Source organism: Medicago sativa, chromosome 6 (assembly GCF_051527215.1).
Source record: "Medicago sativa cultivar Bolivia chromosome 6, Bolivia_mono, whole genome shotgun sequence".
Taxonomy (NCBI): Eukaryota; Viridiplantae; Streptophyta; class Magnoliopsida; order Fabales; family Fabaceae; genus Medicago; species Medicago sativa.
In genome coordinates, this window is record NC_140754.1 from 80,765,458 (window position 1) to 80,837,546 (window position 72,089).

The 72,089-nt window shown below is 34.5% G+C and overlaps 2 protein-coding genes and 1 pseudogene across 21 annotated transcripts in view; all 3 read right to left on the reverse strand.

Annotated features, from left to right (window-relative positions):
• The window catches only part of LOC146917284 (U-box domain-containing protein 21 pseudogene), a 1,904-nt pseudogene extending 895 nt beyond the window's left edge, over positions 1-1,009 (reverse strand). The window contains exon 1 of the transcript XR_015015540.1: positions 1-1,009. This exon is cut by the window's left edge and continues 895 nt beyond it. The product of XR_015015540.1 is annotated as a U-box domain-containing protein 21 pseudogene (transcript).
• Positions 1,010-13,656: 12,647 nt separating this feature from the next.
• Positions 13,657-20,205, reverse strand: LOC146917285 (AT-rich interactive domain-containing protein 1-like). Of its 17 annotated transcripts, none has more exons than XM_085719088.1 (8): positions 19,832-20,000; positions 19,669-19,748; positions 18,876-18,990; positions 18,381-18,520; positions 17,010-17,070; positions 16,124-16,304; positions 15,285-15,792; positions 13,657-14,400 (listed from the first exon to the last, which is right to left on the reverse strand). In XM_085719088.1, the coding sequence occupies exons 7-8, from the start codon at positions 15,738-15,740 to the stop codon at positions 13,789-13,791; spliced, it is 1,068 nt and encodes a 355-aa protein (XP_085575214.1). In that variant the 5' UTR covers positions 15,741-15,792; positions 16,124-16,304; positions 17,010-17,070; positions 18,381-18,520; positions 18,876-18,990; positions 19,669-19,748; positions 19,832-20,000; the 3' UTR covers positions 13,657-13,788. The 17 variants fall into 17 exon arrangements, with proteins under 17 accessions (XP_085575214.1, XP_085575213.1, XP_085575211.1 ...); XM_085719087.1 differs by having other exon boundaries at positions 16,124-16,307; XM_085719085.1 differs by having other exon boundaries at positions 16,124-16,194; positions 18,381-18,990.
• Positions 20,206-43,260: 23,055 nt separating this feature from the next.
• Positions 43,261-52,789, reverse strand: LOC146917286 (extra-large guanine nucleotide-binding protein 3-like). 3 transcript variants are annotated; one of them, XM_085719098.1, is made up of 8 exons: positions 51,441-52,789; positions 51,155-51,292; positions 49,978-50,082; positions 49,675-49,860; positions 47,770-47,947; positions 46,949-47,184; positions 44,245-44,414; positions 43,261-44,155 (listed from the first exon to the last, which is right to left on the reverse strand). In XM_085719098.1, the coding sequence occupies exons 1-8, from the start codon at positions 52,662-52,664 to the stop codon at positions 43,579-43,581; spliced, it is 2,814 nt and encodes a 937-aa protein (XP_085575224.1). In that variant the 5' UTR covers positions 52,665-52,789; the 3' UTR covers positions 43,261-43,578. The 3 variants fall into 3 exon arrangements, with proteins under 3 accessions (XP_085575224.1, XP_085575223.1, XP_085575222.1); XM_085719097.1 differs by having other exon boundaries at positions 46,949-47,190; XM_085719096.1 differs by having other exon boundaries at positions 46,949-47,193.
• Positions 52,790-72,089: the final 19,300 nt, after the last annotated feature.

Sequence of the window (72,089 nt, forward strand, 5' to 3'; positions counted from 1 at the left end):
ACCTAAAGATTTTTGAGCTTCTAATTGAAGTGGAAACATCCAATTAAGTGCTGATAAAATCACTTCAAGAACAATAACATTTTTCTCAATAGAATCATTAGCAAAAGCATCAAATGCTAAAGCTAATGCACTAGTTGCTCCATTCTCAACTATGCATTTTTTGTTCCTCTCACTTTCATTACTCCATTTCTCCATTTTTTGAACCAATTCAATACAACCATATTGATCCAAACCTTTTGCTGATTCCTTAACTCGAAAAAGAAGCTCGGAAACATCGATCGAGCTAACCGGTATTCTTGGAGTTGGAATCCTCTCAACACCATTTTGTCTATTTTCAACACACCAATCTTGTATCATTATCCTAAGAGAATGATTTGGAATCATATCAAAGTTTCTTACAACTTGATTTGTGAGAGGACATGTATAGTTTCCTTCATTGAACCATCTTTCAATACTCTCTCTATCATAGGTTATTCCTGTTGACAATGTCACAGGATCTTTCATCAAATCAAGAGTAATTGGACACCTAAATTGATTTGGTATCACTACCTCCATGTTTGGTTTTCCACCTTTGTTGTTTTTCTTGTTCTTCTTTCTTCCCCAACCTAACACCATCTTAAAAGCTTTTGTAAGAGAAATTAACAACCTTAATTATCAAAGAACGACCTTTACTTGAACAGGATCTGTTCTATAGGATCGTACTGCTGTGTCCTTGATTTCTAAGGAGACAGGAACAAAAAAAATATTATCAAAGAAACCAAAAAGAAGCTATATTTGTTATTGATCAAGTTTGAAACTTTGGTAGAAAATATTGATGGGTTTTCAATTTGCTAGGTTTATGTGTATATATATATATATGTAGACAAAAAAGAAGGTATTTTTGTTTTTAGGATGCTTTTTTCTGTTGATCAAGTTTGAATCTTTGGTTTAGAATATTAATGGATTTTGCAAATGGGTATGTTCATGTATGAATATTAATGGATTTTGCAAATGGGTATGTTCATGTATTTATATATAGATATAGTCTATAGTATGTATATATATATAGAGACAAAAAATACACAAAAGAAACACGTAAAATAATATATTTTAATGTGTCATGTGTTTATGAGGTTTGTTACTATTGACTTGTAGGGTCAATATTGTTTTCATACAAAGAGAGTTTCAACTTCAAAGGTTGGACCCTCCTATAAGGAATTATTCTAATGAGAAACATTCAAAATTGAAGAGAGAGAATGATGTTTGTATAGTTTTGTATAAAAGAGGAGTTATGATTTGAATATTGACCATTGAAGATTTTTGAGGAAAATTGAGAACACCTCTAGCAGTCAAAGGGAGGAATCGGTAAACATCAGATGGCTTAAGGTAATTGTAATGGACGTTTGGGATTTGGATAAGATTTATTCAACACATCTCAACCGTTGAGTTGAAATTTTGATTAAGATTGGTTAATTTTGTATGTCGAAATTTATTTGATATATAATCTGGTGAACTCGAAATATAAATCATCTTTTTTTTTAAGTGTTTGAAATTTATAAATATTCTAAAATACTATTTAAAATTGAAGATCTTTTCCCTCAAATAATTGAAGCTTTTTTTTTTTTAGAAACAAAATTGAAGAACTTTGATTGTGTGTATGTATTTTTACATATATGGAGTCTAAAGTGATGTCAAACACAAAATAAATTTTGATTGAGTGATGTCATTTCAAATGAAATTTATCTCTAGAATTAATTCTTAATTGAAGTTAGAATTTATAACTTTTTGACATAAAAATGTAGACTTTACATTCAAATTTATAATTTAATTTATTTTGATATGAATCTATCCAAACATAAATTACTGCACATTATACTCACTTTTAACCAAAAGAATAATTTTATAAAATCAATTCATTCAAATTAATTTTGGTCAATGCATAACCAAACACAAAATATTTGTTTATTTTTATCAGTTAATTAGTCATTTAAATTTTCTGAAAAAGGAGATTAAAATTTAAAAATCAATTAAAATTTATTTTTAAAATTCTTTAACTTTTTTTTTTGAAGAAAAAATTCTTTAACTTTAGAAACTAAATTAATCGTACTCTATACTTTTAGAGACTAAAATCTAAAAAAGGAGGGATAAAATTATTCTAAGAGTAACTTTATATAAGGTTACACTACTTAATAACTTATTATAAACATTAAACTTTTCCGGTCTAACCTTTGAATTACAAGAAATTAATTTTTTTATTTTTTTTGAAAGATACAAGCTATTATTGTATTTTTTTTTTACGCATTTACTTGTAACTTTTTAAATAAAGTTTATTGTATGTTCAATTGAAGTTATTAGATAAAGTGTCAAATAGTTTTGATATTGTATAAAATATTATAGAGTTGACCTAATAAATAATGTTGTTTAGGTTAAATTATATTTTGATCCCTTAAGTTAATTATAGGTTTTACATAGGTCATTTTAAGTTTTTTTTTCGATTTCATTTTGATCACTTAAAATACTGACGTCAGACAAGCTTCCATAAGTTTTTTTCGTTTTGTTTTGGTCATTTAAGTTACGAAGGTTGGACATTTTGATCCCAAGTTACTAATACTATGACATTTTTCTCCCTAATAGGAAGGAATAAAGTGTCCAAATTTTGTAACTTAAAGGATCAAAGTTTTTTATATTTATAAGTTAAGTGACTAAAATGAAACAAATTACTTTGTCACGACTCATTCCCAAGTTATGATCGACATTCAGGCCAACATTAACTCATCATATATTTTGTCCGGCAAGCCTAATCCACTACTCCCTCCGTTTCAAAATACATGTCCAATTTTTACAATGTGCACTATTCACTTGACTTACTTTGACCATACTTTTTAACTAATGTATAAATACAAATATTAGCATGTAAGATGTTGTTTTATTTGTCTCGAAAAATATTTTCAAAATATGAAATTTTTATAATTTTTTACTTTAGATAATTAAAGATATTAACGGTCAAAATTGTGCTTTGGCATATGTGAAGTGATTGACTTGGACATGTATTTTGAAACGGAGGGAGTATAACATATACACTTTTCTAAAATACAGAGTCATTAAAATTGGACCGTGTCTCGTATATTTTCATGACATCTCATAATGCTACTTAATTATCAAACAAGTATATAAAATTTAGAGTATTACTTTTCCCACCCTAATGCCTTCTCGCGCGCCCTGTAAAAATTCCAAAAATACCCCTGGTCTGGATTATGTTTTCCGAACCAGATTGTTAGTTACTTCCGGAACATAAAATCCGGACCAGATGTTGTGCGCTTTTTTGTGTCTTTCTTTGATGTCAAGGGTCTCTGTTGACCGTTATATGAACCCCACACAAGCTGAAATGCTATTGCAGGGTTCATATGAACGGTCAACAATGATCATGACACCACCGACACCCCTAAAAAACTAAAAACATTTGAAGAAATTTGAAGAAAAGAGATGAAGAGATTTCCAGAAAATTAAATCCGAACAAAAACGATATGAATATTTTGTGTCTTTCTTTGATGTCAAGGGTCTCTATTGACCGTTATATGAACCCCACACAAGGTGAAATGCAATTGCAGGGTTCATAGGAACGGTCAACAATGGCCATGACACCACAAACACTCCTACAAAACTTAAAAAATTTGAAGAGAATTGAAGAAAAGAGGTGGAGTGAAGAATGAAGGTATTTGTTGAAGATGGAAGCCTATTTATAGCCTAAAAAAAGTCCTAGGTCATTAATACAGTCAATGAAAACGTGTTAGTGGTTGTAACCGTCCAAACCCACATTGATGGCTCTCTTTCAAAAGTGTTGAATCATTCCAGATTATACATTCCGGAATGTCCTTAGCCCTACAAAGAAGTACCAACTTTTCCCTCGTTCACCATAATCGCATTAATCCGGAAAGTATATTCCGGAAAACAAAGGTGCCTTCCGGATTTTATATTCCGGAACGCCTCAGTGCCATGGCCGGTGGTCTGCACCACACATTTTTGACAGTGGTCAAGTCAAAAAAACGTGTTTTACCACGTTTTTTGACTGCATTTATGGCTTCCCAACCATTTTTCACCCACCCCTCCCTATAAATACCCTTCCAAACCCCACCATTTCTCACACCATCCCTCTCCTCCTCTTCTTCCTTCTACAACCATGGTTTTCCATCGTTGGCCTTTCATAGATAAGGGTCTCGTTGAAAACTTTCAGGGTTTGTATGAACGGTCAATGAGGATGGAACCGCGCTGCAACGAAGGGCGGTTCATCTGAGGGTCATGCGGGTCAGTGTGGTTATTAGCTTCGTCTGTATGGGCGTAAGTCTGAGCACCCCCCACCTCCCTCAGGGGCATTGGTTTCTTCTTCCCGCCCTCCTCCTCCCCCTCCTCCGGTTTTCCTCCAATAGCCAAGCTACTGTTATGTCCTATCACATAGCAGTGGTTAGGCTCTTAGGAGATTAGAATTAGGCTCTTAGAAGATTAGAAATAGATTTAGGATCTTATGTAATAAGCTTAAAAAGTTTGAAAATTATTGTAATGTATTGTTCATATATTAATAAAATTAGTTGTTTTTATGTTTGTGTCTTTTTATTTCTGTTTTTTATTTTATTCGCATTTTATTTTACGAATTGTAGAGCTTAAAATTACAAAAGTTCTGCTAAAATACTATTCCGAATTTTAAAATCCGGAAACCACTGAAGAATACTAACAATCCATTCCGGAATACGAAATCCGGACCAGGGGTAAAATTGGAAAAAAATAGGGCGCGCGAGGAAAGACATGGGGTGGGAAAAGTAATTCCCTAAATTTTATATCTCCATTTCTATGGTTGCATCATATTGAAATCACAAACAATGGTCACCATTCAACATAACCTATTCGATAAAATGCATAACATGAACCAATTGTTGGTCATACATGTACTTTTTTCAAACTAAGGCCTGACCCTTTGGGGTGCATACAGCTCTACTGAGCTGGGCCTCCCAAATTTAAAGGCCCAGAACATTTTTTTATTTGTGCAATTCAGGAAGATATCTAATACTCCCTCCGTCCTTATATGTAACCACCTTTTCTCTCTAATAAAAATGTGTTTACATATAGGGACGGAGGGAGTATATACTAAAGAAGCTCAACAATATCAGAAATATTAAGTTGGTCTGCTGGTAGAAATGTGTGTTGGTATACTATTGGATATAGTAGATGTCATCATAGGTTCAACTCCCAACGAGCTAAATAAATATTTTTTTACTATAATAATGCATTTTTGTCATGATTGGACCTCCATCGAGCTAAATAAATGTTTTTTTTACTATAATAATGCCTTTTTGTCATGATTGGACCTCAATTTGGGCTTGATTTAACATGGATTTGAGTTCTAAATATCATCAATACTCTATTTTCCCTTAAAAACACAATATAACTTTTTTTTCTTTTTTTTTTTAAAACACTTGTAACATTTTTCTCTTTAAAAAAAGTAATGTTTTTTCACTAAGGGGCCTATCCCTCAAAATGAAACCGAAAATTAACTTAAAGGACCAAAAGTATAATTTTTTTTTTCTAATTTAACAGTCAGATAGTAAAATCTAATATTTATAATGATTTATCAAGCAAAATAATTCTATCCAAAATTACTCACTTTTTTTTTATCAAAATCCAGAATTACTCCATGAATAAGTTGATCTCTCCTCAAATCCTTGAAGTAATAATAATGGCAAGGTATTTTAACATCCCAAAACCCTAAATCAGAAGGTTAGTTTGAAAGTGTCTATGGCAGTGCTTTCTTACCTTTGGGGGTAGACTTGGTGACACACGCCTTCCACCGTGGACCGCACACGCCAACACCTTTTTTATCCTAAAAAAAAATGCATGTGTTATTAGTGTCATGTTGACGTTTTGGTCCTCTTTTGGGGTTTTTTAATTCTTAGCAACCTTAACATAAACAACTCACCTCATTAACTAATGGAAACAGATTTAATATATTTGGATTTTTCACTTAGGTTGGTCGGATGGTATTAGTTTAGGACCTATGAGTGTGCTTATTCTTAAGGTCTCATATTTGATTCTTCTTGATGTCAATTTGAGTGGGTTAATTCAGCTTCTTCAAAAAAAAATTGAATTTTATTTTTGGATCTTGATAACTAGTACTCCGAAGACCTTTTCACACTTGTTAAAATGAAATTATATTTCCAAAGTGCCAAGTGCACCCAACACAAGGTGTGCCAGGAAGAGAAGGCTAAAAATCAAGTTATATAGATCCAAATATCAGCAAAAGAAAATACAAATTAGGTAATTTTTCACACTTTTAAATATTTAACTACACATGCTTCAAGTTATTATTTCTATATTTGTTTCCTTAACTAGTGTTTCTGTTGGTTAGCCTTTTCCTTTATTTTTCATGTGCCTCTTTCCTACTCTTTCTTAAAAAAATAACCCCTTCTTCACTTCACAGCTTATAAATGATAGTAATTTGTTTGTTTTTTCTTTATGGAAATATCATGTGATTGTAAACACTTGGAATAACAGATATTTCCAGCTGAATAATTGACTGAATAATAAAATTGAAGGTTTCAATATCTTATTTAATTTCGTGTTGAATGTGGAGGAATTAGTCTACACCTTGGATGATTGGTTATCATCATAATCTATTTGAACATACAGAATTTTAAGAAATCGTACGTGGAAATTATTCTGTTATATATTCTTTCTTTGATGTGATACTTTTGCGTCATAAGTTAAATATTCTAGATGCTCAATATGAACGAAGCTTTGGATTTAGGATAACTAGTGAAAGGGTAACCAATGAAATCAGTGGCATACGCGGGGAACGTATACAAATTTTGTAGACAAAATTTGGTCTTCATTTGTGGTATAAAAATTATAGAAATGTTAACAAATGTCTTCATTTTTATGGGACTTGCTAAGAGGTCTAAGAAAAGAAATTTAAATTAAATTTATGTATTCAACACATCAAAATTTTGTAAAACAACATTTTATATATTAAATTTATAAATTATTTCATTTTCTTTTTATCTTTAACTAGTATCTATTTTAGCATGACCCTAAAAATAATTGTTTTTACGGGTGGCACATGGGGGATACACCTCTGATGAAAATGTACGGTGAAATTTCATATTTAAACATGATTTTATTTCTTGATCGTAGGACTAGAACATTAATACATATTGAAATTGATTCAATTCATGACCCCGGGAACATAACACATTTGATAAGGACATTGCAATATGTTAGAGTTGAAGTTTCAACCCTAAATTACTTACTTATTAGTTTTAAAGTGTAAAATTTTGGTCACCAAACTATTTGACAAAAAAATTGATTCCGTTAATAAAAATATAAAGGCTAAAGTGCAACTTTGGCCCCTTATCTTTCAAAAAGTTGCGATTTTGGCCCCCTAACTTTGAAAACTACAATTTTGGCCCCCTAACTTTGAAAACTGCTGAGAAGGCGACACGTGTCCAAAAAAAGGGGCCATTTTGAAATGATAAGGGGCCATAATCGCAACATTTTGAAAAGATAAGGGGTCAATAGACATATTTCCCTTAAGTTAGGGGGTTAAAAGAGCATATTTCCCTAAACATGGGGGACCAAAATTGTAGTTTTCATACTTAGGGGGCCAAAATCGCAACTTTTTGAAAGATAGGGGGCCAAAGTTGCACTTTAGCCAAATATAAATTATATTTTTAAAGGGGTGTTTAGGTTATAAATTTAATTTGAGATTTGAGAACTTTGGTTTCTATTTTAACTTTGACATACTACTTTCAGGTTATAAATTATATATGTTTTCCTAAGAATCTTAAAAACAATCAATGCCCAAAGTGTTTCATTCTAGTATCACATTTTTTTTTTTATTTTTTAGGATTCTTAAGTGATCCGTGGATTCTAGTGTCCACCTAGTGTCACCAAGAGTGTTTCACTCAGGTGTCATAACATAATCATCAGTGCTCAATTTCTTGGTGATCAGTGGACATGTTTTGTTATAAATTCTACTGTCACTTTTTTTTTCACCATCTTCTGTGTTTCATTCTAGTGTCACTTCTTAAAAACCTTTCTCTGATATAAGAAGGTCTGACAAGTCCAGTGACAGAGAAACACAGTTGTAAATGGGTCGAAATTGGTGATGATTGATGACACTCTGTCATATTATTTTCTTTTACTCATTTTAATGTCTTTTAGGAAGTTTTAGATTGTTTTGATGCTAGTACAAGAAAATCAAACTTGGAAGCTTAAAAATTGTACCACAATTTATGGAGATCGTGAAGCGATTTTGGAATTAATTGGAGGATTTAAATTCACAAAAATTTGTGGCACAACCCAAGGATCTCGCGCCACGATTCAAAGGAGTGCCAAAAAAAGAGATTTGAAATATGAAGACAATCGTGACATGATATAGAGCATAATGGCGCGATTTTGCATTAAAGACGCTTGCCATGTAGGAAAAAAAGAAGGATCGCAACACGATCTATGAGCATCGTGGCGTGATTTGTATGAACCAAACCTGACTTATAAAATCCTGATTTCAATTCTGGGCAAGGGTCCAATTTTTGGAGATTTTGAAGACATTTTTGCGGCTCCCAACTTGAGGGATTCATGGTGATTCACCATTCAACTCATAATTGGTCCTTATTGCATGTAATGTATTCAAACTTATTAGTTGTTTATGTTTTAGTCATGCGTAGCTAATTTACCAGTGATTTGGTCATGGATAAATCTTTTTTTTTTTTTTGAGGGAACATCATGGTCATGGATAAATCTATTTCTAGTTGTTTGAACTATGTAATTGTGAAACTTTATTCAATTCAATTACAATCCTAATCTTTATTAGGTAGATTTATTCTAGACGCCTTTTATATATTGATAATATATGAATTGATCTCAAATATCAATTGATTACTAGTGTTAATAGTGGATTTCGGTCTAATATATTGCTCAACCAAATATATAACTTTAGAGATATTAGATTGTTAGGTTGTATGATTCTATCAAGTTTTAGTTTTTTAGTGAGAGAAACTCCAACTTCTCTCTAAACTTTCTTTCTCTTTCGTTCATCGAGGAGGGGTGGTTTTAGGTCATTTTTTGACCTAGAATCACCCCTCTACATCTTTTTTCCCTTTTCTTTCGATTTAAATAAGTGATTTTCACATATATCAAGTTTTTCCTATTGTGTTTTTTGTGATTTCGTCGTCTAAGTGCGATGTTGTGTTGTTCGTCGTCTTGTGCGGCGTTTGTTTTCGCGTCTTGTCGCGGTGTTCGTTTAGTTCCTATTGAAAGATCGACATCAGTCAATTACAAAATAAACCAATGATTTGGGCGTCAACGTTTGCAGATCCGGAAGCATGGGTATTTCAATGACTTAGGGTTTATCATATTATTTGTAGGCATTTTGCCGTTGTATGCTATTAACTTGGGTGTTGTGAGTTTGTTCGCAGATTCATCCTTTGCGTTTTTAGCGATGTTTGTATTTGATGTACTCTATCAATTTGAATGAATGAATATGTTTTGTTTTTGTCAAAAATAAAAAGATTGTTAGGTTGTGATTTTAGAAATTAACGGTTATAAAATCTTGGACGATTACAAACTCACCTAAGAGATTAGAGGGTTGTAATCATAGAAGAGAGTTTTGAATCCAGAGATTGATCAAAACTATTCTTTAATTCATCATGAAACCATGACAGTAATTGTTGAGAAAATGTGCAATTTACCGAACAACAAAAGATAGAGGATTCGAAGACCAAATCATTTTCCACGAGAAATATTTACCAGGTTATGTCTAGTGCATTCCCCCCTTTTTATTACATCCTTGTTGATTGCACGCTCACGCCTAGTAAAAATGAAAGCGATTCCTGAGAAAACAAATTATTATATTACTCTAACACATTTTTAATACACTTGGTAAAAGTTCATTAGTGATCTACTTGTTAGACCATAAATGTATATAAAAGGGGGATTTCTAAGTGACCTGAGGGGACACCTCAATTGTTGAGAGCTACCGCACAATCCTTAAGATTAAGAACTTTTGTATGTCACATAGGTGAATCTCATAGTAGTGGTACCAAACATATATGATTAATCATCCCATAAATATGTATGCATTAAGTGTTGAATTGTGAGAGGACTGCATTTGTTTAATGTGATGTGGTAAGTGTTAGGGTTGGTAGTGTGAATCACAGCACAAAGACTTCATAGACTTGTAGATTGAAGAAATATAGAATATTCAGTTGATAGCGTGATTCACGTTAAACACATGCAAACCTCTCACAATTCAACAAGGTGAAGAAAATTTTAATCAACGTTTTGTTATGATTTTCGATGACATGAACGACATAGCTAAGCAAATTTAGAGATTTTGAGTCCTCAACGAATAAATAATAATGGTTTTTATTTCAGTAATTTTTTATAAACGTTGAATGTCCCAATCATTGCTGTATACAGTCGAGTATACATTGCCAATCATTCACCAACTTTGCATCACATGTTGTAGCCACTTGAGGAAAGTATGACATATAATGTCTACCAAGGTCGGAACAAATTAAATATGTACACTTGTAAACAAATTAACCTAATTAAATCTTAAATAATAAAATGACATCTTTATAAAGGAATAAATTAAGGTTGAACTGAGTCAAAAAAATAAAATAAGGATGAATTTGGTATGAAAAGTAATGCTATGAGCATATTTAATATAATATTTTTTAAACACTCACTTTTTAATTGGATAAAATTCATATAGATCCTATTATTTTACGAATTTTCGATTCACCATTTTAAGAAATGAATTTAGTGACAAATTTTAGAAAAATATTGTGGTGACATTTTATATCTTAAGGACAAACTTAATGACTACATACTTTTTAATACCCCTAAAAATCTGTTTTTAATACTTTACCTAGTGATAAATACGTACCTACTCGTCCTCGTGAGCTTAGCTCAGTTGGTATGGACAATGCATAATATATGCAAGGTCTGGGGTTCAAACCCCGGCCGCCACCAAAATCTGGGGTTCAAACCCCGGCCGCCACCAAAAAAAAATACGTACCTACTCTGAAAATAAGCTTGAAAGTTTAGGCGATTAAAATTAGATGGATATACAGGACATTAGTCTTTAAATAATCAACTAAAATATCTTTAGACTATGAGAAATAGATCAATTTAGCCACTAAATTATCATAAGAACACAACCAACTTTATTAATTGAGGGACTAAAAATTGGATGAACAATAGTTTTGGAACATTTTAGTTGATTTTAATAATTTAAGGACTAAGAGTGATAGTTTAAAAGCTAAATTAATTGTTCATTCATTTTTAGGCCATGTAAATAGAAAAATCATTTTTGTCCTCCAATCTTTTTGTCTGAAATGAATTTCATCAATTAAAAAAATTGAGGAAATAATGTGGAGATCTTAATCATTTGTTTTCACATCATTAATGGTTAAGGTGGAGATCCATCACGTTATTTCTTCAATTTCTTTTTCAATTAGGAGAATCCCCTTTCCTTTTTGTCATATTTTTAAATCCTATCTTTTTTATAATGTGTCATAATCGCTGTTAAGTGAAGTGTTAACATGAACAATGGGAGTGGTTTATCTCTATAAGAATTTGTATTTCATAGGTACCCACATCGTGAAGACATCCATTCAAATGGGTACCAAGAAGAGTGTCTCATATTAGCACTCAATCTCTCCTTGCTGGTCTCATATATTTTAATGTTAAAATATTAAAATGTAGTGATATAAGATTACTAATGGATACTATGAAGTTATTAGTAATCACATTTAAAAATGTGTAGAATCCTAGGTTGGATAGGTTGAGTGTTTATTACGTTGAATAATATGTACCTGTAGGATTCATTCAAGGTTTGATCTATCACGAACGAACACGAGTATCTCATATATATCAATTTGTAAATCATATATATATATATATATATATATATATATATATATATATATATATATATATAAGTACTATAACAATACTCCTTAGAAAAAACTTGTGTCTCATATCTATCAATGATATCTTTTTGAAAGTATTCTTGTCAAAAAAAATATCCTTTTAAAAGTATTATATTTAATTTTTAAAGAAATTTATACGCATTATCACAATCAAAAGTAATATGCGCTATCTTCACATCCTTTATTTAGTTTTCCCATGAAATTTACCTTCTATTAACTAACTATCTTCACATTCTTTATTTATTTTTTCCCCTATGAAATTTACCTTATCCTCTATTATATTCGTTGTGCAAGGTGTGCTATATGACCACGCTACCAACCGTAGTTGAAAGAAAAGTTCAGGGTGTTATGACTCGTTTGGTCTCTGATTTGACATCTTCAAACCATATGCATGCATATATATTGCAAACCACAGCCCTTTTCATTCATAATCAACCAAAGGATTTGACTTATTTTTCTCTTCAATGTATATTGCCCGAGTAAATGAAGAGAATATTACCTTTGAAATTTCGGAACACATTTAAGGTCTAGAAATTCCCATTAGTGAAAAATTCATATCATATACTATGTATATATGAAAATAATCAATTAACTTCAAAAGATTTAGTCTTATCGTGAAAAAAACATGTCTTGAATCTGAGGTCTTTGAAACCAAATACCTTACATTAGAAAACTACCCCCTCACCTTAAATTTTTATGTATCCGGAAAAAAAAAATCATAAACAATAAGATGTCATTCTAAACAAATTAACCTAATTTAGTATTCTTCAATATATAAGATGTCATCTTTTTAAAGGAATAAATTAAGGATGAATCGAGTCAAAGAAAGTTAAGGAAGAATTCAGTAAGAATAGGAGAGCTAGGAAATTCAAAAAATAAAAAAAAAAATAACGGTCGCTCTTTTATTCTGCAAAATTCACATGAGACTGATAAGTTTATGAATTTTCTGTACTTTAATAAAAGAATTTTGTAGAGACTAATCTAGTGACAATTTTTAGAAAAATACCATGGTGACATTTTAATCTAAGGACAAAATTTGTGACTAAATTTTTTATAATACTTTTCTAATAAAATGAGTAATTGCTCTAAATAATCAACTTGAAAATTTAGATGATTAAAATGCAACTAAGATATATTTTTAGACTGTAATGTAAGTAGAAAAATGTTCATTTTTTGTTCGAATTTTAAAGTGTCGTATTTTAATTTAGATGATTAAAATGCAACTAAAATATATTTTTAGACTGTAATGTAAGTAGAAAAATGTTCAGTTTTTGTTCGAATTTTAAAGTGTCGTATTTTAATCTTTGTTTACTTTCAAAAATGTGTTATAATCGCTCTTCTCTCTTTTGTTAATTGAAGCGTTAACATAGATGACAGAAAAACAAAGATAATTCTTATATAGCCACAACAATAAATTCAACTCGCACACATACACAAAAGTACATATTAACCAATGTTTTCGATAATAACAATAATAAATTGACTTTAAAAAAAACAATAATATTTTTTTTTCTATCTCTACCTTTTTTTATTTGTGAGCATGTCTAAATCATTTTAATTTAGTAGTTCGAAAAAACATTGTTCGAAAAACAGTCTACCACATGTATTAGAATGATAAATTCGTCTTGAAAAATCATCAAAAGAAACATAACAAAGCATAATAATCTAAACTAGGCACTTTGCCACAAACAAGTGAATGATAAACTTGTCTTAAAATATCATCAGGAGAAATGTAACAAAACATAATAATCTAAAAGAAGTCTATACGCAATAAATAGCAGCTTCTACGAGTTCTTCCTCAGAATGGCTTACCACACTGTTTTGTCTACTCAAAATCAAAGCATTGCGTGTTCTCTAAACACTCCATGAAATCCACAGATGGATGCTTGATAGCTTCCCTCTCGAAACCATCACCAAATGATCCAAACTTAACTTCCTCGCCCATTTTGTCAAATCCCCAAAGGTAAAATGCAGAACCCAATTCAAGCTTCAGTTTCTTCCTGTTTGCAGCAATTTGACATCTTACACAGTCAACAGAACCTTGAACGTTGCAGCTACACTCTCCTCGTCTTTCTCTCCCAACAAGTTCTGTTTCTGTAGTAGGTTTTGAATCATCAACAGGCCATACTTGTGTGCCTAAGCATTTAGAGTCACTCTCATAAACTACACCAGTACATTGCGGGAGTTCCACTTGAAAACGATGACCTACAGATGGCTTAGATTTTTTCTTTTTATTCACAACTGCTTTGGCAGTTGATTTTTTGTTTTCAGTCACGAAACTGTGCAGTTTATTTCCTGCAACAGAAAGTGAAATGCAGCAAGAACAGCGCGGTTTTGTAGGGACAGGCCGCCTTTCACTGCATCTCAATTTCACTACTGGATCCTCATACATGGCAGGATGCATCTTCTTCACCTTCTGTAAAGGAGTTTCAGAATTCTGTAGATATTTTTTTGAAGAAAATATCATGGTCAGAGAAGCAAAAGCAAACTAAATTTAAGATAAGTTCAAAAGAAAGTGTGTATCGAACGTAAATTTTTTGATTTGACTTCTTTCTTCGTTAAGAAAATGTCTTTTTAATGTGAATTTTAAGTGTCTCACTTTGACGGTATGTGTGAATTGCAAATCATGCAGTTTAAATTCAGGTTCCCAGTTCAAGTTGAACATGTTAATGGATAACCAGGTCAACTGCAGTGCTAATTAGGGCTACAAGGGTTAGGTATAACCTGAACACAACCCATTTTTTATTTTTATTTTCCAAATCATCCCTCCTTTAACTTGAACTTGTAAATGGAAAACCTAGACCTTGTAATACAGACCTAATAAATTTTCTCGGCTCTAAGTTCAGTTCTTATTGCACACACAACATCACAGGATTAGGATAGGATTAGAGCATGCAACCTTGCCTTATGAGTTTGTAAAGGCTGTTTCCATGACTACAAGAGCAAACTTGTAAAGACACGTTCTCTTAGTCATTGTGAAGTGCCTAGGTTAGAGCTTTAGTTTAGAGAGCGGTCATTTTGTAGACTGGGCCAAAGCTATCCAACTTCCCGTATATTATTATTGTATTAACTATTGTTGAACTATAGCAGTTAGCACGCTGAGATTTTGGAATTTATGTGTATTTTTTAGGAAAGAAACCGATAGATTGCGATTATATCTTTATTAAATACGCAGAATTAAGTACATTGTCATGCTAATCATAAATACAATAAAAAGATAACTAGCCATTCATGTGAAAATATTCTGGTTCAGGATATGAAACGCACAAAATCCAATGTGTAAAATCATGTATAAAATCATTATGTGCATTGAAATTATACCTTCGATGATGACCCACTGTTTGGTTCTGCATGCTTTTTGACTGACAGAACATCTCTTGCCCACAGCATCTGAACTAAAAAGTCCTGGCCACCTTTATACTCCTCAGGATCAAACGGATTTATTGCGATATTCTTCGTCCAGTTTATCATTCCTGACAATGATTCCCTTTTACGTTTGCGAGAATGAAATTCATTCTCAGAAGTTTCCACAGAAGAGGTGGCTAGATCGTCCTTGACACCAGTGCTGAATTTTTCATTGTCATCCTCATTACCATCATCACCGTTAAAATTTTGGACACCCTCACATTTGTTGTTTTGGTTTTTAGCGTCCGATAAATTACCATCACTCTTGTGGTTAACCAAATCAACACGATCCTCGACAAGACAATTGCCGTTTCCATGAAACTCAGTAAAAGTTTCAGTTTCAAGGCGATCAAGGGAAGACCTGTTTGCCATGAACTTTTGACTCTACTTCTATACTAAATATGTGTTGAATTTGATCACAAAACTAGAGGCAAAAAAAAAAAAAAAATTAAAACCAGCTTGCCCTTTTATATATGTTGATGGTACAAACACAGAACAACAAATTTACAGTGAAAGCTGATCAAGATATAACATTACTATATACTGGTGAAGGAGTAATGTAATAAGTATACAAAATTGATAAAAGACTACGAAGGGTTGTAACCATTAGATATTTATTCACAGATTTATCTAATGACCAAGACCTCTAGCTGGTAACTAATACATCAAAAAAACCGCAGTGACAACAAGGAAATGAAGGGTTTCATGGCAGTGTGAAAAGATAGGCACAATTACATCAAGATCAAAGTTGAAACCTGAAAATCATTGAGAATTGATGGTGGTGGAGGTGGTACTAACTGGCGCTGCTGTTGAATTTCATTCAATGCTGCAAACATCAACCATCAAACACTAATACTAGGGTAGTTAAAACATCAGTAGGCCAGGCCCATTTTAGTCCAGTCCGATAAAGCCCAAATCGATTAAGTCAAGTCAAACCTACTATAAAAAAAATCAAACTTAGGGGGATGCACCAAATCCATTTCCTTAATCAAACTTAGGGAAATGTATTTGGTCAAATCTTAAAAAATTATTTTGACATGAAAATCTTATATATGGTAAAAGACAATATAAAAATATAATGATTTATAAGATTTTGTAATTTTAAAATGGAATTATAATAATAAATAATAATGTGTAGAGAAAGAAAAAAAAAAAAAAAGTATAATCAACACAATTTTTTCCTTGTATATAATTTAGAATTTGAGTTGGGCCTAACTCAAGCTTATAAAACCGGGTTGTAAGGTGAGAGCTTCCCAAGCTTTATAAAAACTACACGAACATTACTTTTTAAGCCCCCTCCATCTCTTAGGCCCCCCAAAATTCCCATTTTACCCCATGTTTTATACCTCTGGTATATATCTTCAGAAGGATTTGGAAGATATATACAGCTCACTTTGTTCCGGGAGATAACTCCCGGAGGTGTGTTTCCATCACATTAAGCAAGCAGCAATAACATATCCAATAGATATCGTCTATAAAATGCAAAGTAATGTATAGTTAAATGTCAACACCATATGTGAAGGAATTTATCATGTGAAAATAACCACCTGATGAAATGGTAATAAAGACACAAACACTTAATTTAATTTTGCTGAGGTGAATAAGATACTAGTTATTTGTTGATTATGTATTATGACCGACCTTGAAGAAGAATGCCAAGAATAAATAGTAGCAATGCTCTTCTACGTAGCCTTTTAGATAACTGCAGAACCATTTAGACAACAATTTTACATATTAAAACATGTAAAGACATTTGAATATAAAGCATGTAGATGAAAATGATGCACAGAAAAACTAAACGATGAAATTATACCATCAAGCAGATACAGACACCTACTGTTCCTAATATTAACCCTATAACTTTTCAAATGTGGGAATGAATTTGAGTATTATAGTCAGTACTCGAGAAGGAATAAGTTTGGATCATAGTACACTCAAAACTGGTCTTTGGATTCTCCCATTTCCATTTTTCTTCAGCACCGCAAAATTTGTTTCTTATAACTATAAAATGTATAAAAGAATTTAACTTCCCCATATAAACAAGATTTAGAAATGGTTTGATGACATTCTATTACCATTATAAATTACATTATGTAGGATACTGTATAATGCACAGCCAGCAGTATATCATAGCCAACAGTATAATGCATAGTCAGCAGTATATCATAGGAGAAATGTGTTTAGAATAAATAGTAGCAATGCTCTTCTACGTGGCCTTTTAGATACCGTATATATCTTTAACGAAAAAATACTTCCGGGAGATAACTACATAACCAGGTAAAATCTAAAAACATACCTCCAGAACATAGGTCCCGAAACCAAGCGCAATGTTTCAGGAGTATCTTTTAGATGTATAGAATAGGGGTAAAAAAGGAATTTTAAGGGGGCCTAAGAGATATTGAGGGGGCTTAAAACGTAACGTTCAAACTACACATGGCATATCTCTAAGCAATGTGGGACTATATCCACCATTCACATCCAACACAATAAAAGTGTTGGAGGTTGCAAGAAGGCAACCAAATGTCGCAATTAGACGGCTAGGGGCGGCCCGCGATGAAAGCGGAATTCCGAACAAAATATATTAATCTTTTTGTATTGTTGATAATATTGTTCAATGATGATAAAATCTAACCTGATTAGGACAGGTATGCGATAATCAAGCGTAGGAGAATGTATTGGGTAAAAACTCATGATTATTTTGACATATAAAAGTCTTATATATTTTAAAAGGACATATAGAAATATAATGACGTATAAGATTTTGTAATTTTAAACTGGATTTTAAAAAATCTAACTCGTAAACATTTATAAGATTTAAAATGATAATAAATTTTGAATAATTTTTTTTACAGGAAAATATTATCAAGTTAGTAGTCATGTTCGTTTCCAGGGTTTGAACCCTGAACTTTCTTCTTAAAACTCTTCAGGTGTCCCTTGGAAAAACAATAAAATAAACTCACATTACATAACATTTGGATGGTAAATTTTGTTGACAATAAAAAGTTGACTCACCTGCAATGTCATGTGTTCAACTCCCATTGCCAGCGTGAGGACCTCTTTGGAGGGTGATCTGCAAGTACCTTTGTTAGCGCTCGGCAAGCCTTGCGGCCTACCCTGACCCTGGTGAACCCCCGAAGGTCAACTCACTTAAACTTTTTCTCATAAAAAATAAAAATAAAAATAAAGTCAGACATGGTTAGTCAGGCATGCAATAATCAAACTTAGGCAAATGTATTGGGTCAAATCTTACAAGATTATTTTGACATATAAAAACCTTGTATAGACAATATAAAAATAAAATGAATAATAAGATTTGTAATTTTAAACTGGATTTTCAAATATCTAACTTGAAAAAGTTTATAAAATTTAAAATGACAGTAAACAAGGAAGCATTTTATTTTATAGGAAAATGTTATTAAGATACTAGTCATGTTCGTTTCCAGGGCTTGAACCTTGAACTTCATTCTTAAAGATCTTTTGTCCCTTAGAAAATAATGAACAACTCACATTTCATCAACATTAGGATGGTAAACTTTGTTAACAAACCCCATAGAAGGAGACATATAAGGATAAACATCAGGTAGCTCCACTCTTATCTTCCATACAGCTTCTTGATATGGACCTGCAATGAGTCCTAATAAAAGTGAGTGATAACAAAGAGAAGAAGAAAAACCCACTTCAGTTCCCCCTCTAAAGTCACAATTGTGTTATTTGAACATCAAAATACAAACACTGTATGCGACACTTTAAATGCTCAACTCTATCTCTCTCTTAACTTTTTACCTTCTGCAACATACGCACATTTCATAAATAAACACAAATAAAAGGACGATTATTCGACATCAAAATTTTGACGACAAAAAGTTATTTCTCTTGGAGTAAACAAACAGTCATAGATCCTAATGCAATTCATCCTCATTGAGGAAAATAAGCAAACAAGTAAGGTACACAATTACAAGACTGCTGATCGAAATAGATAACACCACACATTGAATTGAAACCTATGAAGCATGTACACTTCTCGGATTAGACGTGTTTCAGTGTCGGACATGTGTTCAAGTCCGACACCGACACATATAATTACACTGAATTACATGGTTTTCTCAAATTATTTGCGGAGTTGGTATCAGTTCCGGTGTCTGTGCCGGTATCCGCGTTTCATAGATTGAAACATATAACAATCTATAATACTAAAGGAATAACATTTCAATTGGCACAAAGAAAAAGTTGTATAAATCATATTCAATGAAATTCCACAAAAAGAAGAAAAAAATTGATACAAGGGATGTTAGAAACTTACTATGTTTAGGTTTATGAAATTCAACAAAGAACTCTTCCATGCCATTGTTGATCATCTCCGCTTTGCAATCAGTCATCAACCTGATTCACAACAACCCAATTACAAAAAGATTAGAAATGTTTGAAATCAGAGACAAAAAAAATCAAATTTTTGTTACAGAGACATCTTCGTCACTTCTCTTTCGTTGGTGATTGTTTTGTGTGTTGCTATCTTTGCACAGTATGAGGTACTGTTAGAAATGATGATATGATTAAGACCAAAATAGAAGCACAAGCAGAAACTTTGTGACTATGTTTAATTTTGTTAAGTGGAGTATGATTGATCGGTCCAAATGAGAAAGTTTTCACTTTTGGTGATATATTTATATGAATTTTTTTTTTCTTCAAGAAAATAAGTTTTGTCTCATCAATAATTATTTCACCCAAAAATAAAAATGTAACACAGATCTGTTTCAGTAGTTACAACTTTACTTCTTCAATATTGAACGTTGTACCTGTCCCATTCTAGTTACAACTTCCTTCCCACGATTCAACTCTTCAATTCCGTCTTCATGTCCCCATCAGAACCTTGTTTTTAAAATGAGTGCCTTTTAAAGTTGTTACATACATATTAAGAAACGCAGTAATGTTGTCTATAAACATGACACTTTAACTAAAATAACCTTGTTAACTATTGGTGTATTTTTCATCTTTATAAATTACAGTAGAATGTGGTACTTTGGAAGTATTGTGCATAGTAATAATTAAGGGGTACTATTGAAAAAAAGTAATTAATAATTGAAAAGGGAGAATGACATTTGTTATGAAACAATTTTATTTTGCTAAAATGACATTAGTTTTGAAACGGATGGAGCATTAAATGTTGGGAATTTAGTTCTTAAAAAAAATGAAATTTAGTTTTGAATACACTTAGGGTCAATTTTGGTACTTATGCGTTTCAAAGGGACAACAATCAATTTTCTCAAAATTAATTATATCAAGCAACTAAACCACCCCTCTTGAGTGGATGAAAAAGTAAAAGAGAGGTTGTGTGGAGGCGATTAGGTTTGGAGAAGATGTATATGATTCAAAGTCGTCTTCATTGACATTATTATCCCAAGTTTAATCCATAAAAGAAAAGATTAATTTATCTTGTCATATATTAATTGAGCATAAATTATTAGTTAATAAGTTCAACGATATGGAGATTTGAGAGTTTGATTGAATTTTGTGGGTTTGAAAAAAAAAAAAAAAGAGGATGATGAAGAATGAATATGAAGATGAATGTGATGAAAATTTGAAGAAAATGAATTACTCTTTTTTAGGTTGTATTTTTTTCAATAAAATATTTATTTAAAGGATAAGAAGATAAAGAATAAGAAGATAAAGGACCCAATGAGAAAAAAAAGTATAAAGAACCTCTGGAGTCATTTTGTTTAAAATCAATTAAACATAATTTTTTTGAATTAACAAGTTGAATTAAGAGAATTAAATACCAGACTAAGGACACTAACACTTTTTTTTTTAAAGATAGATGAAGGACACTAACACTTAGTGGGGTGTTTGTTTCATGAATTGCAAATTTATTTTCAAGAATGTGACATTGGGAATCCTTGGTTCCCATGTTTGTTTCAAGTTATCATAAATTATGCCTAGGTATATTTTATTTCTAGGAATAAAATTTACACATGACTTTTCCTTTTGTTATTCCCATGTTAAAGTAGGGGAATCTTTTATTCCCATGGGAATAAGAGGTAACCACCCATAACTTCCCACTATCACACCATTTTAACTCTTTTATTTTTTATTTTAAATTATAAATAATTAACAAACACTTAATAGGATTAAGATTCTAGGAATAATGTTCCAGGGAATGTTATTCCCGGAATTGTAAATTTAATCCTTGAAACAAACACACCCTTAAAGTGCAAAAGATACTATTTTGAAAATTTTAACTTGGTTTAATTATATGCAGTCATTATTGTGGGTCATGTTGGGCGTTACAATACAAAGCATTTAAAAATGCAATCACTTGTAACCCCCAACAACAACCACAACAATAACATGCTATAAAACAGTCAAATTAGGGACAACAACCATATGAGATTGGATTCCTAACTATGCATTAATAAGTGATATACACCTTTATTTTATAGGTAAAGGTTCTTAACTGTTTTAACACATATTCGATGTGGGACTTGTTATGGTATACTACATGCCTAAAGAGAAAAACCAAAGTTTCAATCAAGTCTAAACTCATGCAAAGGTTACAAGAGAAGAAGAAACACCAATATCCGAAGGAAATACTAATCCAATTCCAAATCCAACCAGCAGCGGGAAGGTCTATCTCTCTCAGACACAAATTTATTTCACTTATATGTATGCATAAGTGTCTCACATGTTCTTCGGTCCTCTGTTGTACTCCTTTGTGGTAATCCTAAATAAGAAAAAAAGAGGAAATTAAATCAGGAGGAGAACTTGCGACTAAAACCAGTTTGTAAACATTTGATTTTTAAAGAAACTGATTGAAACTTTCTTGTGTTTGAAGAATATGTATGTCTTGTGTCTAGGTATAGAAAATATTAATGAATTTCTTGGGATCTAGGATTGGTGATTTGCAGAAACCAAGTATAGTGTTTATACTGGATATAGAAAAAGATCTTATATATTGTGTGGTCGTTGCTTTTTGTACAAATATGGCTATTTGGGTTACTATTAATATATACTATGTGGGATGGGTGTTCGAGACTTAACAGCTTTTAATTTGGCGATGTTGGGGAAACAAGGATGGAAGTTTCAAACCCAGCAGGATTGTTTGGTTTCGAAGCTATACAAGGCTCGATATTTCCCTCGTTCAGATTACATTGAGGCAAAGTTAGGCCATAATCCGAGCTTTGTTTGGAGAAGTATTTATAGTGCTAAACGGGTTGTCCGAGCTGGAGCTAGGTGGAAAATTGGTAATGGTATGAATATTCCAATCTTTGAGTCTCCGTGGTTATATAGTGGAGACTGTATTTCAGGTGTTGGACAACCAAGTGATGTTGTGCCGCAGTCAAGAGTCCATTTTCTTATTGATCATGAGAGCAACAGCTGGAATCACAATGTGATTAATTATTATTTTGATGTTGGAACAGTGCGGGAGATTCTCAAAACCCCTTTATTCCATCAGGTGGAGGAAGATCAGTTAATATGGAAAGCGGAGAAAAATGGCCATTACTCGGTAAAAAGCGCGTATCGGCTATGTATGGAAGTTATTGCAGATAATTCTTTCCTGCACCGTCCGGGGAGCTGGTCTAATATTTGGAGACTTAAAGTCCCTCTGAAAGTGAAAAACTTAGTGTGGAGAATCTGTCGTGGTTGCTTACCAACACGCGCGAGATTGTTGGATAAAGGAGTAAATTGTTCGTCCATGTGTGCTGTTTGCGAAGAGAGTTACGAGGATGCGAGTCATGTTTTATATGACTGTCCAAAAGCAAGAGATGTATGGCAGAACAACTCTATGTTGGACAAAGTGAATTTGGCAATGCGTAATAATAATACAATAGCTGAAATCACTTTTGCTTTAACACAAGAGTTGTCGAATGAGAAAGCTGGGCAGGCTGCAATGTTATTGTGGAGCATTTGGAAAAGTCGGAACTTTCGAGTATGGCAAAATGTTACAGAATCAGTTCAGGCTATCAGTATGAGAGCAAGGCAAGTGCTGTCAGACTGGAATAATGCGAACAGCAGGAAGATTCATTGTGGTGTGACTGAAAATTCAGTTGCGGTGAACTCCGCAAATCACTTGCAGACAGTGGCAGCGCAAGGTGCTGTGACAGCACAGATCCGGTGGAAGAAACCGCAGCAAGGTAGGCTTAAGTGTAACGTGGACGCGGCTTTTTCGGAGGCATTAAACTGTGTTGGCTTTGGCGTATGTATACGCGATGCTGCTGGTAATTTCATAAAGGCGAAAACGATGTGGTCTAATCCGGTGTGTTCGTCCGATGTTGGAGAAGCATTGGGACTTCTCTATGCTATTCAATGGATGCATGAATTACAACTTACAAATGTGGACTTTGAGTTGGATGCAAAGAAAGTTGTAGATTATTTCAATAGAGGTCGCAATGATGTGTCTGAATTCGGAGCAATCATGGATGCGTGTAGACAAATTCATAACTCTTATTTTGAAAACTCCAAGGTGGAGTTTAGTCGGAGACAAGCGAACGAGGTCGCTCATACCCTTGCTCGAGAGACTTCTTCCTTAGCTAGTCCCCATGTTTTTAATGAAGCACCTTTATGTATTTCGATATTGATTATTAATGAAAAGCTATAAGCTACTTTTCCTCAAAAAAAATAAATTAATATATACTACGCACCTAATATCAAATACAAATGTAGTTATTTTATAATTCAAGTTCAACTTTTAATTTCTGGGTAGCTAAAAAAATCTAATCGCCACGCTACTTGACAAAAAAAAAATTGTAAAATAGTTGAAAATATTTTAATAAAGCAATCGTTAATTCAATTAAAAATATGAAGTCTAATAAAAAAAGATAACAAATCACCTCTAAAGGTTGTGGTCTTTGCTTGGCGCCTGTTTCAGAATAGATTGCCAACCAAAGATAACTTGCTTCGTCGTAACGTTATAGATAATAATTCTTGTCTGTGTGCTTCTGGATGCGGTTCTCTGGAAACTACTAATCATTTATTCTTGCATTGCTCTTTTTTTGGATCGGTGTGGAAATGTATTCTTCATTGGGTTGGCCTTTCCATGGTCGCTCCGTTTGATGTCTCGGATCATTATTCTCAGTTCTTTTTTTGTGGCAGTGGCTCTCAGGTGCGGAACACTTTTTTAAACGTCATTTGGCTTGCTACTGTAACGCCCTCCTTTTTATTTAATTATTTTTATTAAGTTAGAGTCTATTTATTTGATTTATTTATTTATATGAGGTGTTAGTATTTTATTATGTGGCATTATTCTATTATTTATTAGAATATGAGAATTATTAGAGTAAGTAGATTTGGAGGTAGTTTTGAGATTAGATGTCTTTTTATGATTTAGTCGATTTATTTTGATGAGTGATATTTTGTTATGTTATATGTTGGTATTTACTAGAATAATATATATTTGTTATTTGTTAGAGATATATTTGTTATTTGGTGTAGAAATATATTTGTTATTTGATGAAGAGATATATTTGTTATTTTGTGTAGAAATATATATATATTATTTAGTAGAGAAATATTATTTATTAGAATATGAAGATTATTAGTGTGAGTGGATTTGAGGGTTAGAATAGAAAGAAGAATAAGTTGTTGAGCCTAAATAGATTTGGGAAGAATATTTTAGTATTATAAATAGAGAAACTTAGGTTGGAAAGAGTTTACCTTAAACCGCTTTTTGGAAAAGAGGAGAACAAGAAAGAAGAGAAGAGAAAAGTCAAGAGAAGAGGAGAAGACCTTAGGAAAAGAACGCTGCTGCTGATTCAGGAATTAATCTAAGGTGAGGGTGAGACTATCTTGCATTAATATTAAGTTGTTAAATCATTAGATTACATCTAACAAGTTGGGGAGAGTTTGTGAGAATTTGAGAATTAGGGTTTTGAGAGAGATTTGATGATTAGATGATGAAAACTTATTGAATTGATGTAGAAATTGTGTACAGACCTTAGATAATTCATAGGATGATTATTGGAAGTAGTTTTGAGGTTAGAACCATGAGATTAGGTGAAACTTGGAGAAAATCTGCATTCTACCCGAATTTTGATATTAAAACTGGTATTGATCGGTGCCGAATTGGTCTTAGGTGTAAACACGAAAGTTGTAGGTATGGATGTTAGCTTTCTAATACCGTTGGTCTCACGTCAATAGGATTTATAGAACTTGAGTTATGGTCAAATTACTGCACGTAGGTCACAGTGAATTTTTATGGACTTTCAGCACAACTTTTCCGAATTTAAAATGAAAACTGGTACTGATCGGTACAGAATTGGTCTTAGGCGTAAACATGAAAGTTTTAGATAATTTTGTTAGCTTTCTAGTGGCTTTGGTTTGACGTGAAAATGATGTTTGGTCTTTGAGTTATGATTAAAATACTACAGGGAGGTCTTTGCAAAATTGTACGGTGACATCATTCTCTGTTTCATGTTTTTGCGTTTTGTTCATATGTTTCTGTTTTGAATTGATCTTTGTTGTAAAAATGAAAGTTGTTGATATTTGTGATATCTTTCCAGTAGCTTTTGTTTGACATGAAAATATGTTGTGCATAATTGATTATGTTTTTACAAAGATACATAGTGAATTATTGTTGATGTTTAAATACGATGTTATATGAAGTTGTTTATGATTGATGAATATGATGTTTTAAGATGTTGTTTATTATCATTTGATATTGTTATATTATGATATGACATGAATTATTTATGTGATCCATATGTTGTCAAGATGCTAAGATGTTAAGACGTTAAGATGATAAGAGTTGTTAAGTCGTTGAGTTGTTATGAAGTCATCAAGTTGTTAAGATGTTATATTGTCAAGATGTCAAGATGTTAGGATGTCATAGATGTTCATGAAGTTGTCTAAGTTGTACGAAAGTTATGTCGTTGCATTAAAGTTGTGTCGTTGCATAGTTAGAGATGGGGGCTTAATGCCCGACAGGTTCTTTATGGCCTTAGCGAAGGGGCTTAATGCCCGACAGGTTCTTTATGACCTTAGCGATGGGGGCTTAATGCCCGACAGGTCCAAATATGACCTTAGCGAAGGGGGCTTAATGCCCTGGTGGTACCACATGCATGTTGAAGTTGTCTAAGTTGTTTTTGAAGTTGTCTAAGTTGTTGTTGAAGTTGTCTAAGTTGTTGTTGAAGTTGTTGTTGCATTGTAGAGTCGTCATAACTTATATTTAATTATGATTTAATGATGATGATGTTTGACGATGATGTTGTTCATGTTTGATGATGATGTTTGATTTTGATGATGATGTTTGACGATGATGTTGTTCATGTTTGACGATGATGTTGTTTAGGATTGATGATGATGTTGATTATGATTTGTTTATGATGGTTGAATATGAAGTTGTTATGATAAGATGCTATGTGATTTATGATATGCTGATATGTGAATATGATAAGATGTTATACGTTTACTAATGATGATGTATGATGATTCCTCGTGATTATATTTAAGATGGATTGTTTGTGATTATGTTTATGGTTGATATATAATGTTATGAGATGGTTATGATTAGTACTTGATGTTATATGATGTTGTTTATGTCTATGATTAAGATGCTATGATTAAAAGGATATATGATAATGCTTATGACTAATATTTGTAGATATGTGATGATATTTATATGATGATATAATATGAAGTATATGACTAATGTAGGAAGGATAATGATACTAGTTAAGGAAGTTTAAGTTGCTAGATATGGTTAATGAATTATAGGATATTTAAGTTGTTGAATGTACTTTACATGATTTATATGCTTTATATTATTGTTTGAGAAATCTCACCCCTCTGCTTGGAAATGTTGCTCTTCGTATGGGTAACTTGCAGGTAACCAGGATTAGTTGCGGTCGTGAGTGGACTCCTCACAAGTGTGTCTTAGGTGCTCTGATACGTAACGGGATGAGATTATGTCTTTACTTTCTGTTCCTTACGTATTACTTATGGATTTTTATGAATAAATGTTGAACAAGACTTATGAGATTTTTATGTTGAGGCCTGCGTGCCAAAGATTATTTTTATTGTTGAACTAATTTCCGCTGCGAAGTTTTGAATTACTTATGTTAAATGATTTTGAAGAATAAATTGTTATTTATTCAGTTTATGAATTTTTAAGAAGTGTAGCATTCCGTTTAAAGTTGAAAAACTCTAATTTATTTATGAAATTTTTACGTTGGGAAAACGGGGTGTTACAATTGGTATCAGAGCAGGTCGGTCCGTCCGGCCAAGTAGATGAGTCGTTGAGTCGTGTCGTCATGTTTTCTAGTTAGTAGTTATGTTTTTATGTGATCATATTTAACTGGCTAACTTGATGTGGTTTTTGTGTTTTGTTTGAAGAAGTAATGACTAAATTTATTTTCTATTGTGCTTGAATTTCGAGGACGAAATTCTTTTAAGTTGGGGAGAGTTGTAACGCCCTCCTTTTTATTTAATTATTTTTATTAAGTTAGAGTCTATTTATTTGATTTATTTATTTATATGAGATGTTAGTATTTTATTATGTGGCATTATTCTATTATTTATTAGAATATGAGAATTATTAGAGTAAGTAGATTTGGAGGTAGTTTTGAGATTAGATGTCTTTTTATGATTTAGTCGATTTATTTTGATGAGTGATATTTTGTTATGTTATATGTTGGTATTTACTAGAATAATATATATTTGTTATTTGTTAGAGATATATTTGTTATTTGGTGTAGAAATATATTTGTTATTTGATGAAGAGATATATTTGTTATTTTGTGTAGAAATATATATATATTATTTAGTAGAGAAATATTATTTATTAGAATATGAAGATTATTAGTGTGAGTGGATTTGAGGGTTAGAATAGAAAGAAGAATAAGTTGTTGAGCCTAAATAGATTTGGGAAGAATATTTTAGTATTATAAATAGAGAAACTTAGGTTGGAAAGAGTTTACCTTAAACCGCTTTTTGGAAAAGAGGAGAACAAGAAAGAAGAGAAGAGAAAAGTCAAGAGAAGAGGAGAAGACCTTAGGAAAAGAACGCTGCTGCTGATTCAGGAATTAATCTAAGGTGAGGGTGAGACTATCTTGCATTAATATTAAGTTGTTAAATCATTAGATTACATCTAACAAGTTGGGGAGAGTTTGTGAGAATTTGAGAATTAGGGTTTTGAGAGAGATTTGATGATTAGATGATGAAAACTTATTGAATTGATGTAGAAATTGTGTACAGACCTTAGATAATTCATAGGATGATTATTGGAAGTAGTTTTGAGGTTAGAACCATGAGATTAGGTGAAACTTGGAGAAAATCTGCATTCTACCCGAATTTTGATATTAAAACTGGTATTGATCGGTGCCGAATTGGTCTTAGGTGTAAACTCGAAAGTTGTAGGTATGGATGTTAGCTTTCTAATACCGTTGGTCTCACGTCAATAGGATTTATAGAACTTGAGTTATGGTCAAATTACTGCACGTAGGTCACAGTGAATTTTTATGGACTTTCAGCACAACTTTTCCGAATTTAAAATGAAAACTGGTACTGATCGGTACAGAATTGGTCTTAGGCGTAAACATGAAAGTTTTAGATAATTTTGTTAGCTTTCTAGTGGCTTTGGTTTGACGTGAAAATGATGTTTGGTCTTTGAGTTATGATTAAAATACTACAGGGAGGTCTTTGCAAAATTGTACGGTGACATCATTCTCTGTTTCATGTTTTTGCGTTTTGTTCATATGTTTCTGTTTTGAATTGATCTTTGTTGTAAAAATGAAAGTTGTTGATATTTGTGATATCTTTCCAGTAGCTTTTGTTTGACATGAAAATATGTTGTGCATAATTGATTATGTTTTTACAAAGATACATAGTGAATTATTGTTGATGTTTAAATACGATGTTATATGAAGTTGTTTATGATTGATGAATATGATGTTTTAAGATGTTGTTTATTATCATTTGATATTGTTATATTATGATATGACATGAATTATTTATGTGATCCATATGTTGTCAAGATGCTAAGATGTTAAGACGTTAAGATGACAAGAGTTGTTAAGTCGTCGAGTCGTTATGAAGTCATCAAGTTGTTAAGATGTTATATTGTCAAGATGTCAAGATGTTAGGATGTCATAGATGTTCATAAAGTTGTCTAAGTTGTACGAAAGTTATGTCGTTGCATTAAAGTGAAGGTGAGAAAAACACAAGAAGGGGGGTTGAATTGTGTTTTGAAAAATTCTTCGTTTCTCCTAAAAACTGAACACACTGATCAGAAGCTAGGTGAGACAGCTTCTGAAGTGATAATCAGAATCTAAATGCAGCGGAATAAAACAGAGAGAGAGAAGAAGAACGACACAAAGCAATTATACTGGTTCCTTCCACAATCCGGAAGTAGTCCAGTCCCCCTTGCACTTCCAAGGAGATTTCACTATGAGTAATATCTGATTACAAATGCTCAAGCACACAAGCAAGAGACTTCCTTTGCTCAAGCACACAAGCTAGAGACTTCCTTTGCTCAAGAACACAATCAAGAGACTTCCTGCTCAAGCACAACTGCAAGAGACTTCCTAACTAAACAAAATTACACAGAAAATTGTTTAAGGTTGAACACTTGATATACAATCAGAGGTGCTCACAATACAAATCAGATACAGACTCAATGAACTTAAGAATTTCTAAGATATGACTTTGAGACACAGAAATTCTAAGTGAATGCAGAACAATTTCAGCAGAGGTTTGGTACTTGTGAGTCTTTCGTTTAGCGTTCTTGCATTACCAATTCTCTAGGTCTTCACTCCTTTATATAGAGGTGTGAGAGAGACGTTGTGAAATTGCCAGCACACCAAAGAGTCGTTGTTGAAGCTTGATCTTTCACCAATAATCTTTTGCCTGATTTGGCTGTTGTCCTATGAAGAACAAATTTGAAATCCATTCCTTATCCAAAGGAACATCTATGCAGGCGAAACCGTATTCTGGAGCTGTTTTCTTGTCCTGTAGCGCGGACACAAAACAGAGTAGTGGAGAACGTGGTTGTACAATTCGTACAAAGTACAATGTCAACGCTTTCGTCCAAATTGCAAACACACGCCTTCAAACACCTTTGAAATGACCGTTGCAAACTCCACTAATCCTTTGTTTGTGTTTTCGAATCCAATAGACAGCTTTTGCATTGATAATTCTTCAATTCTTGATTCTTTGCAAATCCAGTTGATATTCAGCTTCTGGTGAAATGGCTTCTGATGAGGCAGCTTCTGATGATGCAGCTTCTGATGATATGACTTCTGCAGCTTCTGATGACGCAGCTTCTGATGATGTGGCTTCTGGACCTCTTGTCTTCAGAAGCACTATTCTTCAGGAGCAGCTTACTTCAGGAGCGCTATTTCTTCAGGAGCAGCTTGACTTCAGGAGCGCTTTTTCTCTTCAGTAGCAAGTTGCCTTCAGGAGCGTCCAAGCTTCAAATTTTTGTTGTTTCCATAGCTCTTTATTTGCTCATTCAGAACCAATGATGATGTAACTTTATAATTATGGTCCTGTACACTTGAACAAATATTAGCTAGTCCAATTTACAATTTTTAATACCTTGTTATCATCAAAACCCTTTAAGGTTCATTGTTAAACACATTTTGTTCCAACAATCTCCCCCTTTTTGATGATGACAAACAAAAGTATTTAAAATTGATCAATTGTTGTTAATCTAATTAACAAGTTGACTTTGGGGTTCTGAGGTTTGTAAGCTCAGAATCTGAGGTTTGTAAGCTCAAACTCCCCCTGAGTCTGATAGTCTTTAAGGTGAGGTTTGTAAGCTCCCCCTAAGTTCTATCCAGGTTAATTAAATTCATTTTTCGCGCAATAATATTATCAGAGCTTAAAAACAAAATTGAATCATTGAAAGAATTAACTTATAGATAAGAAGAATGGTTCAATTAATTTTACTTGAATTTTGATACTCCTTCGTTCGTTCATAGCTTATACCAATAAGGTAAAAAAATGATAGAAGGTTTTCAAAAATTTCAAATGCCATTAATGGGGCTCAGAGCCTTTAAATACTTGTCACATATACTCCCCCTTTTGTCATTATCAAAAAAAATTAAAATAAATTTAAGCATAAAAGACAAAAAGATATGAGAAAAACTCAAACAGGAGAGAGTATAAAAGAAAGTGAGCTAAATAAGTCAGAGCAAAATATATGAACATGTATATCAATTGTCAGAAGCAGCTAAACAGTCAGAAGCAGTAAGCATTCAAAAGCATAGAAAAGTAGAACAAGATGGTTTCAGAAACAAGGACTAAGAATATAAAACAAACAACAAACAAAAGATAACACTAAGGTGTGCAACTAAGGGTTGGTTTGTTGTTGTTTCTTCATCTCCTCCATTTCTTCAATTTTCTTCTGCAACATTTCTTCAAGCTGTTGTTGCCTCTGGAGAAGAGCTTGTTCCCTTTCTCTGGCTTCTTGCTGCTGCTGTGCCATCTGTTTCTTCAGAAGCTTACACAACCTGGCTTCTCTGGTCAAGTAGTCCGTTTCTGAGAAGAAAGGCTGGTTTGCCAGGAGCAGTGTAGAACTTCTTACTCTGAGACTCTGATTCAGATGCTCCATTAACTTCCTGACAGAAGCTTCCTTGCTTCTGATGCACTTAGCCCTTAAGCTTTCAATTAGCTCAGTTGCCCGGTTCTGAAGTGATGCCCAGGAGTCTTCATATGCACTTGTGAGATCAATTGTCCTTCGTTGATCCACAAGATTATGCAATTGACTAAGGATTGTCAGAAGCTCAGAAGTAATATATCCAGATTCCAGGATGTTTGAGGGTGATTGTTCAAGGATTTCAAGATCAGAATCACTGATTTCCAAATCTTGAACAGGGTTAGGAACTGGAATGGTAAAGTGTGTTTGTGTGTTTGAAGATGAAGGCTGGTCAGAGGCAAAGTGTGTGGTGGAGGTTGAGGCTTGAACATTGACTAGAGAGATGTCAACGTCCATGGAAGTTGGTTCTGGAGAGTGTTCAGGTAAAGGTTGAAACTCAGTTTCAGTTGGTGGTTGTTGTGGTGAAGATGATGTTTGAGTGTTGAGTTGAGGGTCAATGGTAGTTGTTGGTGATTGTGGGGGTGATGTGGGTTTTTGTGGTTCAGGTGTTTGTTGATGGGGGTTTTCTGAAACAACATTTTCAGAAGCAGCTGCTTCTGGAGTTGCTTCAGAGGCCTTTTCTGAAGTTTTGTCTATGGGTAATTCACCTGAGTAGTGGAGAGCAAGATTGTCTAAGACAGAAGTGTCTTCTATTTGTTCAGGTGCTGATGGTGAAGAGGGTGAAGAGGGGATAGAGGTGACTGGAATCTGGATTACCTGATCTGCAGGGTCAGCTTCAGAAGTGATCTTCTGTGGATCAGCAGATTGAGAAACTGCTTCTGAAGTTCCCTCTTCTGGAGCATTTTCAAAGACGAGCATCATATCGTCTTCCTCATTGTCTTCAGTAGGTTTACCAGCAATGGCTCTTACTTCAGCCAGTTTATCTTTGTAGAACCTATCACAGTCCTCCAATCCCAAAGCCTTGAGCTTTTCATCTCTTTGATGAATGTATTGAGCTTTTTGATCCTTTCTTTCTGATATAAGATCAGCAGCCCGTTCATCTGCCATCCTTTTCCTTATTCGAGTCATCTCAACCATAGGACTCACAAGTTGAAGGGGAGCCTTCTTCTTCTTCAGCTTGGGATCAACCTCCTCTTTCTCTATTTCTTCAAGAGCTTCATCCAGCTGCTCTTGAGTGATTACCAAGTCTGCCTTACCTTTTCTCCTCTTCTGTGGAATAGAAGCAGCACCAACCTTCTGCATCTTTCCTTTTTCCTTGATAAAAACAGGTTTAGCAGCTTCTGACTCAGTACTAGTTCTGGCCTTCTTTCCTTTAGTAGGAGCAGCTTCTGATTCAGAACTAGTTCTGGCCCTTTTCCCTTCAGGTGCCTCAGAAACAGCAGCTTCTGACACAGCAACTGCCTTGGCCTTCTTGCCTTTCCCTTTAGCAAGAGCAGCTTCCTCCTGAGACCTCGCATCTTCCTCCAAGACGTACTCAGCTACTGATTGAACTAGGAAATCAGAGTCACTTTCCTTAAAGATGGGAGGAAAGTCCCTGATTATCTCAGTTTCAGCAGTTGTCATCTCTAACCACTTTTCATCTTTAGGGGCTTCTTTGATGAACTTCATAGAGCATAAGCTCCTGCTACTGATAGTCCTTTCAGCAGTAGAAACTTCGAAACATTTATCAGAAGCACTCCTTGTCCTTTTTAAGAACTCCAGCACCCTTCCTTGATGAAAGATTTCAGAAAGCAATCTTCCATAGGGTACTTGTTTTCTTCCTCTTGTAGTGCTTTCGTTTATGGCCCAGCAGAGATGATCCATTACATATCTGGGGAAGTTTATCTTTTCAAGATTGGTCATGAAATAAATTGCTAGCTTCTGTTGGTTGTTGGGTTGGTCAGACCCTCCTGCTCTTTGAAAGAAGCAATCATTACTGAATTTCACCAACATTCTGTTGTGAATCTTCATCTCTGAAGGCTTGGCATCTTTCTTCCCACCCAGAAGAGAGTTGTAGTAACTTTTTAGCAGGACATCTTCCTTCCTGACTATTTCTTGGAATCTTCCCTCTGCATGCATCCTACAAGCTTTAGCTATAACGTCCTCAGTGATGGTTATAGGAATGCCCATCACTTCAGACCTTATTTCTAAGCTATCAAATGATGTAGGATTCATATCCATGACCATTTTCCCTTTCTTTGACCCCGCTTGTTTGCTTACGACTTTTGCAGGCTTTTCATTGTACACTTCAGCTTTTAACCAAAAGTCCTTGACCAAGTTCACATATGTTGGCCCATTTAGCATCTTGAAATACTCAGACATCATCTGAGTTTCTATCAAACCTTCCATGTTTACTTCATACTTCTTGAGTGAAGCAAAATCCACCGGTGACTCTACTTGAACTATTAAGGATTCCCATGGAATATCCATAGTCTTCTTTTTGTAGATGGACCCAGATTCTGATACGCTTTGCTTGTTTGATGTAGATTCTGAAACTTTTGAGCTTGATGATGCCATTTGATGATTTACGAAGATTTGAAGAAGATGAAGATTTTAGGGTTCTAAGGTTGAGAGAAATGCGCTTACTTCGCAAGAGGTTTGAGAGCAAATGTGTTTGTTGTGAGTGAGTAGTGTGTGAATTGACAAAGTGTTAAAAGTAAAACGATTGCAATTCAAAAGAGACAAACAAACATAACATTAATGACAAAATTGGGGGCGCGTGAAAAGTACTTTCAAAGCTTTTAAATCATCATTGCCCTTTTTAGTTATACACCAACACATACAGGCCACGTAAGAAGTTCACAGAGTAACTACCAAGTTAGTGGGCCAGAAGTTACTTTTTAAAAGGTAACTTCCAACGTTTCCACTAATTCAACTATTCAGAAGCAACAAATCCAGCTTCTGGACTTCAGATGCTGACGTCATCATCAGAAGCGAGTTTTCCTCAGAACCTCAATAAAGAGCTTCTGATGGACTACTGCTTCTGAACTAACTTCAGAACCTAAAATCCTATTCAGGAGCAAGCAAGCATTTAATTAGATACAAAGTGCATGTTCAAATTTTTCTTTATAAAATCAAATCTTTCAACAGTTAAAGGCTTAGTAAATATATCAGCCCATTGATTTTCAGTATCAATGAATTGTATATCTAAAATTCCTTTTTGAACATAATCTCTGATAAAATGGTGTTTGATTTCAATGTGCTTCGCTCTTGAATGCAAAATTGGATTTTTAGACAAACAAATAGCAGCAGTATTATCACAATAAATGGGAATACTGTTAGCAGTCATCTGATAATCTTCCAACTGATGTTTCATCCAGAGTAGTTGTGTACAACAACTTGCAGCTGAAATGTATTCTGCTTCTGCTGTAGACATAGCAATAGTTGTTTGTCTTTTGCTAGCCCAGGATATAAGATTATCACCCAGAAATTGACAGTTGCCACTGGTTGACTTTCTTTCAATCCTATCACCAGCATAATCAGCATCACAGAATCCAATTAGCTTATAATCTAAGGATTTCCTATAAAGGAGTCCAAGATTAGTTGTTCCTTTCAAATACCTGAAGATTCTCTTGACAGAAGTCATATGAGATTCTCTAGGATCTGATTGGAATCTTGCACACAAGCATACACTGAATAAAATATCTGGCCTAGATGCAGTGAGGTATAACAAAGAACCAATCATACCTCTATACAGCTTCTGATCTACTTTAGTTCCTTCATCTTCTTTGCTCAGGTTGCACGTAGGATGCATTGGAGTGTTCATCACTTTACAATCTTCAAGTTTGAACTTCTTCAGAAGCTCCTTTGTGTACTTTGATTGATGAACATAGACTCCATCTTTGCATTGATTGATTTGAATGCCAAGGAAGAACTTCAGCTCTCCCATCATGCTCATTTCAAATTCATCCTGCATTAACTCAGAAAATTCCTTGCAAAGAGATGCATTAGTAGAACCAAATATTATATCATCAACATATATTTGCACAACAAGAATATCTTTCCCAAGGGTCCTTCTGAAGAGTGTAGTGTCAACCTGTCCTCTCTTAAAATCATTTTTGATTAAGAAATTACTTAGTCTATCATACCAAGCTCTGGGAGCTTGTTTCAAGCCATATAGTGATTTCTTCAATTTAAAAACATGGTCAGGATATTTAATATCCTCAAATCCAGGAGGTTGCTTAACATACACTTCTTCTTCTATGACACCATTGAGAAATGCACTCTTGACATCCATCTGATATAATATTATGCCATGATTAACTGCATAGGAAAGAAGTAACCTGATTGCTTCCAATCTTGCAACTGGAGCAAACGTTTCAGTGTAATCAATGCCTTCTTGTTGACTATACCCTTGTGCAACAAGTCTGGCTTTGTTTCTTGTTACTTCACCTTGCTCATTCAGCTTGTTTCTGAATACCCATTTTGTTCCAATAATGTTCTTGTGCTGAGGTTTGGGTACCAGATCCCACACATCATTTCTTTGAAATTGATTCAACTCTTCTTGCATAGCTAGGATCCATCCATCATCTGAAAGTGCTTCATCAACTGTTGTAGGTTCAATCATTGAGATTAGTCCAATCATTGACTCTTCTTGTCTGAAATGTGATCTTGTTCTTCTTGGACTATCTATGTTTCCAATGATTAGCTCTTCAGGATGTGAAGACTTGTGTTTGAATGTGTTTCTGGGAGGATCTTCTTGATGTGAGTCATCTTGTGCTTCATCAGAAGCAGCTTCATCTTGTGCTTCTGATGTGGGTTCAGCTTCTGGACTATCTTCAGACTCAGCTATCTGATCAGGTTCTGGAGTAGCTTCAGGAACCTGTATCTCTGCAAAACTTTCACCTTGCTTTGAAGTTTTATCTTCAAGCTCTTTGTCATCAAATTTAACGTGCATAGATTCTTCAACACAGAGTGTTTCTGAATTATACACCCTGTATGCCTTTGACCTTTCAGAGTAACCTAAAAAGATTCCTCTTTGGGCGTTGGCATCAAATTTCTTTAGGTAGAGCTTGTTGTTCAGAATGTAACATGTACATCCAAATTGATGAAAGTAAGAGATATTGGGTTTTCTTCCTTTAAAGAGTTCATATGCTGTTTTCTCCAAAATAGGTCTAATATAGATCCTGTTTTGAACATAGCATGCTGTATTCACTGCTTCTGCCCAAAAATGTTTTGGTAAATTGTTTTCATGAATCATGGTTCTGGCCATTTCTTGTAAAGTTCTATTCTTTCTCTCTACAACCCCATTTTGTTGTGGTGTTCTAGGAGAAGAGAATTCATGGAAAATTCCATGTTTTTCACAAAAAGCTTCAAATGGCTCATTTTCAAATTCTCCACCATGATCACTTCTGACTTTCAAAATTTTTGATTCTTTTTCAGATTGAATTTGAGTGCAGAAGCTACTGAATACATCACACGCAACATCTTTACTCTTTATGAATTTCACCCAAGTCCATCTGCTGTAATCATCAACAATGACTAATCCATATCTACTTCCATATAAGGATGCAGTACTTACTGGTCCAAATAAATCAATATGGAGTAATTCTAAAGGTCTTGAGGTTGAAACAATATCTTTTGTTTTAAAAGATGATTTCACAATTTTCCCTCTCTGACATGCACCACAGAGTGCATCTGAATAATAGTCAATGTCTGGTAGCCCTTTCACAAGTTGTAACTTACTAAGCTTAGAGATTAACCTCCAGTTAGCATGTCCCAACCTTCTGTGCCACATCCATTTCTTATCATTCACTGATAGTAGGCACATCACCTTCTGATCAGCCAGTTCAGAAAAATTGATTTTATAGACATTGTCAACTCTCTTTCCTTTGAACACAATGGATTTGTCTTCCTTGTTGATTACTGTACAGTTGGGTTTTTCAAAAAGCACATCATAACCATTATCACAAAATTGACTAATGCTCAAAAGGTTATGTTCAAGACCATCTACCAACCATACATTATTAATTGAGGTAGAGGAGTTACCAATAGTTCCTGTACCTATGATCTTGCCTGACTGGTTGCCTCCAAATTTCACATTTCCTCCCTCTTTCATTGTTAGGCTGAGGAACATGGACTTGTCTCCTGTCATGTGTCTTGAGCAACCACTGTCTAGGTACCATGATCTTTGCTTTGGCACTGCTCTTAGACATACCTGCATCATTGACATTTTTAGATTTAGGTACCCATTGTTCTATGGGTCCTGGAAGGTTAGTACTTAAGGCTTTACTCTTCACTTCTTGTACCTTGTGTTGTGAGTTGGGTTGCTTCTGATTAACCATCACCTTAGGTTTTGGTACTTCAGAAGCAGTAACTGTCTTCTTCTGAAACTTAGACTTCAGAACCCCAGATTTTGGTTTCACCAGACTCTGAGGAATAGGTTCTGATCTTTTCAGGATCCTAACCTTTGAAGTTTTGGAATCAGATTTGATCATAGCCTTTGACTTAGAGTTCTTTGGCTTTGAAGTAATCTTAGCCTTAGAACTAGAAGCTTCAGGTTCTGATTGAACAACAGTTTCCAACTCAGCCCCTTCTGGTACAAAGAATGTTTTCGGACCTTCCTTGATGCATTCACAACAAGACTTTAGATTGGTTTTCTCCAGTTTCACTTCTGGAAAACCAATTCCTCTGCCATTGTTCTTGTAAATGCTATAAATCATAGAAGCCACTCTGCTTCTGTCAATGCCAGATATAATAAAATCTTCAAGAGCAATTTCATGGTTACTTAAAGGTTTTTCATTACACTTTTCTTGTAGCTTCTGACATAAGAACCTGAGCTGATCTTCATATGTTTTACACATGAAGTCAAAGCCCCTAAGTCCTTGTTCAGAAGCTTTCAGATCCAATAAAGTTGATTTTTGCTGTTGTACCAAATCAGCATATTTTTCTTTTAAATCCTTCAACTCATTGGTTCTTACTTCAAAATGTGTAAGAAGTTCTTTAAGTGACTCAACAAGTTCATCTCTGGGAATTTTGGAATATACCTCGTTTTCATCTTCAGAGTCTGAATCTGACCCAGCTTCTGAAGTTGCTGTTGCTACCAACCCAACAGCTACCTTCGCATCTTCATCAGCTTCCTCTTTATCAGATCCAGATTCACTACCCAAATCATCCCAGGTTGCCATTAAACTCTGCTTAATCTGCTTCTTGAATTTGCTTGGTTTGAATGTAGACCTCTTTGACTTGTCCTTTGACTTTTCTCTTTGAAGATCAGGGCATTCAGCAATGAAGTGACCTGGCTTCTTACAGTTGAAGCATCCCTTCTGATCTTCTTTCCTTGAGCTTCTGGAGTTACCCCTTCTGGAGAGAAACTTTCTGTTCTTCTTGGCCAGATATTGAAGTCTGTTTGAGAGCATGGCCATTTCTGCAGCATCTGGTTCAGAGTCTGAACTTGACTGTTCTTCCTCTTCAGATTCAACCACTTTGAGAGCTTTTGATGACTTGCCTTTGGATGGAAGAGCTATTGATTTACTCTTCTTAGTAGACTCATGTTCATTAAGACTTAACTCATGAACTTTGAGAGAACTAACAAGATCTTCGACACTTAAAGTGTTTAAATCTTTAGCTTCCTCAATGGCAGTCACTTTTGGTCTCCATCTGGCAGGTAAGCTTCTGAGTATCTTGCTTACATGATCAGAAGCAACATAGCTCTTCTTTAGAATCTGTAGACCAGAAACTAAGGTTTGAAACCTTGAGTACATCTCCTCAATAGTTTCATCATCCTTCATTTTGAATAACTCATACTGATGTACAAGCAGGAGAGCCTTTGCTTCTTTGACCTTCTTGCTCCCTTCATAATTTGAACAGAGAGAAGCAAACATAGCTTTAGCAGTGGATTTGTCACTCATCTTCATGTATTCTGCTTTGGGTATGGCAGTGACAAGAGCTCCTCTGATAATATGATGCTTCTTGTAAAGTTTCCTCAGTTCTGGAGTATGTTTCTTTCTATCCACAGCAGCTCCTTCTTCATCAAGGACTAAATCACCAACACCATCTTCCAGAATATCCCATAATTCTTCATCTAGGCTCATGATGTAACTGTAAAAGTTGGTCTTCCACCAAGAGAACTCTTCAGCATCTCCATTGAACTTTGGAACTTTTCCAATACTGGTTTTCTTACTATCACTATAATCATGTGAGACATGTTTATAGCTAGTATCACCAGGACCAGTAGGAGTAGGAGTAGACATGTTTTTCTCAGATCTTTGACTGTTGCACGGTTAAGTGTTACACAACAGACCAAGGCTCTAGATACCAATTGAAGGTGAGAAAAACACAAGAAGGGGGGTTGAATTGTGTTTTGAAAAATTCTTCGTTTCTCCTAAAAACTGAACACACTGATCAGAAGCTAGGTGAGACAGCTTCTGAAGTGATAATCAGAATCTAAATGCAGCGGAATAAAACAGAGAGAGAGAAGAAGAACGACACAAAGCAATTATACTGGTTCCTTCCACAATCCGGAAGTAGTCCAGTCCCCCTTGCACTTCCAAGGAGATTTCACTATGAGTAATATCTGATTACAAATGCTCAAGCACACAAGCAAGAGACTTCCTTTGCTCAAGCACACAAGCTAGAGACTTCCTTTGCTCAAGAACACAATCAAGAGACTTCCTGCTCAAGCACAACTGCAAGAGACTTCCTAACTAAACAAAATTACACAGAAAATTGTTTAAGGTTGAACACTTGATATACAATCAGAGGTGCTCACAATACAAATCAGATACAGACTCAATGAACTTAAGAATTTCTAAGATATGACTTTGAGACACAGAAATTCTAAGTGAATGCAGAACAATTTCAGCAGAGGTTTGGTACTTGTGAGTCTTTCGTTTAGCGTTCTTGCATTACCAATTCTCTAGGTCTTCACTCCTTTATATAGAGGTGTGAGAGAGACGTTGTGAAATTGCCAGCACACCAAAGAGTCGTTGTTGAAGCTTGATCTTTCACCAATAATCTTTTGCCTGATTTGGCTGTTGTCCTATGAAGAACAAATTCCATTCCTTATCCAAAGGAACATCTATGCAGGCGAAACCGTATTCTGGAGCTGTTTTCTTGTCCTGTAGCGCGGACACAAAACAGAGTAGTGGAGAACGTGGTTGTACAATTCGTACAAAGTACAATGTCAACGCTTTCGTCCAAATTGCAAACACACGCCTTCAAACACCTTTGAAATGACCGTTGCAAACTCCACTAATCCTTTGTTTGTGTTTTCGAATCCAATAGACAGCTTTTGCATTGATAATTCTTCAATTCTTGATTCTTTGCAAATCCAGTTGATATTCAGCTTCTGGTGAAATGGCTTCTGATGAGGCAGCTTCTGATGATGCAGCTTCTGATGATATGACTTCTGCAGCTTCTGATGACGCAGCTTCTGATGATGTGGCTTCTGGACCTCTTGTCTTCAGAAGCACTATTCTTCAGGAGCAGCTTACTTCAGGAGCGCTATTTCTTCAGGAGCAGCTTGACTTCAGGAGCGCTTTTTCTCTTCAGTAGCAAGTTGCCTTCAGGAGCGTCCAAGCTTCAAATTTTTGTTGTTTCCATAGCTCTTTATTTGCTCATTCAGAACCAATGATGATGTAACTTTATAATTATGGTCCTGTACACTTGAACAAATATTAGCTAGTCCAATTTACAATTTTTAATACCTTGTTATCATCAAAACCCTTTAATGTTCATTGTTAAACACATTTTGTTCCAACATAAAGTTGTGTCGTTGCATAGTCAGAGATGGGGGCTTAATGCCCGACAGGTTCTTTATGGCCTTAGCGAAGGGGGCTTAATGCCCGACAGGTTCTTTATGACCTTAGCGATGGGGGCTTAATGCCCGACAGGTCCAAATATGACCTTAGCGAAGGGGGCTTAATGCCCTGGTGGTACCACATGCATGTTGAAGTTGTCTAAGTTGTTTTTGAAGTTGTCTAAGTTGTTGTTGAAGTTGTTGTTGCATTGTAGAGTCGTCATAACTTATATTTAATTATGATTTAATGATGATGATGTTTGACGATGATGTTGTTCATGTTTGATGATGATGTTTGATTTTGATGATGATGTTTGACGATGATGTTGTTCATGTTTGACGATGATGTTGTTTAGGATTGATGATGATGTTGATTATGATTTGTTTATGATGGTTGAATATGAAGTTGTTATGATAAGATGCTATGTGATTTATGATATGCTGATATGTGAATATGATAAGATGTTATACGTTTACTAATGATGATGTATGATGATTCCTCGTGATTATATTTAAGATGGATTGTTTGTGATTATGTTTATGGTTGATATATAATGTTATGAGATGGTTATGATTAGTACTTGATGTTATATGATGTTGTTTATGTCTATGATTAAGATGCTATGATTAAAAGGATATATGATAATGCTTATGACTAATATTTGTAGATATGTGATGATATTTATATGATGATATAATATGAAGTATATGACTAATGTAGGAAGGATAATGATACTAGTTAAGGAAGTTTAAGTTGCTAGATATGATTAATGAATTATAGGATGTTTAAGTTGTTGAATGTACTTTACATGATTTATATGCTTTATATTATTGTTTGAGAAATCTCACCCCTCTGCTTGGAAATGTTGCTCTTCGTATGGGTAACTTGCAGGTAACCAGGATTAGTTGCGGTCGTGAGTGGACTCCTCACAAGTGTGTCTTAGGTGCTCTGATACGTAACGGGATGGGATTATGTCTTTACTTTCTGTTCCTTACGTATTACTTATGGATTTTTATGAATAAATGTTGAACAAGACTTATGAGATTTTTATGTTGAGGCCTGCGTGCCAAAGATTATTTTTATTGTTGAACTAATTTCCGCTGCGAAGTTTTGAATTACTTATGTTAAATGATTTTGAAGAATAAATTGTTATTTATTCAGTTTATGAATTTTTAAGAAGTGTAGCATTCCGTTTAAAGTTGAAAAACTCTAATTTATTTATGAAATTTTTACGTTGGGAAAACGGGGTGTTACAGCTACAGTTTGAGAAATATGTAAAGAAAGAAATAACAGAATTTTCAAAGACAAAGATTGCTCGATTATGCGTATAGTGGACAAAATAAAGTCTCTTTCCTTTTCGTGGTTAAAGGAGAAATGTGTTCTTTTCTCTTTTGATTACCATAGTTGGTGGCTTAGTCCCCTCGCTATGTTGAGCTACAATTAGTTGTTATTACTTTCGTTTGCTCTTTTTGTTGTTTTTTCTTTCACCGGTTTGTAACTTTTGTACAGATTTTTTGTTTTTTCCTTTGCTAACCTTGTGCTAGGAAAGTCATTTTGTGTTGATAATATATTCCATTTTAGCTTCTTCAAAAAAAAAAAAAAAAGAGATGCAGGTAGTACCTTATCTCAATTAAATAATAATGGCAGGTTAACGGGTAAAGCAAATATAATTAATTTTTTTTCAATTTAAGCTGCTCACTTATCAATATATAAGCTGTACAGACAACAAATCACCTCTGAATTTACAACCTCTCAAGCAAATTAGCTTATTTAACATGGGGGAAAAAATAATTATGAACCTGATCAGAAAGATCCCAAGAGACCAAAAACAAAACATTTCACATAGGCCAGCCAAATGACCTCTCAGTTCTTCATAAATGCAATGCTTCGACAAATTCTGTGGAGCGGCGAGACTCCTTGCTCGTCATTTTGTATCTTGTCTCAAGGGTTATCAAATGTTGGGAATTCATTCCTGTCTGATGAAAGCAGAACTCATCTCTGTACTGTAAAATGATTCTTCAGGATTGATTTCATACAGTTCATCCTTCTCGTCCTCCCATTTGATGATTTCCCTAATGTATTTGAATGCCTCGTCAACCGAGACACGGTCGCGACCACGAGTTTGCCCCACAAATAACTTTTGGCCAGTTAAGGAATAATAAAGCTCCTTGAATCTTACAGCTATATAGTAATATGCTTGGTGTGCTAGTACATGATTGTTGTGATGGGGCCTCACTGGAGCGAAATCCGAAAACCACTCACAAGTTGACAGAGGAGCTTTGTTTATCTTGTCTTCAAATGCATCATACTTATTTAGCAAAAGCACAAAAGGGGTATCCTTAAAACAAGGATGCCTCACCAGACTCTCGAAAAGATCTCGGCTTGCTAGTAATTTGTTCTGAAGCTTGCCGGTGCTAGTGGGCCACATTTGGTCGTAGTCACTCAGGGCAACACAAAAAATGACTGCCCTCACATCTTCAAACATTTCCAACCATTTGCAGCCATCACGCAGTCCCTTCGAATTTATGCGAATAAGTTGATATCTGAGCCAACGACAAAGCTACGGAGTTAAGAACATTTTTTCAGAAGTTTAAACAAAACAAGACAAAATGAAATGGAAGAGAAGATTTACTTGGTTTGGGGAGCTGGGTTATTTAAATTCTCACTGTATATCTCAGACATAGGACTCCTATCATCAAATGAAAATTCCATGAAAGCAAGACCATTGCTTTGTGTAACTCCTTCTGCATACAATATATCCTTATCAGAGGGCTCATACTCGTTGCTTGATATTTCGATTGCCTGCGCAGGATCACAAGTGTTTCACAAGTGTTTAGAACACGAAACAAAAACTATTATATTTACAGCACATTTTTGAAATGATTGCAATAGACAAATGACAACAATAAAACAGAAACATATCATATTTGAAGTTAGAAAAATCCAATCACATTCAACCTAGGAATATTTTAATATCAGAAAAAGCACAAGATAAACATAAATTATTTTATATTGTACAAGCCAAATTTTAGATGGACCAAGCAATAGGGTTTGAGTAATATAAATCAATATCATGATTTTCAACTTTATCAAGTATTTTTCATATATTCTTTTGAAGGTTGTGTTCTAAATCTTCAATCCATAGTGAAGTAAGCAAACATCGTAACATTGACGGGTAGAGGATATCTACCCAATTGTAGGTTTTCCAAGATAGTAATATAATATTAATCTATATCCATTGTCTGGTTATAATCGGAACCACAAAATTAAAGAAAGGACCAACACAAGCTGTATTGAAATTAACTCTAAACAAAGGATGAGTCCCCCTTCCCTGTGATCTGAAATATGTACTAGTAAAAGATGAAAGTAACCAAACTGCTATGGAATGGACCTAGCTCCTTACAAGATGGTGACTCTCTCTCCTTCAATTCAACCAACCACATGTACCTCCCCTCCCCTGATTAATAATGGGCCTCTAAATAATAGTGGGCCTAACAGGTTATTAAGCATTTCTGCATGTCTAACAATTACTAACTTGACTTGAACACGCCCATGAACCTTCTTAAACATGTATTAGACATACCAAATTAAAGATAAAGAGAAATTGTATTATTGAATGGAAAAAAGATATAGTACAGAAAGGAAAACTCCATGTATACCCCAGGGCGCAGCTCCTTCAGAGAAGAGATAATTCTCTCTCTGCCCAAACCTGATAGGTTCTAACCAATAATGATATACCACGCCCTCTCCCTAAAATATGGTTCCTCATCTAACAAACCGTGCACCTCGGCAAATGTAAGTAATTCCCTATCCAACTCACTTGTTCGGCTGAGGCCCAAGCTGGGTATCTAACACATACTTTGAACAACTAATTTCTACATTTTATAGAGATCTGTGGCTCATTAAAAGATGGAAGTACATAATTACTTGTCGACATGATAGACAGAGCTCATAAATCATAAATAACGTACCATATCAACTAATAACATTTGCTCGCAATCGTTTGTTATGATGATTTAAATGTTAATACCTAATAGGCTAATATGGAAGCCATTAAAGTTTCCACAAACTTTCTTTTCCTCAATATGGTTTAATGTTTCATAGATATCTGATTAAATAGGGTAAGGGCTAATCGAAAACGATCAAAGAACATACGTAAACCATCCAATAATGGAAAGTAAGTTTAATATATTTAAGTTTTATTGCTAAATTACAAGTAAAATCAAATGCAAACTTGAGAAAGTTCTCAATAAATATTTACTCAAATGGTAAATAGTTTATACAATTGGGAAGTATAATATGTGTTAATACTAACATATCCTGACAAGGTAAAAAAATCTTTGAGTGGAATAAAATGAAACACCGTGATAAAATCGCTCTAACAATAGCAATGTCTAAGTGCAAACATGCAACATTTATTTAGATCCTGAGTTGTATAAGTGAATCTTGACAAATTTATAAATGTTTTAAACAATAATATATCTGTCAAGGCTTCCAGTGAGCTTTAACTTATGTGACGGCTAGGTGTTTATGGACCTCTGCTCTTGAGGTTGAATCTGATTGCAATTACCCATTTTAAACTTCAAATAAAAGGTTACACTATAGGGCTGTATCCATGCGCATTGTACTTTTTCTTCTTCTAAACATAATGTCAATATTTAGCACAAATTTGTAGCTGTGCATACATTCCACTATAATTTCATATAAAAAATAATATCATGTAATGAAACTAAAAACTTCCCCAATTAGTTAAATGTGCTGCCAATTTATTTAGTAAATGTTTAAATGAATACAATCAAACAATAAACCCAATTTACAGGTGACTTAGATAGAACAGGCCAGTACACAATCAACAGTTAAGTCCAGAAGAAGTTAATTCATTTATTCTAAAGAGTTAACATATTTGACTCATCAATCCCTCTAAATTATTTTCTTTTAATTGATAATAAATGGCCACTTTTTAAGTCCATTTTAAAGGAAAAATTGGTTTCCTCACAAAATAGATTCAAGCTCCTCAGAATACACCTTTTTTTACTACTAAGGTTTCTTTATGTAACCAGATAAGTTGCAATGCAACTACTGCATATATTTGAATATTTTAGCTATTCCCAATGTAACAAAATTAATGAGGAATAGAGGTAAAATAATAACTACAGAAAGCACCAAGTCCTGCTGCATTGAATTTACTCCAGAATGGAAAGGGCAAAATGATGTTTTAGTTGTAATATTAGTAAGATTAATAGTTCATATCCACAGGTGAAAGTAAATATAGAAGACAAACCCACACCAAATACTTCTCAAGATAACATAGAAAAAATGAAATGATAGCAACATACCCGATCTAAGAAATATTTAGCAACATCAGGAAGATTATGCAATTCCTCTCTTCGCTTATATGTTTCCTGAACAGCAGGATCTTTCCATATCTCGTCCACCATTGGAGCATACTCACGTGTAGCAGCAGGAAAGAAAGCCTCCAAATCTCCCGTAGCCATAATATCCAGCAACCAGTCAGAAAAATGCTTGAATCTTTGATTGATCGAGTAAATGCATGGTTTGTTTTCATCATTTGCTGTTTCTGCTAAATGTATTGCAGAATTAATTAGATTTACTCACAAAACAGACTTTACCAAACATTTAGGACTCCAACCAAGATATAAAGTAACTAATGAAAAGGATATCAGTCCCAACGATTTTATTGAAAAATTGGTTTTTGATAGAGCTCAATGGTTCTGTAAATATTGATCAATGCTGTCAAACCGTCTAGTGAGAATGTGAGATAAAACTTGGTGTTATTGCTGTTATCAATTATAAGTTTGGATTGTCTTTATTATGAATAAATGTTCATTATTGTCGAACAGGATACAAAGAGTGAACTAAAGTTAAATTTGATGAAGTTAAACATCTGTATAACAATGACCCAAGAGTACTAACGGTTTGATTTAAAACACCCAAGAAACGTACAGAACAAATGTAAACCATTATTTAGTAAATTGAGATTGAGATTGAAAACAAATGCAATAACATAGAACCATCGACTTAAAGAGAAACGGTGAGCCATAAACGAAGTAGCATTGAGTCAGTGACACTTTAACTTAAGTGAAACAGCACGCGCCATCACAGAAAATAAAGAAAGGGAAGAAAAGTAAAGTCATACCAGGTCCAGATCCTTCAACTTCTAATGAAGTAGATTCTTTCTCTGCCAGAGCTTCCTCTTCAAACTGCTCTCTTCCTTCAAGCAGAATGCTGAGATACCTGTACATACTGCTTTGAATCATGAGTTTGATGTTTTGCGACTCTTCTGCAGAAAACTTGTTCCCGTATAAAAACTTGGCCTGTTCCAAGGATATGGATGGTAAAATTAAAACCATGAGAGCAATTGATACCAGCTATAGGATAAACACCAAATAGAATTATTAAAAAAAAAAATTTGCAAGATGTTAAAGGGAAATTGGCATTAAAAACTGATGGTAACCCGAAATTCAGAAACAGAAGTTAACAAAGAGAAATAGATAAATAATGAAAAATAGAATATATTTGATTGATGAAGAAAGTAAAAGAGAAATGTTATTTGTACAACCATTTTGTGACAACTTTTGTGACAACTTTCTCTTTCATACTTACTTTCTCTCTATTGTTTTGGTTTCCGGTTTAATACCTATTTTTCTTTGTAAATTGATGGTTGTCCCAAAAGTTGTCTCACAAATGGTTGTTCAAATAACACACCTCTAATGGTTCCCACAATATTCTAGTATACCTACTACCATTCACCCACCTCATTATTTATACTAAAGCATAACAAACTTGAAAACTCAGCATCCTAAACCACTCTTTATTTACCATATAACCTTATCATATAAACCACTCTTTATTTACCATATAACCTTGTCATAATCTCCATTACATAATAGCCCTTTTCCTTATCCCCTCATACTCAGGTCTCTATCAGAAACCATGTAAATTCTAATCATCCAGTTTTCAAATAAAAGAAATTCCTATGCCACGTACACAGGAAACAACCATCCAAAATATGCACAACAAAAAAAAAAGTAACTAAACAGGAAAAAGAGGGGAAAGTCCTATCTTCATCATCCAAAATTTAAAAGCAAAGCACACGCATTCGAAATATTGAAACAAGATAAAATAAAACTTCTACACATCTTTTTTTAGAACAAAAACTTCTACACATCTACATATACATTTAAGAGTATGCATATTTGCAATCATATGCTATGAGCATGCATTGGCACATTTTATGATTGTGGAAAGCACACACGACATTCATGCATAGAACTATTACTAATACAATCATATTTAAAATTGATAGCTTGATGTGAATAATATAGTAGGTGTTATATTTTTTCTTAAATAGAAAATGTTAGTTGTCATTTGATATTTTGTTAGTGTAGGGGGAGTGGAATTGATGATCTCCTTGTCACTCCAACCCCCATGTTTTCCCGCCTAAAGCACCAAGCCACTACATCAACTGATATAATGGATGTTATTAAAAAGGACAGAACACTAATATACAATACTACTAGAATCTTAATGTTAATCAAATAAGGAAACAAATATATATCAGGAACCAATCCGAAAGTAGCGTTAGGCACGAGAATAAAATGGAACAGAACAACTTATTTGATTCCACGGGGAGGAATCAAAATGTAACACTGTTTCAACCTTTGTATTTTGCTATGCTTTTAATATACATCAAACATCTGTCACGTTCTAACCTAACTACCAAATCATACCTAATATTTAATATAAGTTACCATGGATTATTCAAAAATACCATCAAAATATTATACGATAATGTTCATATATTCTAACAACATTTAAAAGCATTAGAAAATAGTCTATTGACTGGGAACTATAATCAGTAGGAGTCCAACAGCTTCAATTCCTCTATGAATGAACTGGGCAAATAAACTATGACTCTCACTAAGTCCTTTATTGGCACAAAAAGGAAAGCTAAGTTATTGATTCCAAACCAGCCACATTGAAGGCATGATACAAGCAATAATTAGACAAGGTGGGTAATATAAAGGAGAAATAGACATGCCTGCTTAAAGAGAGTAGCTGTTCCAGATCCTTCCATGCCAAACAACAAAAGTTTTTGAACTCTAGCATGGTCCAAATACTCAGGCACTGACCTTGTTGAATAGTTACTTGGATTGTCTCTGACCCCAGGAGGATTAGTAGACGGTACAGGCAAAGAGAATAATGAACAGATGAAACGAGTGGACGCCTGCCTACCATAAATCAAACCAATATTGTATAAAAAATAAAAACCAAATCAAGACAAACACTTTCAAACTCAAAATACACAGCAGGTATAAACTACTATTATCAGATAAGAGAGAACCTTTCCCCATATGTTGCCCTTGATATTATTTTGGCCTTCTTCCTCATAAGATCCGTCATCATAAACCCAGAAATGGGTATCTCGCGGGCATTGAACATTAGCTAGCTGAACAGATAAACAGACAAGTTACACATCATTCGATGATGAAGAGTGCAATGAGTTACAAACAGGTAAACAAGATGCAATTTGAAGACTTCCAACGCAGCTAGATACTTAATTGAATTGAAAAAAAAAAATTCTTACAAATTTTAATTGAATTGAAATTATATATTCATGAATAAGAATAACAAGATTGAATATTTTTTTCGCTGAACATTGTCAAACTGCATTCAAAAAAGAGGAGCAGGATTGTCTACAAAAAGGTTCTTGCTATCTTTCTTTCAAGGCAAACTTCCCAAGATCTTACATAGTTTTGCCAAGAAAAGAAATGTTCTTCAAAAGATATAAAGATGTGCAGAAGAGGAAACATGCATTAAAGAAAAAATAAACAGCAGACAAAGAAAAAGGAAAGTTTACCAAGTCAAGGTAGACACTTCAGATGCAATTTGTGCATAATAGATAACAGAAAAAATTGATACTGTCATAAAAACCATGAATGAATGAATGAATCCACTGGATACCAAATCTAAGAGATACCTAAGCTATATTTCTGATAGAAATATGATCATCAACAAATACGATTGTTAATTAATGTATGCTAGAATCTTGAAGGGAATTGTTGACGATTTTACACCAAATCTATGAGACACCTAAGCAATATTTTCATTGATAATATTCTACCCTGCACGTATTAAGTAGCTCATTTACTACCTTTTGCTTAAAACATCGTTAGTGTTCGACAACAATTTAACTACAAACAAACCATGTCCAAAAGCTAAATGCTTAGCAGCAGAAATAGCCATAATCCAATATAGGAGGAAAAAGCTGTATATCCATTTGTGTTTCTAAGACAGCAAATTTCCTAAAAATTGCAAAACTCTACAATAAACACTGAGTCAATAATGTTATTTATTTGCACATACCACTAGTGGAAGCCCTAGCATAGAAAACACTCACAAAAGGACATTAAAGAAGTTACTATCTAACTTTTTCTAGTACACCTATTAATCTGCATGTTTAAACATTCCATTCTAAATTGACTCCAAAAGTCAAAACGCAAGGAGAAACAAGATTTTACCTTTAACATTCTAAGCTCGATCTTTGTTATTTCACGGCCATTCATGTAGACTCTAGTATTCCCATTGCTTGCTTCCTGTTGAAGCTTCCCTCCAATATTAAGCTTTGAACTTATTATCTTATCCGGCTTCTCTCCCTCCTGAAAACCCAACACTTCCAAATTAAGCAATTAAACAAATAATCCAAAAATAGCAATTTCCATAAACATCCAAATCCATTTTTAAACGCTAAATCTAGCTATTTCTAAACATTCAAACACTAAAATTAGTTATTTTTCTCATTTTTACCTTGCCCCAGAGTCCAGAATCCTTATCATACCAATACCTCCCCGGCTTCAACTTCTGAGGAGGAATCGAACAACCCAAAATCTCAGCCAACTCTTCCTGCCTCAACTGTCTACCATTAACAACAAGCTGCTCCGGCCTCAACTGATTCGCAGCACACTCTTTTTCAGCTCTCATAATCTGATTAATCTCCAACGGACTACAAACCCTACTCAACATCCTCGAACACTTCCCTAAACTCGATCGCTTACTCTCATCAATCGCTTTCCCAATACAACTCACACACTTTCTCCCTTCCGGCATTGAACCCATAGCCTTCAATACACAGTTATTACAATACCTTGCATCACAAACCAAACACGCTTCTTTCTCTTTCAACCTATTCTTATTCCCACACCTACTACAAACACCTCGTTTCACTAGCGAATTCTTCCTTGCCTCCGCCGGTGATCCTACCGGCTCAGTCGCAACCGATCGCGGCGACGAATAGCTATCACCGCCGTCGGAATCATAAACCCTAGGTTCGTTAAATGTTACTACAGTAGGTCGTTTTCCTTCAACGACTTGAGACGGTACCGGAGCTGAATTCGGTACCGGCGGTGACGAACCGGAAACATAACTACCTTCGCCGTTTTCACCGTCGTTTCCGTCGTCGCTGCCGTTGACACCATCAACGGCGGCAACTTCACCGGAGAAATCAGACCGATCGGTTTCGAATTGAGATTGAGTTCTGGAAACAGAAACGGAGTGACGGTCGACGGTGGCGGTGGCGGCAACTTCACCGGAGAAATCAAACCGATCAACATCACGCGAATCAAACTGAGATTGACTTCTAGAAACAGAAGAAGATCTTTGACTATCAACAGGACTTCGAATTTCGCGGTTGAAACCGAAACCGTTATTCGGAACTTGGCTAAACCTAGAAAACCGTGAATAAACCGGCATAGCAACGGGAATCGATGAATTCGCCTCATCGCCACGGTGACCGCGATCGGAGAGAACCGAAGCAGTACGAATCGGAGAAGAAGAAGCACTGATTTCAACCGGATCGATTCTCGGAACGTCGTAAGGAACCGGAGGACCTTCGTATTCGACGGCGATGGAGTAATCGAGGTGGTCTTCGTCGGGTAACGGTGCGCCGGCGGGAAGCATACGGCGGAGGATATGTTCCCATGATTTGTTGCTGTTGTTGTTGTTATCTTCTTCGGTTGTTGATTCTGAAGCCATGTGAGAAGAGAAAGTGTGAGAAAATGCGAGAAAGTGTGAGAAAATGAAGGAAAAGATGAAATTGTAGTGAGAAAAGGGAAAAGAGTTTTTTCGTCAGTGTTGTTGAGTTGTTAGATGATGAGGTTGGTTGGAAAGAAAAGTAAACGGAAGCTTTTTAACAAGATGACGTTTTCCGTTACGTGAAAATATTGTCCTTATTGCGTAGTACAATTTGCATTTTCACCAACAAGTGTCGATCTCAAGTCAACATGTCCCGACAATACGATATTGATAGACTGAACACTTTTACTCGGTATAAATTTGGATTTACTAACAAATGTTAGTCAATATGTCTCAACAACGCGATATTGATAGACTGAACACTTTTACTCGGGTTTGAATTTGGAATTTCATAATATCATGTGTTTGCGGCATCAAGTTTAGCAAAAAACCACGGAAATCGGAGCTCTTTTTTTTTGCAATTGTAATCCATTAAGATGCATGTTTGCAACATACGTCGTTAAACCAACCAGGTTAATAGTTGTGTATGTGAGTTTCGATGTTTGTCAAGTTCTTTAAAGATAGCAAAAGAAACAAGTGTATGAAGACATTTTCAAACACTATTTAAAGAAATGTATTAAAAAGAAAAATTGTCTTTATGTCATAAGTCAAACACTTTTTTTTTCTAAAAAAATAGGGAATTAAAAAATTGAATTAATAATAATGGTCTTTTTACAGCTATTTTTTATGGAAATTTGAACTTTATAATTTGCGGTTAGAAAGTCATAAGTCAATTTATTTTATAATTATTTTATTTTATTTTCTTGTCAAACTATTTATCAATAAAAAAAATTAGTCTTTGATTTGTTAGATTTTTTGAGGAGTCCCTGAGTTAAACACTTGTTAAAATCATAAATATTTTATTTGTTATTTAAAAGTTATATATATTACTTATATTTTAACGTCAAGTGCACAACATTTTTTTTGAACAAATAAAAATGGTATATAAATATAAACAATTGTAGTTTACCCCGCACAAGATGTGCAAAGGGGAGACCACTCAAGAGTTATTTACAAGAACAAAGTGCTAATCAAAGCAAAGCACCACCAAAACAACAAAACAGACAAAAATTACAAGTGGATGCCCATACAGTGGAGCGGTTTCTTCCACCTGTCATGATAGCTATAAGGAAAAGTTGTCTGTTTTGACTTTAACCATAAAAAAGATGTCATTTTAACCTTATCAATGAGGTTGAAAGGTGTCGATACCGTGTTATTGAACACACGATCATTCTTTTCCTTCCAAAGAATCCAAACCGAGGCAAACCAAATAATCCTAAAAAACATATGTGTAGATCTATGCAAGCCAAGCATATTAATAAATTGTGTAAGATGTTGACGAATGTCACGTGGTGAAACCATAGAAATACCCAGCCAAAGCCAAACCTGTGACCAAGGGGAACCGAAGACGTCACAACCCAAAAATAAATGTGTTGTTGTTTCTTGACTACCACAACCAGACACACAAACTGCATCCTCAAGAGAGAGAACCCTCCGCTGCACCAAATTATCCTTGGTTGGGAGCCTATTGCGAAGAAGGCGCCACACGAACACCGACACCTTAGAAGGTATTTGGTGATGCCAAATGTGCATCTTTAAATTGAGAAGTGTGACTATTGCATATAAACTACTCTTAGTCTCAATTCTCAAACAATTAGAGACTATTTTAGTGTATTGGAACAATTTCTGTCTCAAGTTATAAGACACTTTTTCATTTTCAAACAAATTAAAAAATGCCATTAAGTTTGTATGCACAGAATAAATTATGAATTATTTTATAAAATTATATTTCCTTAATAGTATGAGAAAGAGAAACTTACGGTTCGGTAATGTTATCAGAAATTCTAAATTTTTATTTTCAACTTTTTGTAGAAACTCAAGTGATTAATTTGATACACTTTATAGTGTTGAACACAAGCTGATCAAAAGAATATTATAACATTGTATTTGGTTGGAGGAATGTTTTGAAGTAATTTAATGTCTTGAATGAATTCAAATGATTTTAGGTGAATTTCATTGTTTGAATGATAATTTGAAGAATTTTCAAAATGATGGAAATTTATGAAGTATTTTATTCAAGTTAAATTTATAAAATTTCAAATGACGCCTAAAAGCTAAAAATTTCAAATTTCCTCATTCTTATAATTTTTCAACTTTTTTCACTTTGGACCTCACATTTTCCAAATTGACTCCAAAAAATTGCTAATTTACCCCTAATTTTTTTTTCAAAACTACTAAATTGACCCCTCAAAATTTTCAAAGTTTACAAATTGACCCCTAATTTCAATTTCAAATTTTGGCCCAAAAAATATAATTTATAAAAGTTGCCCAAAAATGATGACAATTAAATTTTTTATTGCTGCATCCAAACAAAAATATTTAAAAATGATGGCAATTTAATTGAATCATTTGAATTTCTTAAAATTCTAAATTCTTCAAAATTTTCCAATTACCTCATCGAAACGCACTAAAGGGTCAATTGTTATGCAAAGTGAAGGTAACTTTGACATATTTTTGAGATTTTAGGGATTAAATTTAGTTATTTTTTTTTCTTTGCTAAGCCAGGAGCATGGACATGCATCAAAAGGAAGCAACGACATCCCAGCTAGGTTGGTACCTCGGAGAACCCCCATCCTCTGCCACCAAGGTCAAATAAATTTTATTAAAAAAGGGGAAAAAATATACAAGAGGGGGATTAGGCCAAAACCCTCGAAACATAAAGGAAAAAACAAAAAGCAAAAAACATAATCAGACGACAACAACAACAACCGCCTAAGCAAAACCGCAAGCATGTTTGCCGCAATGGTAGGGCGAACAATGCTCGTATGAGGCTTCTCCTCAGAGGGCACATCGAATTCCTTCAGTGGCCGGTTATCGTTGTTGTCGCCCATTTCAGTATGAGTCTAAGACTGCGACGGGGTTTCGAAAAGTAATTGGCATCTAGCTTGAAAGTAACGCATGATTTCGTCAACGTAACTGTTTTATCTTGGTTTTCGGGTGTCAAACATTGATTACGTTTGAACCTTTTAAACCGGTGATATCTTATGTAACATCCCGCCCGTCAGTATCAGAATAATACTAGTCGATTGAGCCAGAGGAAATTAATTCAAGGAAAATAAGTATGGAGAATATTTATTATGTAATGTCAGCATAATACGGATGAAGTATCAGTGTCGTATTAAATACGCTTAAACAAGGGCGAAATGGTAAAGTCACATGGAAGGGATATTTATTTGTGTTGGGCACCAAAATATCCCATTCTCTATTCTCTTTCTCTCTCTAAGATGTTGGAAAACAATTTTCCTCTTCCTTCTCTCTACTCCCACGCCTCTATCTCTCTTCTCCTCTTCATCAAACTTCCAAAACTTATTCCTCTCAAAGATTAAGCTTATGTTATGGTATTTCCAAGTTTTGTGAACAAGTAGAAGCTTATATTGAGCTTATTCTTTCAACTCTATTATCACAAGGAAAGAATCATGAAACTAGGGTTTTGGTGAAGGAAGTTTTGGGGTTGGAATAGAGATGAGCAAGCAAGGATCATGGTGCTTAGATTGCAAGAAAGATCAACAGGATTGATGGGTTGAGCAAAGGGAGTATGTTGATCAAAAGCTAGGGTTTTGGCTTGTTGAGCTTGGAACTTGGAGCTGTCACAAGAATTTGTTTAGGTGAGTTCCATAGATAGATATCCTACCCTTGGGATTATGTTTATGTCATGTAAGATTAACATGAAATTCTAGGTTCCAAGTATTATGTTTAGTACCCCTTTTGTACCATTTATGATCAAATATTGTTAATTGATGCCATGCACAAGTTATAAGCTGTTTTTATGATGTTTTGGATGATTAGAATGAATTAGAACACTTGAATTGAGGTTTTTATGCAAAATCACGTTTTCTGCAGAATTCTGGGCTGCTACAGTTCGCCAGGCGGAATTTAGCTCGCCATGGCGAGCTAGGGATCAGGGCTCTCTGGAGTAGCTCGCCATTGAGCTCGCCATGGCGAAAAATTTCGCCATGGCGGAGAGAATTTGGCCAGGCGAAATTGACTGCACAGCATGTGTTGTCAATTCGTTTTGCAACCAACAAGGGCTATCCGAGGCTCGGTCTTGCAGTATCTTTTTAAACTATGAAACCCCTCAATTCCAAGTGCTTAAAATACAATTCCAAACAAGATTTTAATCAAGGGAAAGGCATGGCAAATTGTTAACAATACTTGTTGATAAATGATACGCACGAGTGATATGTTATGCAATATGTTCGGGTAGTGATGAATTAAGCAAGGGCATGAATGTAGAGCCTCGACATAGTTGTTGAGAACTAGCAAGATAGCATGAATTCCTAAGTATGTCAAATATAGGAATATGAAAGCATATGTAAGTAAGACGCGAAGTATAATCTCTTCGCACATGAGCAAGAATAAGTTAGCAAGTAAGTTAAGCCATGGATTGATTAGTTGATCTCTCCACCTTGAATAAGTATGTACAAGTATGAACATTTACCGCTAATCGGATCGATTAAGGTTCTGAGGTAAACATGTATGCATGATTATGTTTAACTTATGTGCACGACAAGACTATGACTAATATGTGTAGGTGACATGTCTTTTGATATCCACATCAGGGGGATACAAGGGGTTCTCGTAATGAGAACGATTCAAGCCGTAAGGGACCCGCATGTCACTGAGTAAACAAGACGTAGGTGCTCGTGTCTCTTGTTATCCACGCCAGGGGGATACGGGAGGTTCTCGACCTAAGGGGAACGGTTCAAGCCGCAAGGGACCCGCACGACACCGAGGGAGTCCGATGTACGTACATCGGTCATGTATGGGATTGATCTCGGGGTTACTCCACCCGGGACTATCCGTAAAATGAATCACGATAATAATTGTTTGTTCAACGCTAACCAATGAATGAACTTAGATACGTTTATGTTTATCATGATTATGATTATGTTATGTTCAAGATTATGCAAGAGTGAATCCATGCAAGTTTATGTTTAAGAGTAAGAGCATTAGATGCTACATGACAAGTACAAGGCATGGATTAGAGCAAGTAAAGATTATGATACCGATGACGACCTTAGGTTCCCCTAATCGTCCGGTTTAGAATCGTGCCATGATTATGATATACTTAGGCCTTTATACGTAGAGCGTATTCTTGGCAATGCGGTTTTAGATTCCCCCTCGACCGCCATGACACGTATAGGAAGTGAAGCCTATAACAAGTTAAGATAAGACTATGACGGCTTTAGTATGCACTACCGTCTAAGTATGCAAGTCCCCACACACGTATAGTCAACCGTCAGGTTGTAATGTAGACACGTGGTGACCGTAGGTTTCCCCTTGAGGTTGCCTATAGCCTAGGATTTAGGGGAACTCACTGAGACATTATGTCTCATCCCAATCCTTATTTGTTTCAGATAAGCAGGATGTTTATGCATGTTCGGAGCCGGATGGATATTACTTCAAGGGTTCATTCGTAAAGCTGCAGGACGTTATGGACATCAAGGATGTATTTTTATGTATGGATGAGTTGTGTTGTATTATTATTTATACGAACGTGACTTGATGTAAATATTATTCATTCGGAAATTTTATGTTGTATATTTTAATGTATCCAGTACTAAGAATAACGTTCATGCTAAACTTTCTAGATACGTTTAGTGTGGGTGTTACAATTGGTATCAGAGCAGGTCGATTCAGACCGTGCCCTGGGTCATTAAATTACAACTAAGGTAGTGGGACCATTGGGTTCCGGGTAAATGTTCTAGTTGTTGTTGTTAGTTGAGCCTGATCAACTCAATTTAACATTCAAGGATTTGAACAGATGCCTGAGAGCTGAATAGGACCCAGGAGGAACGAAGTATGTGATGAAGTGGTTTGATCGTGCCAAAAGGTGGCCGATGAACTAATCAAGTAGAAGTGTGAATCCTCCGGGAATGTAAGGCATGTTAAGAAGGAACGTTCCGACAAGGTCGGGTAAGATGATAGTGATACTTAATGTACCCGTAAGCGAAGAAGTTGGATATATATTTAGGCATGGCTAAAAGTTTCAGTAAGAGATATTGGAACGGATTTATGATATTCTGGAATGTCAGAAGAAGGTTATAAAATAGTGAGAAGTCCACATATGATGACATAGTCAGCAGGTTCTCAGGAATAGCAATATGTGAATGAAGTTAAGGACATGTATGCTCGGAAAGTTGCGTAAGGGAAATGTAACGAGGTAAGTTATTCATAGTAGAGAAAGTTTTATGTTATTAGGAGTAAGGCATTGATTCCCGACGTGCCAAGAATTGTATCGAAAAGGGTTGAGGATGGCCATGCATATGTTATAGAGTATTTTACGATGATAGGAATGAATGATGTGCATTGTATACTTGAGAATAAGAATTTTATGCAATAAATGTTTTCTGAAAAAAAAATATAGAGTTGAAGAAGCTCACCAATAGCAAGCCTGGGATGAAACTTTCTATTTTTATAAAATCTTCCGTTTCGTTCCTATGGTTTGCAATGACTATTGGGGAGATGTCTTCACCATAATCTTTTATGTGATGAAAAATCTTTTATGATATCAAGTAACGAATGCATATCATAACCTAAGATTTCCAAGGGAAAAGACATGGGCAACCATCAACGAAATCGATACGGTTTAAGGTAGCTTTGGAAGTTAATGTGTTAAGAATGAATAACAAGCCAAGATCAAGAGTATAGAAGTTCCAGTATCTAGAAGGAAAGTCACATATGTTTATGCAAGAGGTATGAAGTAAGAGGTTAAAGTGGTGCAAAGTTATGAGGAATCACAAGGTTCACGGATTATGTGGAATTATGACGTATCTCTCGAACCTATGTCTTGCTTAATTGACTTGCTAAGGCTCATTATGAAGTTGAACTATAAAGTTTAAAGGATTTTAAAAAAAAAAAAAAGATTTACACGTATGGGTGATTGAGGTTGATATTTTGAAAATTCACGAGATTTTCTAGGAACCGGTTTGCTTCGACACTCGTAGAGCGGGCTAGACTTATAAGAGTCTAAGTTTGATGGCACGTATGTGTTATCAACTCGTTCTATGATTTTAGAGCAACGGCCGGTGCCTAAACTTAATTTATATAGTAGAAAATTTTCAACGTCAATGACCCATGCGTTAGTTTACGAAGTTTTTCTTTAAAGGAAAAATTAACGAGCAAGCATTGATATGATTAAGCAAAATATAGTATGCGAGAATGGAAAGGCTAAATGTTTAAGACATATATGTTCAAGTACAAGACGAGTTGTAAAAAGGAATTTAAGTTTACTCGGAAACAAGATCAAGTATGATATGTATACCTCAGCAGGTGAATGCAACCAGCAAGAATGTAAGGTTTACCCCCAAGTCAAGTATTATGAGTATAAGATAAGTTATCACGAGTTTTGAAATTTCAAGATAAGTGTAAGGTTATGGCGTTGGTTGCAACATGGAAGATTTTGAAAACATTACAAGAAGTTAGTATTCAAGTGGTAAGTAGGAATATGAAGTCTCAATTGCTCTATCGGATTAGAGTAGTGGTTTAAGCCAACCGGTGGGAATCAGAGTAGCGCCATGGAAGCTAATCGTTAAACACGAAACATGGGATTTTAGTATGAAAGAATCTTTGAGAAGAATATTCGGTTGGTAACACAAGTGTAACAAGAATGCATCCTAAGACAAGCGAGGAGATCTCGATGTGATAAGTAAGTATGGATATTTATATAGTCGGTGTTGGCTAAGGTAAAAGTTTTAAGTATGTGCCTTTACGTAAGTAAGATGAGAAAGACAAGAGTTGCCATATATTAATTGGCCAAGATGTATGAATGATGATAATGGAAAGTGTGTAAGGTTCAGAAGGTTTCCTCTTGTGATTCATATAATGATCATAGCATCAAGGAAGAAGACCGGTTTCAGGAAAAGGTATTAATGCTCAAGCGATAACCGAATGAGATGATATGGTGAATCAAGTTATGTGTTCCTGAAGAAGAGGAACAAGTTACCGTAAAGTGGGCCAAGAATCGTCTATGGTTTATGTTATGCAGTAGTATGTGTCCGAATTATGTATAACAGTTAAGGAGGTAAGAATCCACCTTCGGAGTTAAGTATGTTATCATGAAAGGAGTGCAACCCTTGAGTTTGTGCAATGAGAGTCATACTTTCGTATGCGATACTTGTTGAGTGAAAACGATTCTTGTTAAAATATGTTAAGTCATAATTTTAAAGCTTTTAAAAGTTAAGACTGGTATTATGGAACTTGGGAACGATATTTATTTAAACTCATGGAATTTAACATTTTCGAAACTGATGACATACGTAGTAAGTGAACTCACTTAAGAAGTACAAAACTTCTGGACCAACTTGTCGTGGACAAGTTTAGGGGCGAGTTGTTAAATCTTTTTCCAAAAATATCGAAACTTGTCCGGTGGTTCCTTTATACAATCAGTTTTGGAAATGATAAAATCCTTTTAGTCATGTATAAATTCGTTCCAACAACCCGAATACCAAAGTTTAAGAAAATTTCTTTAAGCAAGATGCTAGAACACGTATCGTTATCATTTAACAAGTAGTGGCAAATCAAAGTATGCACACGTTATGGAAACGACAATGTTCGTATGAAGCCAATACCATGTAGAATACACGGAATTGTATTAAGAGTCTACGATGTATGTGCAAGTGGATGTGCTAGTAAGTTTCAAAAGTATGTGAATCATGATGTTAATTAATAGATTATCAGATGAAGTGGTGAGTTGATTTCACTTTTTCATTTCAAGCTATATAAGTTACCCCTCAGTACGGGTGATAAGATGCAATAAGATTGCAATGAGATCGAAGGTTTCCTAAGACTCAGAAAGGGATAGGTGATTCGTGGAATCGTCTTTTGAGTAATGTACGTAAGAGGCATAAGTCGCAAAGTGCGGTAAGAAAGATTGTGTATGCATGAAAAGAATGTTTTAATGTTGCAAGTAAGCACTGCAGGGCAAACCTGGTTTTCGGAAGGATTCCAGTTAAAAGGCAAATCCTGAGTGTTCATGTTTATGATAAGATACCTTTATGAATGGTTTATGTTAAGAGGTTAAGATACGAGTCCGAGACAATACGTCTATGTGTAGCAAGGTAAGTTCCAAATCATGATGTACTAAGATAACTTCAGAGTTTAAGTGATATTAAGATCAAGAAAGTTATATGCTCATGTATATGAATCAAGAAACAAGACGAAACACAAGTAATGGTGAACTTCTTGAGAATCCGTGTTTTTTTTTATACATGTAAGGCCTATACCACAGATGGTAAGTTCTTGTCATGAGGATTGGTAGTTGATCTTTAAATTTCGAGGACGAAATTTTTTTTTAGGGGGGTAGAATGTAACATCCCGCCCGTCAGTATCAGAATAATACTAGTCGATTGAGCCAGAGGAAATTAATTCAAGGAAAATAAGTATGGAGAATATTTATTATGTAATGTCAGCATAATACGGATGAAGTATCAGTGTCGTATTAAATACGCTTAAACAAGGGCGAAATGGTAAAGTCACATGGAAGGGATATTTATTTGTGTTGGGCACCAAAATATCCCATTCTCTATTCTCTTTCTCTCTCTAAGATGTTGGAAAACAATTTTCCTCTTCCTTCTCTCTACTCCCACGCCTCTATCTCTCTTCTCCTCTTCATCAAACTTCCAAAACTTATTCCTCTCAAAGATTAAGCTTATGTTATGGTATTTCCAAGTTTTGTGAACAAGTAGAAGCTTATATTGAGCTTATTCTTTCAACTCTATTATCACAAGGAAAGAATCATGAAACTAGGGTTTTGGTGAAGGAAGTTTTGGGGTTGGAATAGAGATGAGCAAGCAAGGATCATGGTGCTTAGATTGCAAGAAAGATCAACAGGATTGATGGGTTGAGCAAAGGGAGTATGTTGATCAAAAGCTAGGGTTTTGGCTTGTTGAGCTTGGAACTTGGAGCTGTCACAAGAATTTGTTTAGGTGAGTTCCATAGATAGATATCCTACCCTTGGGATTATGTTTATGTCATGTAAGATTAACATGAAATTCTAGGTTCCAAGTATTATGTTTAGTACCCCTTTTGTACCATTTATGATCAAATATTGTTAATTGATGCCATGCACAAGTTATAAGCTGTTTTTATGATGTTTTGGATGATTAGAATGAATTAGAACACTTGAATTGAGGTTTTTTATGCAAAATCACGTTTTCTGCAGAATTCTGGGCTGCTACAGTTCGCCAGGCGGAATTTAGCTCGCCATGGCGAGCTAGGGATCAGGGCTCTCTGGAGTAGCTCGCCATTGAGCTCGCCATGGCGAAAAATTTCGCCATGGCGGAGTGAATTTGGCCAGGCGAAATTGACTGCACAGCATGTGTTGTCAATTCGTTTTGCAACCAACAAGGGCTATCCGAGGCTCGATCTTGCAGTATCTTTTTAAACTATGAAACCCCTCAATTCCAAGTGCTTAAAATACAATTCCAAACAAGATTTTAATCAAGGGAAAGGCATGGCAAATTGTTAACAATACTTGTTGATAAATGATACGCACGAGTGATATGTTATGCAATATGTTCGGGTAGTGATGAATTAAGCAAGGGCATGAATGTAGAGCCTCGACATAGTTGTTGAGAACTAGCAAGATAGCATGAATTCCTAAGTATGTCAAATATAGGAATATGAAAGCATATGTAAGTAAGACGCGAAGTATAATCTCTTCGCACATGAGCAAGAATAAGTTAGCAAGTAAGTTAAGCCATGGATTGATTAGTTGATCTCTCCACCTTGAATAAGTATGTACAAGTATGAACATTTACCGCTAATCGGATCGATTAAGGTTCTGAGGTAAACATGTATGCATGATTATGTTTAACTTATATGCACGACAAGACTATGACTAATATGTGTAGGTGACATGTCTCTTGATATCCACATCAGGGGGATACAAGGGGTTCTCGTAATGAGAACGATTCAAGCCGTAAGGGACCCGCATGTCACTGAGTAAACAAGACGTAGGTGCTCGTGTCTCTTGTTATCCACGCCAGGGGGATACGGGAGGTTCTCGACCTAAGGGGAACGGTTCAAGCCGCAAGGGACCCGCACGACACCGAGGGAGTCCGATGTACGTACATCGGTCATGTATGGGATTGATCTCGGGGTTACTCCACCCGGGACTATCCGTAAAATGAATCAAGATAATAATTGTTTGTTCAACGCTAACCAATGAATGAACTTAGATACGTTTATGTTTATCATGATTATGATTATGTTATGTTCAAGATTATACAAGAGTGAATCCATGCAAGTTTATGTTTAAGAGTAAGAGCATTAGATGCTACATGACAAGTACAAGGCATGGATTAGAGCAAGTAAAGATTATGATACCGATGACGACCTTAGGTTCCCCTAATCGTCCGGTTTAGAATCGTGCCATGATTATGATATACTTAGGCCTTTATACGTAGAGCGTATTCTTGGCAATGCGGTTTTAGATTCCCCCTCGACCGCCATGACACGTATAGGAAGTGAAGCCTATAACAAGTTAAGATAAGACTATGACGGCTTTAGTATGCACTACCGTCTAAGTATGCAAGTCCCCACACACGTATAGTCAACCGTCAGGTTGTAATGTAGACACGTGGTGACCGTAGGTTTCCCCTTGAGGTTGCCTATAGCCTAGGATTTAGGGGAACTCACTGAGACATTATGTCTCATCCCAATCCTTATTTGTTTCAGATAAGCAGGATGTTTATGCATGTTCGGAGCCGGATGGATATTACTTCAAGGGTTCATTCGTAAAGCTGCAGGACGTTATGGACATCAAGGATGTATTTTTATGTATGGATGAGTTGTGTTGTATTATTATTTATACGAACGTGACTTGATGTAAATATTATTCATTCGGAAATTTTATGTTGTATATTTTAATGTATCCAGTACTAAGAATAACGTTCATGCTAAACTTTCTAGATACGTTTAGTGTGGGTGTTACATCTTATTTTTTCTTGGGAAGGGAAAAAGTAAGCAAAACCCTTGAGAATCGAGGTCCGGGAGTTGTTTTCGCTACGGGAAGGTGTTAGGCACCCATAACGACTATAGTATCCTATAGGAACCGTCTTTAATTTCTACGCGCGCGCTTTATTTTTAAATGCTATTTTGAAAGTGTTTATTTAAACCTAAGATTTTCTAAGTGAAGAATTGGAGGGAGAAGAATGTTTTTGGATTTTTATTTTAGTTGAATTGAAGGAATTTTGTTCCTTGCCTACGTACCCGTTTAAGGGATCAAATCCACCGTAGTTCTCTTCCAAAAAAGGTTTTTGTTTTTGTTGGTTGATTTTAAGTTTGAAAATTGGAATTTGAAGAATAGAAAGAGGCCTCAAGGGCATGAGATTGTAAAAAAGTGGGGTTGAATTAGTAATTTGCAAAATAGGGTCTAAGTATGATTATTTTCATTGAATTTCTTGATTAAGAAAACAAAAGGGAAAATACAATGGGATTTTGATCCCAAGGTTTATTTTGAAAATGGTTTGAGTGATGTTGTTCACATTTGTTTGGAAAATTGATTTTTTCTAAGTGTAAATCCTAGGCATTCGTCTAAACATACAATCCTAAACATACATCTAAACATGCATATTCTAACTATATACCTAAAGTGGTGTGTGTGCATGTGTCGGTGTACATCATTAGAGTCCATTGTCCTTATTACATCACACCCTAGATACATTCTATGGCCTCTTTGCCAAGAAATTAAAATTGCATAAAAGTAAAATACAAAAGCTCCTAAGTATTTACATTCTAATTTTTGCATGAAAATTTAAAGTGCTAAAAAAAATAAAAGGATGAGGAAGTGGGATGGAGAAATGCTTGTAATGCTCATGGAACAAGGGGTAGAAATGTTAGTAGAGAGAGATGAAAATGATGGGACTATGAACAAAGAAAAATGGTGTGGAAAGATAGTGAAAGTTAGAAGTAAAAAATAACAACCAAAGGGGCCTAAAAGGCTAATAATGCGGGAAACAAGATCATGACCTATAATTGTTCAAGTCATGCTTGTTTTCAAATAGCTTTAGGTACTGTAGCAATATGAACAATTATAGGTCAATATCACACTAAAAAGATATGAAACACATAAACATCATCCACACATTTATTTATAACATGTCTTATAATGCAAGAAATTAATCACACTCATTCTTATGCAGCAAGAAACACACCTAAACAGTGGTCAATTCATCACAAACTCCCCCATCACCAATCACAAACATATATCGAGAATTGAGATCAAAAATCATGTTCATTTCCACAAGTTTTTTCAACATAGAATTCATGAGTTAAACAAAAATATCAATATATTTTTTCGAAGTTTTTCAGTGCAAAATCAATACAAAAACATCACAAAAAAGCCAAGAAGTCTTTACAAAATTTTTTGAGAATTTTCTAAAACATTCAAGACATGGTAGGGGTGTGATTATCAAACAATGGTACGAAAATAGCAAAAAAGTATGTAAAACACAGAAAATGAACGGGCTTAAGGCCCAAACCCAAACTCAAGCGGATCCTGGATCACAAGGAAGCCTGTGGAACGTACGATTGATCCAGGAACACTAACCCTAGATCTAACGGTGGAGATTCAAAGCCCAGGGGTGAACCAGACTGGTTCAGGTGAACCGGTCTGGTTCACGTCCTTATAAAAGTACGAAGGCCGGTCCAACGTTCATTTCTCTCATCTCTTCCTCTCTCTAAACCTCTCTCTCTCTAAGAATTCTGCAACTGGCTCGTCGGAGAGGATGAAGTCTAGTCGGAAGCTTCATCTTCTCCGCCGTAATCCCCAGATTCCGATGAACACGAAACCCTAACGTTTTTTGAAGGAAAAGAACACCAAACCATTCGTTTTTTCATTCTCTTTCTGAATCTTTCCTTGTTTCTTATGAAAAACTCGTAGATCTTTCTAGATCTACAACTTTATGGTTCGGTTAGATTGAAAATTACGGAGAACGAGTTAAAACGAGGCTATGGTGTTCATTTTACGATGTGAATCTTCTTCTCTTCCTCTCTTTACAAATATTTTCAAAGAAAAATGAGGAGAGACCGAAGATCCACACTGTTCCGCTTTGATTCGACTTCGCTGATGAATTTTAAAGAGAAAACTGAGGAGTTTGAATGTTTTACCTGTTGATGATTGGAAAAGGAGAGAAGACGATGGAATACTTCGGTTTTCCTTCCGCCTCTTGATTCCTGAACCCTAACCGTTTCGATTGGAATCTTCTTCACTGCTTGTTCTTTGATTTGGTGCTGGATTCGAAACCCTAGGGTTTTGGATTCAGATCGAATTGAATTTTGAACTGTTTTCGCTGCAGGCTTCTCTTCGTACTCTCTGATTCTTCGGTTTCTCTTCTTCTTCTCTTTGAATTTCTTCCTGTGATCGCGTCCTACGCTTGAATTGCCGGAAGAAGTTTTACGGTTCAATGATGAAGATTACGCAAGTAATCACTGAGAACCTTGCTGAATTTGAACATTTTTGTTGAATTGAGAAAGGTTTTGCTTCGATCTTTGGGAATTTTCGTTGATTCTGTGCATTTCGTGATGAATTTGTGAAATTGTGTGTGTTTTTTGATGAATTCTGAAACAGTTACGATGGTTTCAGTGGTGGAGGAAGTTTGTTAGAATTCTGGTATGGTGGCGCGTGAAAAAAGAACGGTGACTGTGTTTTGATGAGTTGGCTTCACTGGAATGGTGATTATTCTGTGCATTGAATGATGTGGCCTCTATTTATAGGCCAAGTGTGATACTCTGAACCAATAGCCTTGTGACACCTGGATTTGGACCAAGAAGCTTCGGCTTTGCTGGATTTTTTGACTTTGGGCTCTTTTTGCAATTTTGAGAACTTCAAGGACTGACCTGCAAAAATGTTAAGGACTAATCTGCAAATAAAACTTAAAAACAATAAAATTTCGAAATAGACCAAAGACTTAAAAATAAAACTTGAAATTTAGCAAAAGGACTTGGATGCAATTTTTTGGAAGTTTTGGACTTAAAAAAAAAAACTAAAAATAAAATTGGAATAAAAATGGTAATTTGACCAAACGTAAAGTGAAACGATTAAAATTTGACAAAACGGACTAAAACGAACCAATGGCCTAAATGAGGTACTTTAAAGTAACCTCTCTCTGCCGAAATTTCGTGTGAAATGACCAAAATGCCCCTGGGGCTAAAACGACTGAAACTGACTCAGATGCAATTTAAAAAATGGATTTTTAACAAGAATTTGAAACAAAAGTTTATTTAAACCAATTTGAAAGACTTAGAGACCACTTTTAAAATTTGAACAAAGTTTTGACGCTTGAAAAGACTAAAATGCCCCTAGGGGCAAAACTGACTCAAAATGACTTCAAATGCAAATCTTGAACTGGATTTTGACATAGAATTGAAATGAAGACTTATTCAAACTACTTGAGAGGACTCAAACAAAATTTTAAAAGACTGGAAGAAATTTTGACATAGGAAATGACTAAAATACCCTTGCATGTGAATTTTGCAAACAATATTGAAATAAAGTGCAGAGAAAGATGCAATTAATCAGAGACATATCAAATGACTTGAAATGCAAGAAAGGAAGAATTGAGTTGGTATTTTTAGGTCCAAAATTAGGGTATAACAGTAACTGGTTAGATTTCTGACACTTCGGGTTCTTCGAATGCAAAGTTTAAAAGAAGTTGCCTTAGTCTAAACGGCACCACAACTGAGTTGCGATATTGCCAAAATTGGTCCCCGGCAACTGCGTAAATAATTAGAATAAAATCTCTTAAATTTTGACAAAATTTTTCTTGTAAGGAAATTGTACTTTCAATAAATAAAGGGTTAATTGTTCAAATTAACCTTGTAATATATGAAATCTGAAAAAATGACTTTGTAAATTAAAAAACACATATTTTAACCCTATAATTTGATATTTTTCCGACTTTTGATCTCTTATATTTCTCCATAGACACAAAGTTCAGAAAAGTGATCTAGTGTTTGAATTTTTTTATGATTTTTTGCAGACATATTAGATGTTAAGATAATATTTACAACATAAAATAACCCACTTGGGTTGGCCTAGTGGTATTGACTTGCGACTTGGGAGTGTGCTCCTCCTCAAGGTCTCAGGTTCGATTCCCTCTAGTGTCAAGTCAATTTGGGTGGGCTAATTTAACTTCTTAAAAAAAAAATTTGTCAATTTGGGTGGGCTAATTTAACTTCTTAAAAAAAAAAAAATTACCACATAAAATTAATTTTTTCCTACAATAAATGGATTAATTATGAATATTGAAAGCATGTGGGCTAATTTAACTTCTTGAAAAAAAATTTGTCAATTTGGGTGGGCTAATTTAACTTCTTAAAAAAAAAAATTTACCACATAAAATTAATTTTTTCCTACAATAGATGGATTAATTATGAATATTGAAAGCATAAAAAACCTCAAAAAACAAAACAACATAAATTCCAATCTAGAAATAGACTTTTGTGTTGTTTTTTTAAAAAACACCTCTAACAAAATATATAGTGATGATCTCCAAAATTTCATAGCATTCTGATTATTCTTCGACTTATTTTGATTCTTCAACTACATCGTGCAAAATTGCATTCTTGTTCCAAGTAAGCATGTACTCATTGGTCAAAATTTGTTACTTGGTTGCTTGGACATTGTTAGAACCTCATAAGAACCTTTACCACGGAATTTTAAACGAGGGACAAATTAGTTATGAATTTTTTAAGAAATTCATAATTACAAGGAATGAAAATTCATAATTAATTCACCCTTCGTTTAAACAATTCAAAATTTAGTGATCGGGGGTTCTTATGATGTTATAAACACTCTAGCAAAATTAAGGAATAATATTTGACCCGTGAGTACATGCTTAGTTTGAACGAAATTGCAATTTTGCACGTTTTGGTTGAAATATAAAAATGAATTGATGCATAGTTGGAATGCTATGAAATTTGTAGATCCTTTCCATGTATTTTTATAGAGGTATCTACAAAACACCAACTCAAAATTCAATTTCTAAGTCTCCGTTGTTTTTTTTTAAATTTTTTACGACTTTAAAAATTCATACTTAGATTGTCCTTTGTCGGAAATTTCTAGTTTTATGTGGAAAATCATATTTTAATTTCATACACATGTGTGCAAAAAAAATCTTGGAAAAATTCAAACTATGTGTCATTTTATAGACTTTATGTCTATAGTGAAAAATATAGAGTCAAAAATAGAAAAATAGAAAGAATGTCATATTACAAGGTTATAGTTTATGTTTTTATTTTATTTTATAGAGTCATTTTTCAAACTTCGCATATACTAATGAGTCCATTTGAACAATTAATCCATAAATAAATTAATAAAAGGCTTAAATGCTTAATTGGTCCCTTATGTATTTATTTGGTATCGCTTTAGTTCCTTAACTAAAAAAAGGTGGATTCTAGGGTGAGGGTTCAATTAAGTCCCTCACCGGTGTACCACTAAATTTAACCATTAGATTAATTGCACTCATTAGTCACTACCACACCGGATCTAATCTCATCTCTTTACAATTTCTTTCTTTCTCTCTCCTTTCAACTTCTGCATCTATGCCATGAAACTATCTCCATCCTCAATTTCTACTTCAATTGCATCTTCACTCCTGATAATTTTTGTTTGATATTTGTATGGAAATTTTTTATTCAAAATTAAAAACTGGATTTGGGTATTGATGAATTTTGGAAAGAATGAAACGGGTTTTGAGAATCAAATGTTTTTTTACTCATTCTTGTACAGGATTAATAACATAGATCTATGTTTACCTAAGTTTGATATTATTTTGGTTTAAGATTGTTATTTCAAAAAACAATTCAAAGATTTCTGCACACAACAACATTTCTCACATCACTTCACTCCAGAGATTCATATGCTAATCAATTAATTTTTATTGGCATAGTTGTATAATCGTCAACATTTGGTCGATAAAATAGATTTGATCTTCCCTGGCCAATGGTGTAATGGAATTGGAAATTTAATTTTAAGTGGTTGGTGAATTGTATACCTCTATTCTACCTTTGGCCTTTGCTATTAAACCCAATAAAAAAACATAAAACATCAATAATCTTCATTCAATTTCATCATCGTATGTCGGATTTTCATTTAGGCTGGTTATCATCACCGGTTCAGGAAAAAGGATGCAAATGAGAAAGAAATAGAGGTGGGATTGTGTGTGGAAAGGAATAAATGTTCTCATATATTTTTCTTAAACAATCTTCACCATTGATTCAATCAAATGGTGTTTTTGTCGTGCTTCACCAGTGAGGGACTTAATTGAACCCTCACCCTAGAATCCACCCTAAAAAAAACACCGTTTGAGTACTTTATTTTTATCTCTGTTACCTGTTTTGGTCCCTTTTGTTAAAAAAATTCAAAAAAACGTTAGGATTTGTATTATTCATCTTCTTCCTTCTTCTTCCATCCTCTTCTTCATGATCTTCATCATCAACAACACACAAACCCAAAAGAAAAAAAGCTTTTTCATCATCCTCATCAAATCTATAAACATAATCAATTTCATACCTCAATCTATAACCAATTTTTTCATTCAAAAACATCCCAAAATGTTCCAAATTGTTCTAGATCTTCTCTTCACCCAAATCACCTATGTGACCTTCGTTCCTCTTCGAACCAACCGTTCCAGAACTTCGATTTCTCTTCACCTATTTGTTCAACAAAATCATTCCAGATATTCTCTTCACCCAAATTGCTGCTACAGATCTTCTAGAGTAAAAATAATCTAGAAAACATCATCTTTCCCAAACCTTATCATCTAAAATCAACCCAATACACCTCCAAAACTCAATCTCGATCCTATATGTATAGATTCTCTTGAGAAGAAGATAAAAATAAAATCTTTGAAGAAATTGGTTGAAGAGAAAGGGGAATCAGTGAAATAGAAAGGGGGAAGAATTTCCTTCATCTTCGATTTTTATGTGTTTTACTGGTGATGAATTTCGATTTTTCTGGTGTTGGATTTCGATTTTGTTGGTGTTGGATCTCAAATTGTACGGATTTGGTGGGTGCTGGTTCGATCTGAGTTGTTGTTGTTCTTATGGGTTCAATTGTTTTGTGTATGCAATGAAAGCTTCAACCTTAGTTGTTGTTGTTGTTGTTGTTGGTGATGATATGGGTTGTTGTTGTTGATGATGATATGGGTTGTTTTTAGTAGATTTTGTGTTTTTTTTTTATATTTAATTGATGAATATGATGACGGTTTCGATGAAGATGAAGAAGATGATAAAAAAAAAGGCTTAAATGCTCTTTTGGTCTCTTAAGTATTTATTTGGTATTGCTTTGGTCCCTTAACGTTTTCAGAGCCAATGCCAAAA

What these genes read in the sequence shown, in the direction of transcription:
- LOC146917285 (XM_085719076.1), bottom strand. Translation starts at nt 20,170, where the DNA reads ATGGGACAGGTACAACGTTCAATATTGAAGAA. An exon ending in CATCCTAATGTTGATGAAAT is followed by an intron (nt 15,730 to 18,875) that starts GTGAGTTGTTCA and finishes CATGGCAAACAG; the next exon opens with GTCTTCCCTTGATCGCCTTG. An exon ending in ACAGTGGGTCATCATCGAAG is followed by an intron (nt 14,401 to 15,284) that starts GTATAATTTCAA and finishes AAATATCTACAG; the next exon opens with AATTCTGAAACTCCTTTACA.
- LOC146917286 (XM_085719096.1), bottom strand. Translation starts at nt 52,664, where the DNA reads ATGGCTTCAGAATCAACAACCGAAGAAGATAACAACAACAACAGCAAC. An exon ending in CTAAATATTTCTTAGATCGG is followed by an intron (nt 44,415 to 46,948) that starts GTATGTTGCTAT and finishes GATCCTGCGCAG; the next exon opens with GCAATCGAAATATCAAGCAA. An exon ending in AACCCAGCTCCCCAAACCAA is followed by an intron (nt 44,156 to 44,244) that starts GTAAATCTTCTC and finishes TCGTTGGCTCAG; the next exon opens with ATATCAACTTATTCGCATAA.